General features: G+C 39.9%; 6 protein-coding genes and 1 long non-coding RNA gene across 7 annotated transcripts; 4 read left to right on the top strand and 3 right to left on the bottom strand.

Moving 5' to 3' along the window:
* Positions 1-18,121: 18,121 nt before the first annotated feature.
* On the top strand, positions 18,122-19,021 carry LOC147335050 (uncharacterized). The gene has a single exon (XM_086287442.1). It carries the CDS (start codon positions 18,122-18,124, stop codon positions 19,019-19,021), a length of 900 nt encoding a protein of 299 aa, XP_086143568.1.
* Positions 19,022-21,794: 2,773 nt separating this feature from the next.
* On the bottom strand, positions 21,795-22,725 carry LOC147335049 (uncharacterized). Its single transcript, XR_015128598.1, has 3 exons — positions 22,566-22,725; positions 22,118-22,268; positions 21,795-22,012 (listed from the first exon to the last, which is right to left on the bottom strand). It is a non-coding gene; the product is annotated as an uncharacterized LOC147335049 (long non-coding RNA).
* A 5,600-nt stretch (positions 22,726-28,325) lies between these two features.
* Positions 28,326-29,231, top strand: LOC147335048 (uncharacterized). The gene has a single exon (XM_086287441.1). The coding sequence runs from the start codon at positions 28,326-28,328 to the stop codon at positions 29,229-29,231; it is 906 nt and encodes a 301-aa protein (XP_086143567.1).
* An 8,710-nt stretch (positions 29,232-37,941) lies between these two features.
* LOC147335047 (uncharacterized) lies at positions 37,942-38,832 on the top strand. Its single transcript, XM_086287439.1, has one exon. The coding sequence runs from the start codon at positions 37,942-37,944 to the stop codon at positions 38,830-38,832; it is 891 nt and encodes a 296-aa protein (XP_086143565.1).
* Positions 38,833-40,399: 1,567 nt separating this feature from the next.
* Positions 40,400-41,592, top strand: LOC147335046 (uncharacterized). Its single transcript, XM_086287438.1, has one exon. The coding sequence runs from the start codon at positions 40,521-40,523 to the stop codon at positions 41,430-41,432; it is 912 nt and encodes a 303-aa protein (XP_086143564.1). The 5' UTR covers positions 40,400-40,520; the 3' UTR covers positions 41,433-41,592.
* A 14,288-nt stretch (positions 41,593-55,880) lies between these two features.
* Positions 55,881-63,580, bottom strand: LOC147335045 (uncharacterized). The gene is made up of 3 exons (XM_086275543.1): positions 61,688-63,580; positions 61,379-61,481; positions 55,881-60,782 (listed from the first exon to the last, which is right to left on the bottom strand). The coding sequence occupies exons 1-3, from the start codon at positions 62,483-62,485 to the stop codon at positions 60,736-60,738; spliced, it is 948 nt and encodes a 315-aa protein (XP_086131669.1). The 5' UTR covers positions 62,486-63,580; the 3' UTR covers positions 55,881-60,735.
* A 133-nt stretch (positions 63,581-63,713) lies between these two features.
* LOC147335044 (lipocalin-like) lies at positions 63,714-65,334 on the bottom strand. The gene is made up of 6 exons (XM_086275556.1): positions 65,173-65,334; positions 64,514-64,653; positions 64,349-64,422; positions 64,125-64,238; positions 63,945-64,046; positions 63,714-63,854 (listed from the first exon to the last, which is right to left on the bottom strand). The coding sequence occupies exons 1-6, from the start codon at positions 65,266-65,268 to the stop codon at positions 63,826-63,828; spliced, it is 555 nt and encodes a 184-aa protein (XP_086131682.1). The 5' UTR covers positions 65,269-65,334; the 3' UTR covers positions 63,714-63,825.
* Positions 65,335-71,745: the final 6,411 nt, after the last annotated feature.

Here is a 71,745-nt window from a genome sequence, read left to right as displayed (position 1 = left end):
GACGGGCAGACATGAATTCCAGTGGTCGAAGTGAGTTGGCATAAGCCGGCTTATCCAAAAGGTAAGGCACTACCTGTTGAATTATTTCCAAAGTGTGCCAAATTGGACATGATAAAATTTAAGTCTACTCACTGAAGTTACTGGTGGATGTCTGTTTTGATTTTGATGAAAATCTCATGAGTTGATGCAGCTAGAGTTCTGCTAAGAAGAAATGAAAGTAGTTAAGAGTCTGATAAGAAAAGTTTAAATACTGGGTTGAAGTCCCAAAGAAATTGAGTTCGAGTCTCAAGTAGTTTGGTAGGGAATTGGTTATTGTGTTGGTTAGAGTCCAAATTTGGTCAGAAGAGTGGACCTGAGCGGTCATTTTGTGAGTTGGAGTCTCCATTGACCACTAGGTTGCACCTGCCTCAGTTATACACTTGTTTCGGGTGTTGATTGTTGTTTCAAAGTATTATAAATTATTTTAGAACGGAACCGTGGGGGTTCTAGGAAGCGCAGAGCCCGGAGGTTACGCTCCCTCCTTGTCGTGGACGCGCGACATTGACCTGTCGGCGAACAGGGTTAGTTCAGTTTGGCTTAACTGTGGGGTACAGGGCATCCTGGAATGAAGCTAGGAGTTAGAGTCTCCTTACCGTTTGGAACGGTACCTGCGCTTTTTTGGTCAGAAGAAGTTGGACTTCGGGCGTGTAACTTTAACCTAAAACTTCAAAGTTTGGGTTGGTTGACGCTTTTAAATTGAGTTAGGGATTTTAGAAATGAGGCCAGAAACAGGTAAAGTCTTGATACTGGTTAAATTGGTCGCAAAAAACTCAGGGAGTTTATCCGCTGGGCGGTTATTTTAAATTTGTCTAAAATTGTGTAGGCGCTAAAGCTGACAGATCTGACAGTGGTTGTAAATATAAGACGTCGTTGTAATATAGAATAAGAAAATTTGGTGTGAGAGATCTCTGTGTGTCGAGTCAGTAATGCACTGACTGCCTGCTGCCATTTTTAGATGGAGAGTGTGTGTGCATGCAAATGAGGCAGCTGATGCAGAGCGCATGAGAGGACTATGCTTTCGGTTTTGTGTGATTATTCAGCCCTATAACTATTGTTTGCAAATGTGGATAAATGTCTGCGATTAAAATGCTGGCTTAGTAAATAATAACATTGTAAATATATGAATGGTGACAGCGTTTCAAAATAGAATATAAGAATTGTCTGTGTTTAAAACCAACGTTTAGGTAAGAAGATTTAAGGTGGATTTGAAGGCATAAACAAAAAATAAAAGGGTTACAGTCTGCAAGTGTTGTTAATTCATGAGCTGACTGGATGCAGAGTAAGTGGAGTGGTCATCCTGAGAGGATTGAATGGTGCTCTAACTCTGTGGTCAAGTCAGACATAGGTTTTAAGCAACCATGAGCCACTAATAAGCGTGACAGATTAATGAGTATGTGTAAATTGAACTTGTTAAATAGCCTTAATAGAAGTAACTCAATGAACACGCAATAAAGTGGACTTTTTAGGGGTAGTTTACCATTGATACCATAAAAAGCAACTTAATTAGTAGTTCAATAACAAATTTTAAAGATAACCTTTGTTATTTGATAAGAGAGAGAAAAATTCAGGTTACATATAGTAAATAAATAAGGGAATGTTAATCTCTGCGTCATTCCACACTGAAATTTCAATTGTAGGGGATCATTTGGAGGTGAATTGTGTAGGACACGGGGAGACAGAAGAATCTCCCCATGAGTTTTCGGTGTGCATAGAAATTGAGGAGGCGGAACTGGAAGCCTGCCTGGGTCGTTGTTTTTGTTTATTTGAGGGTCTGCTGGAAATTTGTGAGAACGACCACCTTGATATGTGGGAGCCTTCTCGGGCAGCGATTTTTTTGTTAAACATGTGGCAGGCTGTGCAAAATGGAGAAAGCTTTGACATGATGAATAAAGGTGTGAGAGGTATTTCTTTGGTGATGTAAAGTAGGAGGTTTTAAAGTTTGAAAGTGTTTTTAATTTGAGAGAGGCATGAGTGATGTTATAAGAGTTTGAGTTTCTTTTTCTTTCAGTTTAAAACACATAAGTACATACACTTGGTACACCTGTTTACTCTTTGACTTTATTAAAACAGACGGTGTATTTGAGTTTGAATTTCAGTAATTGTATGTTGATATGGTAATTTAGTTTTATGTTAGGTGAAGGAGATGTCCATCTCTGCGTCTTGCAGGATTGAAAGTGAAAGTTGAAGGTTGTGATGTGAATGCTGTGAGTACTCGATTTGAATGATTCTGTGTGAGGTGTACAAAATACTAAATAATAATAACACTGTGAAAGTTGATAGTAGAGTGAGTGCAAGGTGGTGTGTGAACAGAGGAAGTCTGAGAGAGAAGTGTGTGCGTAGGCAAAATGCAGAGTGTGTGCGTGAAATAAGGGAGTATTGTTTTTACGTCAAGATTTAGTAGAACTAAAGTAGAACGTTACAAACAAACAGATAAAAAGTAAAATGAAGAGAGAAAATAACTGACAATTACATTAATGAATAGAAAACACACATACACAAAGTGCCATATGTGAAATTATTCTAGGAAGGAGTCAGAAGTGAGATAGTTTAATATAAGATGCAATGAAGGAAGCAGCTTACACTCCTTTAATTTCCAGAGCCAGTGTGTTCCCTCCCCTGCCCACTTGGGCCCCGTATCAGGCGAGTATGGAAGGCTGGATAGCCCATGACGGGTAAGATCCCACCTCGAAACCCTGGGACAACCTAAGGCAGGCACAGTCACGATTACTCGGCTTCAGTAAGAAGAAGGGACCTGACGGGTAAAGCCGCTGGGCTGAGGCAGAGGGGGTAAGTGGCAAGTGGAGCCCTACCTTCTGGCTGAGGACAAGGAATGCTGCTATTTAAGGTAGGAAATCAGAATTTGGGTTAGTAAATTTGGGAAAGAAACTGACGGCTTAAGTGGAGAATTATGAAGGAGTCTGACACACTGCAAAAGCAAAATATGCAAATTCACACACACAAACAGAAAATGCATTAACCTTATAAAGACAAGACAAGCTCATGGAGTTTAATGCATAGACTCTTGATTAAACCTGGCTAAGAACACAAACATATGCAATGAAGAACAGCTTGCTATTTTGTATGAATGATACAATGGTGTGAATGTTTAATAAAATACATTTGAGTTTGTAATTGAGGAATAGAAGAAGCCATATGACAAAGGGAGTGAGTTATGTAAACAAAAAGTGATTAAAGTAGTTTTAAAAGAGTGACTTAGGAGTGCTCTCGTACTGAGTGATCAAGTAGTGATCACTGTAGAAAGAAATAAAATGATTTAATGAGTTGGGAATGTTTAAACATATGTTTCTGTTGTTACAGCAACTCATTGAGAGATGACTCAGTATGCAAATTAGTTGGAGTGAGTGGTGACGAAGGAACTTCCTGTGTGTGTGTGTGACTGAGGAAGTGACTTTCAGAAGAGGAAGCATAGCAGAGAAGAGAAGTATAGATTTGGGTAGGAAATAGTTTATAGTTTAGTGATTATACGTTGTCGCAAGGGGGTTTTATGCTGAATTTAAGTATGTTAAAGGGGGTGATTTTTGTTTGCAAATTGTGTGGTTTTAATGAGACTTTCGGTGTATTGAGGAGGTGAAATTATGTGATTGGTGTTTTTGTTTTTAATAGAGGGAGTTTTAGGAAACATGGACATGTCTGGGAGGGGCCCATTATTTTGTAACAGTGCACTTAAAGAAAACCTGTCAGGTGATTTTGTTTTGTTTTTATGAGCTAACAATCAGCTCTATTTTCTCATTTCTGTTTTAAGCAGGCCTGCAACAGTGAATAACGGCGCTGAGAATTCTCGGGAAGAGCAAATATAAGGTGGGCTTTCCAGATTACAATTGGCTGAGGAGAGCTACCTGTGGGGACTGATCAAGGTCGTAAGTCCCTGTAAAAAGGATTTTATGCGAGTCAATCCAGTCCAAAAGCATAAAGAAATATTTTCCTATGGAAAATAAAAAATGACTGAGCTCATTTTGCTGAGGGTGGAGTATCTGATCGTGCGGGAAGCTCCACTATCAGCAAATACATGGTGTGACTGCATGTGAGTGAATGTGTGACTGCATGTGAGTGAATGTGTGACTGCATGTGAGTGAGGATGAATTAATGTGGACAAACAATTGTTTTTACCAGAGAAAATTTGTTGACTGGGGTTAGATTATGGGATTATAGTATATTGTTGGGAGAATGCCAAATGCTAAAGGGGAAATATTTTTGATGTAACTCAGTTATCATTAATTGAAGAAACACATGACTGATAACTGTTCTGTTTTAAGTTTATTTTTATGACATAGAATTGGATCATGAGTGGGGGAAACTGAGCATTTTTAAGTTTTGTATAGTATCTTGACACATGAAATGTATCAAGATTAAGGGGGGTTTAGGGTTTATTAATTTAATTGTTTAATAATTTAGGATCATTTTAGGACTTTTGGGGTTTTTGATCATTTGGATATGGTAAAACTGAAACTGTTATTTTTAAGTTAAGGTTAAAGGATTAAAGTGAACTTGTCACGGTTTGCGGGCCAAGCCGTGTGGAGTTGTAGAAAAGGACCCAAAAGGCGGCAGCTCTGGTGCAGGTGAATATTTATTTACAACGGTGGGCACAAAACAGCACTGGTGGAAAAACAAGAAACCGGAAACCTAAACTGGGTAAGCTAATAACACAAACCAGAAACGAGGATGCAGGGAGGTCCGGGGAAATACACAAGAGACGCAGGGAGACCGAGGGGAAACAACACAGACGAACCAGCAACTACCATAACAGAAGACACAACTTAAATACACCCAGAGAACACAGGGAGATTACACACAGGTGGGGAACACAGGTGACACTGATAAACATAACGAGACAGGGCAGGAGTGAACACAACATTACGCATACTGACGAGAGACTGTCAAAGTAAAACAGGAAGTACACAGAGGTTCAGACAGGAGGAGAGAAAGCACGGGGAGAACACAGACATAACAGGCTGGGGGAAACATGGAATAAACACAAAGAGAGACGAGAGCTCATAAATACACAGAGGGGCACAAGGGGGTAAGAGTCACAAAGGGAAAAAACACTTAGGGAACACCACAAGAGGACACCTCAGAAAACCTGGCCTAAATAAGGAGCGAAAATACAAGGAACCAAGAATACTGGGCCAACATGGCCCAGGACCATGACAGAACTGAATCCTGTTTAGAAGATACAATGCCGGTTTTTCAAAGCTGTGAATAATTCTTAGAGGGAAAATTAGTGAGGGTTGAAGGAGTAGAACAGGTTTGATTTTTTTGATCTTTAGAAGAAGTGGTTATAATGTAGGCTTACACATACAGATATTACATAGGAGGTATTTTTAGGATAAAGGGGGAGCTTATAAATAGAAATGATTTTTATACATATTGCATTTTGTGCTTTTAAAGGAGTTGTGGCTCAAATTTGTCTCTGGAGGGTCACGAGCCTTTGGCTAGCGCTATGATTAGCCAATCTACTGTGAGGATAATATGAGTTCATGAAGGATTGCACACGCTTACAGACACAGAGTTAAGAAACACACATGACAGTATTGATTCCAGGCAAAAGGCCTTAAATTCATTTAGTTTTTAACTGAACTTAAAAGAAGGACCAAAGAGGAAGGAAAGCATATATTTTGGTTAAGTCTGATAAATTAGAATTAGAAGGTATTGTTACATTAAAGGGAGCAAATGAAATAAAAAGGCTATACCAAAAACAGGTGATAACATAGGAAATGTGAGGTTTTAAAATGAAGTTAGTGTTAACACACAGGAGTTGTTTCAAGGCAGCATTCAGCTATGATGAAATGTATACAGGAGTAATTGCTTATATGCTTAAACTTAATTGATTAAAGTGGTTGTTTTCTTTTGGATCAGATAAGGGAAAAATAGAGCGAGCAACCGGACGCGAAAGCAGGGCTTAAAGAGTTTTAAAGGGATGAGTAACGTTGAAGAGTATACATAAATACAAGTCAATAAGTTAAGAAGATAATTAGGATCAGGCTTTTGATTAAAGAGTCCCAAATAGGATAAGTTAGGGAGATGCAGGAAAAGGTGTTTTGTTTCCTTTGCAGAAGATCGATCTCGGCGTCCACAGGAGGGGCGAGGATCCTGGAGATCTCGAGGCCTGCAGAGAGGGACCGAGAAAACCTAAGCTTACACATGGAGTGTTCTCGAATGGGAGCTGGTTGAGCCAGAGGACGGCTAGAGAGGGTCTGAGCGAGGACACAATGTATTGCGACCTCTGGTGTTCCAGAGGTCGAGAGAGGGAGTGTGGAGCAGGGAAATTATTTTACTGCTATTGTTAAATAATTGTCATCATTACCATTGCATTAATAATATAATCTGGAGTTTATATTGCATTCAGGGGTTAAACAGTGTCTCTTTCAGAAAGACTGAGTTGCAGGCTGACAGGAAGTTGTATGCAGAAGTGAAAGCAGGAAGTTATTTTGAGCAGCAGGCTAAGACGAGGCTTTAACAATGTAACAGATAGCTTTAAGAAGGCTTTAAGGTTTTATGCATACAGGTATTAAATTAACTTTGTATTCCAGGTGCAGTTATAACTATTTTATACATATTGCATATCTGTGCTTATTTGAGTTGATGTTCAGGTTCTTTAAAGGTCTTAAGCTTCATCTAGTGAGAGTGTCTAGATGATCCATGCTGAGGGAAAACTAGAACATAGAAGGAATTGCAATACATGCTTACAAAACACTTATATATCAGATCATTTTATATTAAGGTTTTAGTAGAGGTTCTTGGTTAAAACATTTATTTAGTAGAAGACATACACATAGTCTCAGTGAGCTTCTGGTCTGGTAAAAGGTCAGAAGTGCAACAGGTGAATTGAGAAAGAGCATTTGAGGACGAGACACAGACAGTTAAGAGGTGACACAAAGAGCATGTGAGGTCAACACATACACACACATTAGTTAGATTCTTAGAGGAGAGATTAGTTATGTCTCGACAAGAAAGAGGAACAATTCACTTTGAGACAAGAACGGAAAGTACCAGCCATAAAAATAGAAGATGATTTTCTGGGTGAAAAGTCATTCTGGTGTTGATCTGATCTATGTATAAAATGTACCGGTGACGCATGAAGGGGCGTCAGTAAACAAACCCTGATGCTATAAAATATCTGTTCATGCTTTGATTAAGTCGAGGACTACCGGCTGTCTGCGTACAGAGTGTCTTCCCACACGTGTGTTCATTAAAATCATTGTTGGACCAAGATCCTCTGGACCATGAGTGGTTTGTACTCTCCCTCCTCAATTTTGAACCTTAACAGTTGATATTGTTAATGCTTTAGTATCAGCATCATCTGACGTACATGCCAATGTGAATGAATTTTTTGAATGAATGAATTTGAATATCTGAACATTTTCTGAAATAATTCAGTAGTGTTTATATTGTAAAAGTTTTCGAAGTGAGCTTTTATGAAAATTTTTTTTAGAGGGCATCATGATTATTTTACGTACATATAGAGATCAGTTTACTAGTTATGTAACAGCAAGTGAAGACAATTTATGAAAAGAAGTTGGAGGATTGGAAAACATGGTATAAACTGTGGGCAGGATATGTTGTGTAGGTGATGCTTAAGTTCCATTAACGGAGATGAAGACAACTAGCAGCATTTCAACATACCTTTTCTCATGTGTGTGTGAGAGGACTGAAGGTTATCATGGTTTGTGACTGTAAATAAACATATATAGCACTTAGTGCTGAGATGCAAGTGGGGAATGACTCTCAGGGATCAAGAGGGATAGGGAACAGACATCCGGGCTGAACAGTCACTCAGGCTACATCCAAAAATGGATATTTTTGTAAACTGAGATTTTCTGTTTTCATTAAAAAAAAATCCTGTCTATATGTGCAGTTTTGAAAAAAACATCTTCATCTAAGTCAAACGCTGCCAGGGACATGTCAAAGCAACAACTGGCGTCACGACTTGGGTTGTGAATTGGGTTGTTGAATGTAGAAGCCACGTCTGAAGTTCACTCTGAGGTGGAGGGACAGTAATTGCTTGTGTTTATGTAAGCGTGTAAAAACTGCAGATAGTAAGATTAACAGCAACAGTACAATAGCCATTGTAGAAATTCATCTTATGTAAACAATAACATGGTGCACAGTGTGACGTCAAAAAAGGCGCCTGACTTTTGCGTTACATGACTGAATCTCAATTTTTGTCCACATGTAAACACAAAATCTCAGTTTTTGAAACTCTTTCTGGCAGGAGTCTTTACAAACCTCAATTTTCAGTGATCCAACACAGTACAAAAGGCCCAAACGACCCAAGCTGCGCTTTCAAAAATACCTGTTGACGTAATAACATAGCTTGCCTTGCCTGCTAGTATCTTGCACCCTGCTGTTATGTGCTGGATTGCCTCTGGGGCATCTTTACACAGCCTGCACCTGCACCTCCATGCATGGTAAGGAGCTTTCTTGTCTTTATGTCAGTGGCTTCTATCTCCTCCTTTGGCCAGCCTATTACCCCAGCAAGGTACCTGATCACAGGCAGGGCGTAGGTGTTGATAGCCCGGATCTTGGTCTTACCGTTCGGCCGACTCCTCAGGACTTGCCTGACCCTCTGCAGGTACTTGGTGGTTGCAGCTTTCCTAGCGGCCTCCTCCTGGTTTCCATTTGCCTGTGGGACCCCAGGTACTTGTAAGTGTCCTCTATGTCTGCAATGTTGCCCTCTGGTAGTTCAATCCCCTCAGTTCTGACTACCTTCCCTCTCTTTGTTATCATCCGACTACACTTCTCCAGTCCAAACGACATTCCGATGTCATTGCTGGATCAGTGAATCGATGTCTCGTTCACTCTTGGCATACAGCTTGATGTCATCCATGTACAGGAGGTGGCTGACAACTGCTCCATTCCATAGTCGGTATCCGTAGCCAGTCTTGTCAATGATCTCACTGAGGGGGTTCAGGCCTATGCAGAACAGCAGTGGGGACAGTGCATCTCCTTGGTAGATCCCGCACTTGATGGTGACTTGTGCTATGGGCATTAGGATAGCCTCTAGTGTTGTCCGCCAAATCCCCATTGAGTTCCTGATTAAGGCTCTTAGGGTCCTGTTGATCTTATATAGTTCTAGGCATTCCAGGATTCAGGTGTGGGCCTTTGAGTCATAGGCCTTCTTGTAATCAGTCCAGGCAGTGCACAGGTTGGTCAGCCTAGTCCTGCAGTCTCGGTTGACTGCTCGGTCTGCCAGTAGCTGGTGTTTTGCGCCTCTGGTATTCTTGCCCATCCCTTTCTGTGCCCCGCTCATGTATTGACCCATGTGCCTGTTCATCTTAGCCGCTATGATGCCTGACAGGAGCTTCCATGTGGTGCTGAGGCAGGTTATTGGGCGGTAGTTGGAGGGGACCGGTCACTTCTGGGAGTCCTTGAGGATCAGGACGGCAAGGGGGAACCAGGATGACAGGTCAGGGGGGAGATATCATCACCCCCACCCGAGATTGGGTACCAAGCCCCAAGTGCGATTGGAGAAGGATTGTTAAGTGTGAGAGGAACTAACCTGATAGACGGGATCATGGCAAAGCTTGAAACCTGGATGCTCCATAGCCGTTTACAAAGACTACGTAAAGTACCCTCATAAGATCTCCTAGATGATGTGACTGCAGCACTACGGACGATACCTACAGTCACCATTACCAAAACTAACAAGCATTGATAGGCAGTAACGAGTTACAAGCAGAGATGGGCAGTAAGGTGTTACTTGAAGAAGAAAACTTCTTTCTACAGCGAAAAAAACTCTAAACTTCCGAGCAAGCACTGAGTGTGCTTCCACCTAATGGGAAATTCACAGAGAAACTCGCAGATTCTTCAACTGACCGCTGCGGCACACCTGCACAAGGGCAAACCTCCGCCTTCCCCACTCCTGCTTTACAAGTGAAAATAGAGCAACAAGATCGCTAGTCTTTGATTTTATTTATTTTCTGCTGTGTTCTACTTGCATCTATTTGAAAGAGTGAGTGTAAACACAAAAAATATCTTATTTTATGTAGTGAAATGTGCAGAAAATAGGTTTAAATGTTAAACAAATTTCTTCCAGTCAGAGAATGTTGCATATAATTAAATTTTTGCTTGATGCATGAAGTTAAAAGATTAAAACTAATAAAACAAGTTTTAAAAACAGACGTTTCCATTTGATTACATTTTCTATGATGGATTATGCAGAAAAAGTAGAATTGGGTTGAAAGATCTATCGCTTTATCACCTATTTAGGTTGTAAATCATGTTTTTAAAAAGTAGCTAAGTAATTAATTACTTTTGAAAATAAGTAATCAGTAAAGTAACGGGATTACTTTTTGGGGGTGTGCGACGTTCGTGGTAACCCGCCCCACTACTGCTAAACAGGTGAAAATACGTAGATTTAAAAGCGACAGGACTTAGTGCTGCTTAATCTTTGATTTTAATTATTTTCTTTAATTATTTTATTTTCTGCTGTGTTTTACTTGCATCTATTTGAAAGAGTGAGTATAAACACAAAAAATATTTTATTTTGTATGCTGGAATATGCAGAAAATAATAGTGATGGGTCGTTCGCGAACGAAATGGCTCTTAGAGCCGGCTCTTTGACGTGAACGACGCGAGCCGGCTCGTTATCGCGAGCCGTCACGTGGTTTGTTTTTTTTTTCTTTCTCTCACCCTCTCTCTCGCATTTTTTTTCCGCTTCACTCTGCACGGGAGCCTTGTGCTTTACGCTGGGCAGAGGGGGGAGGGGCGGTAGTTACACTCAGTAGCACAGGAACAGAGCGGGAGGGAGAGAGAGAGAAAGAGAGCCAGGGACAACAACGTCACATTAGAAAGGTTTAGTAATCATCCACAACTATTTTCAGTTGCAGATGATAAAGGATTCAGAAAGTTTATTCATGCAGGCCCATATGACAGAGAATATGCATCTTCTTTTTGTTTTCATATTATAATTTATATTTAATTGTGTTGTGGTTTGCAGTGTTTTGTGTTTCACTTTACATTTCTTTAAAAGGAAAAAAGCTGAAAATTTAAATAGTTAGAAGTTGAAATGTAAATAGTTGTTTTTTGTATTATATGATTTATTTATTACATTTTATGTGGAGTGAATAAATAAAAGTATATTTACAGTGGCCCCTAGAGACAAAGCACATACAAACTCCAAAACACGTAAAAACACGTACAAACTCAGAAGCACATAAAAACTCAAAACACGTACAAAAGACAACAGAAGTGCTCCAGGATGCTAGGCGCAGTGTTGAGCTTTTGTTACCTAGTGGCTACACAAGCCAGCAAGTACCAACGACCGGATTTGGTGTGTGGTAATAACAGGTAAATGAACTTTTTTTTTAAATTATTTGAATATATATGAGTGCCTGTGTATAAATACACAAACAACACACATATGCTTTCAATTGTGTAATTTAAGTGATCTAGTAGCTCTGCTTTGGAAGTTCAGTTCATGCTAGAAATGTGTTTTGGAGTTTGTATGTATTTTGTCTCTAGGGGCCACCGCATATATTTATATATAAACATATATAAATAAAACCACTTTTTTTTTTTACGTTAGTAATTCCTTTTGTGCATAATTTTATATTATTGTTAATAATAAATGAATTAAAGCAACAAAACAACCTGAAGAGCCGGTTCGGAGCTGAAAGAGCCGGCTCTTTTTAGTGAGCCGAACCGCTCTCTAAAAAGAGCCGGAAATCCCATCACTAGAAAATAAGTTTAAATGTTCAATAATTTCTTCAAGTCAAAGACTGTTGCATACAGTTTAATTTTTGCTTGATGCAATATGCATACACTTAAAAGATTAAAACTAAGAAAACAAATATTTAAAAGAGACTTTTTCATTTGATTACATTTTATATGATAGATTGTGCATTAAAAATAGAATTGGGCTAAAAGTCTATAGCTTTATTACTGTGGCATGCAGAGGAATCTTAACAAAGAAGCTCCACACAGAGACCGAGCTTGCTGTTTGACCCCAAGAGCTCTTTATTAAACACTTGGTGGTAATACAATGTACTTTGAGCGTCAATAACAGCATAACAGAACTCACTTATGGTACTGCATTCTTTCTACAAAACAGTAATTGTCAGTGACTTTGTACCGCAGTATAAACACAACATTCAAGATAACAGTTAAAAGTAACATAACCATAAACAATAAAACAAGAACACCTAAACAGCAGCATGTCCCAAGGCATGATGGGAGAGAACTAGCTGCTCCCTCAACACGCCACATTACCTATTCGGGTTGTGTATCATGTTTTTAAAAAGTAACTAAGTAACTAATTACTTTTGAAAATAAGTAATCAGAAAAGTAAGGGGATTAGTAATCAATAATTAATTACTAATTACTTTTTTCAAGTAACTTGAACCAACACTGCTAACAAGCTGATCTACACTACAGCAACAGTGATCAGTGAGATACTTGGCTACAAGTTAAACAGTCACAAGGAGCTGTACCGTCCATGGATCTCCAAAGGTTGATTCTGTTCATCTGGACGTAGCGTTTTCAGTGGGAGAAACATTTCGTCACTCATCCAAGTGACTTCTTCAGTCTCAGCTGGCTGCAGATTTCCCCAGTCTTATAAACAGTACATTTGCATAATGACTGAAACCAGCCCACTGAAGGAACAATAGGCTGGGAGGTCAGTTCCTTCATTGTTCCACTTGATCTGTCAGTACCTATGAGCTGCTCCGAAATCTGACAGGCTAACCACCTCTGGTGTTCACCATTTGGTTCGGGGGTTACCACCAGGCACTGTCGTATGGGCTCAAAATGTGGTCATAAATATTTTGTACTTGTAAAAAAGATTTGTGTGTGCGTAAAAAAGATTTGTATGTGTAAAAAGAATTTGTGTGTGCGTAAAAAAAGATTTGTATGTGTAAAAAAGATTTGTGTGCGTAAAAAAGATTTGTGTGTGCGTAAAAAAGATTTGTGTGTGCGTAAAAAAGATTTGTATGTGTAAAAAGAATTTGTGTGTGCGTAAAAAAAGATTTGTATGTGTAAAAAAGATTTGTGTGTGCGTAAAAAAGATTTGTGTGTGCGTAAAAAAGATTTGTATGTGTAAAAAAGATTTGTGTGTGGACTTAGAAAAAAAAAACCTGCAAGTTACAACTACAGATTTTTGACCCTATTTTTCTTCCCTTCATCTGATTGGTCAATGTCATGTCAATCACAAATGTAACAATCCAATCAGAGAACAGATGGGTTTGGCTGTCGAGGGGCGCTTTTTTTGAACTGCAGGTCTTTGAAGGGAATAAATGCCCTTTTACATGCCAACCCAGCGTTTTCCTTCATCACCACGAAGGAAAACAGTCTGTGGTCGTCCGAGTTTGGTGATTTTTATGTCACAGGTCTACGTGTTTAATACAGGGACTTCCACAGCCTTTTCAACAGCACTGCGGACCGCGGGGTGGGGGCGGGCAGTGTTTTGGAAATGACAGTCTTCATTACAAAGCTTTCTTCGTTATGAATTAGCATACATGTTTTTATTGAACATTTGAAGAACTAGCAAAAAAAACAAACTCTTGTAGAGGACATAAAGTCAGAGATAGAAAAGACAAGGAGCAGGTGCATCTAGTACAGGTAGAGCAGCTGCAAAAACCCACAGAGCCCAGCAGCCAGCGCAACAAATTCTGGATCCTTTGCTTTTAGTTAGCAGTTAGCATTAGCAGCGTATCCTGCATCCGATGTGAAAGGACTTTTATGCTGCCACTGTGACTCACAGCAATGGTCCTGGGTCAGCCCTGACTTTGTGTTAAACTAATCCTAAAGTAATAATGTTATTTCTAACCACTGATATACCACAACTTTTTCCTTTCAACAGCTTCTGAAAGTTAGGGGACCTAGCTGCTATCGGATATTTATATAGCGATCCTCCAGCTTCAAACGGTATCACCCTTCAAGGACCTGCAGTTCAAAACAGCGCCCCTCCGACAGCCAAACCCATCTGTTCTCTGATTGGATTGTTACATTTGTGATTGACATGACATTGACCAATCAGATGAAGGGAAGAAAAATAGGGTCAAAAATCCGTAGTTGTAACTTGCAGGGGTTTTTTTTCTAAGTCCACACACAAATCTTTTTTACACATACAAATCTTTTTTACGCACACACAAATCTTTTTTACGCACACACAAATCTTTTTTACGCACACACAAATCTTTTTTACACATACAAATCTTTTTTACGCACACACAAATTCCTTTTACACATACAAATCTTTTTTACACATACAAATCTTTTTTACGCATACACAAATTCCTTTTACACATACAAATCTTTTTTACACATACAAATCTTTTTTACACATACAAATCTTTTATATGCACACACAAATCTTTTTTACACATACAAATCTTTTTTACAAGTACAAAATATTTATGACCACATTTTGAGCCCATACTGTCTGACCTGTTGCTCCATCTTGAAGCAACAGTGCTTCAGAAATGGAGGTGCTGAATATGGTCCATTCAGACTCAATATACCTAGTTTTCCCCCCTGACTGCTGTTTAAGCTCTGCTGGAGGTGTGCGTTGAAGATCTCACAGATCGGGACCTTTGCCAGTCATTCCCAGCTCACTCACTATACCTTTAGGTTTGCCAGGTCTGTCCAGCAACCTCCCTGGTGCATAAGCGCAGACAACATTCAGGACCTGTTCCCTGACCTGAAAGTGCAGGGTACAAACCCTCTCATCCACCGGGAGTAATCCTAATGGCAGCAAGCTGAGGGGATACTAAGAAACCCATCTCAGCCCACTGCCTCTCACCAAGGGCAAGCCCCGATCCAGGAGGCTGGTTCCAAAGCCCAAGCCATGCGTTGAGGTGAGCTCAACTATATCTAGCCGGCACCTCTCAACCTCATAGACTAACTATGGCTCTTTCCTCACAGAGAGGTGACTTTCCATGCCCAAGTTGCTAGTCTTGGTAGCCAGGCCTGCTCCTGGCTGGACACACATTGCTCTAAATCGAGGATGCACAGATACACCCAGGACAGGTTGCCAATCTATCACAGGGCTAATACAGAGAGGTGGACAACCATTCATACATATGGACAATTAGAATCACTAACCAACTAACTGCATGTCTTTGGACTTTGGGAGGAAGCCAGGTGCCTGGAGAGAACCCACGCAGATATGGGTAAAATGTGCATACTCCACACAGGAAAGCCCGGTCCGTCATGAAACAGCTATGCAGGCTGGCAGAAAAGGACCGAAAAGCAGAATCACAGAGGTGGAACATGAACTTAAAACAAGCAGCTTAATTTGCTGGGAAAATAGCGATACAAAACTAAACTGAAAAATCAATTAATTTGAATACACCGGGAGAGACACACTGCCATGAGGGAAATCACCACAGGACCAAGGGAGATGCTGACATAAATCCACAGAAGGATAACGAGAGAAATGAGGAACACTGCTGATGCGGAAAAAACATAACGAGATAGAAGAAGCAAAACTCAACAGAATGAAAATGGAAACATGAAACCTTCACAATAAGACAGGAAACCGAGGAACATGATGCAGGAGTGGAGGAAAGGCAGATGAGAGGGTGCAAGGGAACATGAGGGAGAGAGAGAGAGAGCAGACATGACAGGCTGGGGAAACATAATGAAATAAAAAAATGAAACTGAACACTGGGTCAAATGACCCAGGACCATGACACGGTCAGATGATGGATTTGAACCTTCTTGCTGTGATACAACAGTGCTAAGCACCATAGCACAGTGCCACCCTGCTGCCCTCATTTATCACATTGGATTTGTCTGTCATCCATTTTTTTATATATGCAAATAATACATGCAGAGACAGAAAGAGATACAGGGGTACTGCGATATTTGGCTAATTCAATACAGACACAGCCGAGACAAGATACAGGACAAGAAAGGTCAGACAAAACACAGATAAGGTTTGTGTGGTATTAGTTTGTTTTACTTTTTATTTTGTGCATTTTTAAAAATTTCTTTATCATCACAGAAGACATGAAACTTGCTACATAGTGTGTATACTGTATACTGTGTGGAAAACCACTGGTCATTAAGCACTTGACATAGTGAAGTTTGCATATTTTCTTTGATATACAGTATGGGCAATATCCAATTGAATTCTGGTTGATGCAGTTAAAAAGTTCTTTACTTGACTGGTGGGAGGTTTTAAACTTTAAGCTGCATGTAATAATATTATTTACCCATGTAGACAACAGAACAGATCTAAAATCTTCAACATAGTCTCACTGCAGTTTGTGTACCATAAATATTTAATCTATTATTTGTGTTTCTTGATAAAAATGTTGAGTTCTTATTTGAATGTTTGTGTAAATTAATTTCTCCTCCTGATTTACATTTCCCTGAATTCAATGCAAATAATTGTTCCTCAGTCTGATCTCATGCAAAATAGAAAATCGTTGAGAACAGTAAATGCATTTGCTGTAGTGATGGGAATTCTGGCTCTTTTTAGAGAGCCGGCTCTTTCGGCTCCCAACCGGCTCTTCATGTTGTTTTGTTGCTTTAATTCATTTATTATCAACAACAATATAAAATTATGCACAAAAGGAATTACTAATGTAAAAGAAAACGTGGTTTTATTTATATGTTTACATGCAAATGTATACGGTGGCCCCTAGAGACAAAGCACGTACAAACTCCAAAACACATTGCTAGCATTAACTGACCTTCCAAAACAGAGCTACCTAGATCATATTTACACAATTACAATTGAAAGCATATGTGTATTGTTTGTGTGTTTATACACAAGCACACATATATATTCAAATAATTTAAAAAAAATAAAAAAAAGTTCATTTACCTGTTACTACCACACACCAAATCTAGTCGTTGGTACTTCCTGTCTTGTGTAGCCATTAGGTAACAAAAGTTCAACACTGGCCCTAGGATCCTGGAGCACTTCTGTTGTGTTTTGTACGTGTTTTCGAGTTTGTATGTGCTTTGTCTGTAGGGGCCACCGTGAATATAATTTTATTCATTTACTCCACATAAAATGTAATAAATAAATCATATAATACAAAAAATAACTATTTACATTTCAACTTTTAACTATTTCAATTTTCAGCTTTTTCCTAAACAAATTTAAAGTGAAACAGCACAACACAATTAAATACAAATTAAAATATGAAAACAAAAAGAAGATGCATATTCTCTGTCATATGGGCCTGCATGAATAAACTTTCTGAATCCTTTATCATCCGCAACTGAAAATAGTTGTGGATGATTACTATACCTTTCTAATGTGACGTTGTTGTCCCTGCTCTCTTTCTCCCTCCCGCTCTGTTCCTGTGCTACTGAGAGTGTAACTACCGCCCCTCCCCCCTCTGCCCAACGCAAGCACAAGGCTCATGTGCGGAGTGAAGCGGGAAAAAAGTGCGAGAGAGGGTGAGAGAAAAAACCAAAAAAACCAAAAACAGAATAAGGAGTCGGCTCGCGTCGTTCACTTCAAAGAGCCATTTCGTTCGCAACCGACATATCACTAATTTGCTGGACAACAAATCACTTACACTGGAGACAACAGTTTCACCAGTTGCTCATGGGAGAGTTTTTTTTTTTTTTTTTTTTACATTTCAATATCATCATTGGCTGTTACGAAAAACTATATTTATTTTTTCTTTGTTATAATGCTATTTTCTATTTTGTTATTCCTAACAAACCAGCAAACCATTTTCTGATCACTCGCAATACTGTAATAGTCCTTCTATCTCAGTTCTTTGTTCAGTCTATTATGTTAGGCCCCTATATTAAGTACTGTGTGCCAGTAGCAATATTAATCTTGTATACGTAGTCTTATGTTTGGAAAGTGCACTGTGTCATTACCACAGATCTATTTGTGCCAGAAAATATTACATTGCATTCAAATATAAAACTCCGAACATACCTTGATTTGAGAAAAATAAATCAAACAGGAATCTAGTAAATTATTAAAAATGCACCTTGGAGAATTCAAAAAAAGGATTCATACCATAAAACACAGTTTTACCACAGTTTTTGTACATGAGGTGATATCACTTTTCAAGAAAAATGTAAAGTTTTAATCTATACATCTGCTCCACTTGTGTGCTATGTAGCTTTTCTTTCTTTTCCAGACATGCCAACCAAACTCTCATCCTCGAACAGCTCTCTTTTTCAGCCAAACCATTCCCTGGTGATGTCTAACCATCTATTCTACATCAACTGTCTGACCACCAGACCCGGCTCTTTCATCTTTAAAGCATATCTTCCCTTCAATATCCTCCTCTTTCCTCTTTGCATCCTCATCCTCTATCATGGTCTCCAGCAATGGTGGAGAAAGCGCTGCACCTCCTCAGCAGTTGTAATGAGTCACTCTGACAGCTTCACCTATCATGTGGTTGTCATGGAGCTGATTTGTAACTTGGGATGTATTTTTGTGATTCATGGTATCTATTCATATGATACAAGTGTAATCATGATGGGTTGCTATTTTATTAATTTTACCTGGTTTGGAGAGACATTCTTCCATATCCTGACATCTGTGGAGCGCTATCTGGCTGTGCTTTATCCCATTACCTATGTGAGTCTGAAATATGAAAAAGGGGTCAGAATCAGAAATATCTGCATTGTCTGCATTTGGCTGCTTTGCTGTGTGGGGACAGGTCTGGTACTTAATATGGACTTTGTCCTAAACCTGATGTTTTTCCTTGTGGTGTTATGTTTCATCATCAACTCCTTCTGCAGCCTCTCTGTTCTCTACGTTTTGATCCGTCCAGGCCCAGGAGAACAGAGTTCAAACAGGGAGAGGTCAATCAAACTCAGGGCATTCTACACTATTCTGGCCATACTGGGAGCACAGGTGGTGAGGTTTGTGGGGGGTCTAGTTTGGGGTGTGGCCAACATCTCAGGAGGAGCAAATGCCTGTGTTATACATTTGTCTGATCTTTTTTTTAATGTTCCCAGCACTCTGGTTTTACCTTTGCTGTTTCTTTACAGAGAAGGCAAGTTTTTGCACTGTAAGAACAACGGCCAGTGACTCAGAATACTATATAATAAAAAGGCATCTCTCATGACAGCAACCACTTAGAATGTGCAATGTATAACTGTCACTAAAAATGTTTTAGGCCAGAAATGTTTAAACACTTTCTAGTTTGTTCCTCAAGTACTCTTTCATCACTGTAAGAGTGGCCACTGACCTGTAGGTGTAACTAGACTGCAAAGTAAAGATTTCCCATCGATTTCACACAATGAACACATGTCTACATGATCTACATTGTTTGCTGTTCATATCTAATTACAGTGAATTATAATAGTGGAGATCAGACATGAACTGGGAGAAAAACCAGGGAAAGACAGTAAATGGCCTCTAACACCATTTGCATGAGTCACCTGCCCTGCCCAGTAAATTAAACCATTGCCACCAGTATATAGGTACTACATGGTATGACAAGGTATTGTTGCATTTGTATTTTTAAGAGCTGCCGTCATTAATTTATATTTTAAAATCTTTTTAGTGTTTTGTAATCACTAATTTTATATATACAGTTAAAGAATGATAATTATGATTCAGTGGAATGATGACATCCATGGTGGTTGCCTTTAACATAAATGGTAGGTTTTGAAAATGCTACTATTTTCTTTGCTCTGTTGAATAATGTATTTTCTGTTAATATCTTACTCATGATTACACAACAAAGAAACATAGTTTCCATAGATGTGCATGATTTGTAACAGTTTTGAACATGTTAACTTAAAAAATTAAATAAAAAAATACAGCCAGTAAAATGTAAGTATTATTGTGATGTATCACCACATTGCACTTCCTTTTAATCACAGGTATGATTAAAAGGAAGTCAATACCCACAGAAACATTTTTGGTTCTTCAATGTCAGCATCATCCAAAGTATATGCCACTTGAATTTGGGAAATTTCTTAAACCAATTTACTGAAGGTATCAGTGTTTTGAAAAACATGCCTGTGTAGTAGGGCTGGGAATCGTCACTGATTTCTAGAATCGATTCGATTCCGATTCACAAGGTCCCGAATCGATTCGATCCACGATTCGATTCAATTCGATTCGATTCGATTTTGAATCAGTCCGAAATATTATTATATGAACCATAATATATATAAAATTATGATAATTCACCTTGTATATGTACTGTCAAAAGAACCCTCTAAGCCTTGTGAATGAATTACATAAATTTCAAAATTAAGAACAGATACTAAAGCAGTTAAATAATGTAATTTTTAATTAACATTAGTATATATATTTTTTCATACATACATTTCAAGTGGATCAGGGATCCAGTGCAAATAGAACACATCTTTTGTGCTCAGTCCACTGCTCTACTCTCTCTACACACACGACTGCACTCCTCGCCACCACAGCAACATCTTTGTGAAATTTGCAGATGACACCACAGTGGTGGGGCTCATTTCCAAGGGAGACGAGTCTACGTACAGAGACGAGGTGGAGCAGCTGACGTCATGGTGTAAGGCCAATAACCTCCTCCTCAACACTTCAAAAACCAAAGAACTCATAATAGACTTCAGAAGGAAAAAGGCAGAGATCCAACCACTATTCATAAATGGGGACTGTGTAGAAAAGGGTGGCAAGCTTCCGCTTCCTGGGAGTCAATATAGAGGAGAACCTTTCCTGGAGTGTGAACACCTCCGAGCTGCTGAAAAAGGCCCAACAGAGACTGTACTTCCTGAGAATTCTCAGGAGGAATAACATCACACAGAGACTGCTGGTGTCCTTCTACAGAGCCACCATTGAGAGTGTTCTAACTTACTGCATATGCATCTGGTACACTAGCTGCACAGGGGCTCAGAGGAAAGCACTCCAAGGGATCATTAACACCGCCCAAAAGATCACTGGCTGCCCTCTCCCCACACTGGAAGTTCTACACAACGCCCACTGTTTTAAAAAGGCCCAAAACATCATAAAAGACACCTCACATCCTGGCCACTCCCTGTTCGAACTGTTGCCCTCAGGCAGACGGTACAGGGCAATCAGAGCAAGGACTAATAGACTCAAACACAGCTGTTATCCAACTGCAATAACACATCTGAATACTACAAAAAAATGTCCATCACGCCACTCTTGTGTTAATCTATGCACGGTCTGAAGCATGTGTGTGGGAATGTATGTGAATGTTTTACTGTTATATCTTATTAGTATTTTAAGTATTCTATCTATTTTATTTATTGAATTTTATTGTTTTATTTATATTTTGATATTGCTAGGGATGATGCAATGATCGGGGACCATTCTTAATTTCGTTGTTCTCATGACAATGACAATAAAGTTTCTGATTCTGATTCTGATTCTGATCAGTAAAACCTCAGAGAAATAGTTTTGCTGTTAGTGTCTCACACAGCTTTTCTGAAATCCACTATTGTGTTTTGGAGACACACAGTATAACACAGCATGTACAAGTGAACTGACAGAAACTGACCGATCAGAAAATGAAAAACTGCCTTTTAAAATACTTCAAAAAATGAAAACATATTGAACAGTATTGTAAAACCTCTGTGAAACTAATGCAATTTAGCCTTATTTATAACTACCCTCTCACTTCTTTGAGACTGTAAGGTTTTTCTGCAAGAAGAGAAGCTGGTCTACATGTTGTGGAGTCAGGCAGCTCCTTTGTGCGGTAACAATGTCACCAGCAGTTGAAAACACTCGTTCAGAAGGAACACTGGTCCCAGGTATGGAAAGATACTGCTTTGCTTGTAGAGCCAAGAGAGGATACTCCCTTTCATGGTCCCTCCACCAGATCAAAGGATCCTCAGAAAGTGCAACAGGCTCAACGTCCCTGTATTGATTCACTTCTTCCTTTGCCTTCTGAGTTGGTGTTTTCTGTGGTGCTGTGGTTTTTGTTGAGTAGGCTGGCCCAAGGAGAAAAATTAATGCAGAGTCCTTTGACCTCTTAATTGGAGGGGCATAATCCACTTCATCAACACCACCAAGAGAGATGTCAGGGACAGTTTCCTCAGATGTGTCACCATCAGACTGTCGCTGTAGAAAAATGAAAACTTAATTAATAAAGAAATTACTATTTATATTCTAACTCGAGTAGTGCAAAAAAACCAATCATTTTTTGTTTTTGTTTCTGTAACTCACAATAGCTGTGTCCACGTTCTCCAAACCTGCTGCTTCCAACACCAACTGAGAGAATGTGTTGTTACAGGTCTCTTTGGACAAGAATGGCAGGGCCTTAAAGCGAGGATCTAATGCTGATGCAATGTAGAGCTTGTCCTTTAGGGCCACATATCTTGAAAAGAGATTTTGCACATTTAACTCAGTTTATTATGTTGGATATACATGTGCATGGTTACATACACTCATGCAAGATCAGAAACATTAATATACGACTTTGTTTCCATAATTTATATATAAACATCTATAGATAGATAGATATAAAATCAAAAGGCCTATTACTAGACAAGAGGGCTTAACTAACATTTTTATAATATATAGATTTTTTCACTATAATAAGAATTTTCATGTAATACATGCATCCATACAGTTACACTCATTCATGGCATATACACACAATTCATAAACATACCTTGACTTCAAGTTGTCGTATACAGCAGTCTTGAGGTCTTTAATCAGTGAGGAGTCATGAGAGACACTGATCATCTTCTCCAGCAGCTGTGCATGCAGAGGTGCAATGATGGAAAGGGTCGGGGACTTTTCTTCAGACATAACCAGTGTGGCTGCTTTCAGCGGCTTCAAAGCTTTCACTATAGCTTCTCCATCAGTTATGTCAGCCTCTGTAAGACTACAGAGATTACTGTCACTTCTCCTCACTTCAGGTGAGAGTAGAGCTGCAGAGATTGCTGGTTGTTGCTCTAGGAAGTGTTCCAGCATCTCCAATGTGCTGTTCCATCTGGTCACCCCATCAGTCACCAGCTTATGGGCAGGTAGATTCAGTATCTTTTGCTTCTCTTTAAGCTTGCGACTTGCAACAGTGCTGCGATGAAAAAAGGATGCTATGCGTCTCACTCGGCCAAGCAGCTGAGCAACAGCTGGAACTTTCAGTCCTGCTTGTGAAGCTAAATTGAGTGTGTGGGCAAAACAACCAATGTGCAACCAGCCCGTTATTTCTACAGCTCGCACCATATTTGCAGCATTGTCAGTTACGATGACTGGATTTTTGTTTGTAAGCTCCCATTCTTCGATTGCTTTGAACATAATTTCAGATAAATTAGCTACTGTGTGGCTTGCTTCGGTGGTTCTTGTCTGTAAGACATGAGACACGAGTCTCCACTCCTGGTCGATATGGTGTGAGGTGATAGTCAGGTAGTTATCTGTTGCTCTGGATGTCCAGCTGTCACAGGTTATAGCGACTCTCTCTGCTGACTTGAGTGAGGCTGTAACATCGTGTTTCACTTTTTCATACATGTTTGGGATTACCACTTCACTCAAATGTTTGCGTGATGGTAAAACATAGCGTGGTTCTAGCGTATTAATGAGGTTTTGGAAGCCATCATTTTCAACAACGCTGTACGGACGTATATCTTTACATATGAAAGTTGCCACAGACTGGGTTATTTTTTGGGCACGTGGAGAAGTGGATGCCAACTTCATTGCAAATGCCTTTTCGAGTGAGCGTTGCTTGGTGTCGGCCGTTTTTGCTAGCGGGATATCTGGATGATGCCTCGTTAAATGATTTCTGAGATTTGTGGTATTTCCACAGTGCTTTACCTCCATTTTGCACATCTTACATACGGCTTTGCTTTTGTCCGGCTCTTCACTGTCTTCACAGTTCTTAAATCCAAAGTGTTGCCAGACATCTGCCTTTAGGCTCGGTGGCACATTCCCGGGAGTAGCCATGATGGTTCATGCGTCCAGGTCACTTAACTCTCGCGTGACTTCCTCATGTTAACCGCTTGCAAGTTTCATACGCGGCAAACTACATATGTATAAAAAAAATCGATTTCCGGATTTAATGAATCGATATCGTTTTATTCCAGTTAGAATCGATTTTAATCAATGAATCGATTTTTTAAACCCACCCCTACTGTGTAGCCCATATCAACTACTCCCTGTCACATGACCCACGTCAGCTAATTTGTGGTCCCTCTTCTGATTGGCTCCTAATCTACCACTGATTGGCACTTTTGGGTATATCCTCTGCTGGTTTGGTGTCTACACAGATGATTTAAACCTATCATTAGTAGGGGGGCTTTTCTTTTGATTTACATCATATGGACAGATCTTGTTTCATGCTCTGACCTGTGTAGAGCGCTACTTGGCTGTAGTTCATCCCATCACCTATGTGAACCTGAGAAATGAAAGAGGAATAAGAATAAAGAACATAAGCATTGACTGTGTCTGGCTTATTTGTTTTGCAGGGACATGCTTGGTCATGGTGGAGGACTTATTCATTATTGGAAGTTTCTGCTTAGTGATATTATCTTTACCCATTGTCTCCTTATGCAGCCTTTCTGTTCTCTGTGTTTTATTTCATCCAGGGCCAGACAAACAGGGGTGGAACAGGGAAAGGGTTAACCAGTCTGGCTTCACCTCTACTGAGAAGGAAAGATTCACTTATTGGCTTCATCCTGGGCTCTCATGTTAAAATACTTAACTTTACTGCAGTACTTGAGTGTTCTATTAATTCTAGCAAATTTTGGAGTCAATCTCAGACAACAGATTTGGCAGATCAATGCTAGCCCATGTCAGCTGAGCTCATTCCCTTCTGTAACACTCACATGGAGTATGGTGCTTAAGCTGCTTCAGCCAATTTGTGGTGCTACAGCAAACCACTTTGTTAACCAAATCTCCATCTTAGTGCCTCCACCACATTATATGTCTGTGTCATGGCTAAAGTGGAATTGCATGATCCATTATGCAATTCCAAGGTCTGGAAACCATCTAGCAACATGCAAACTAACCTGCTTTTAGCTATTATGCACCTACAACACCGTATGAAAACATTCTGTGATTTTAATTTTAACAATAACATCCATTCAATTTACTTGAATTCAGTTTTTTATATACCACTAAATCACAACAACAGTTGCCTCAATGTGCTTTATATTGTAAGTTAAAGAGGTTACAAGAAGAAAAATGGGAAGGAAAAACACCCTTTTAACAGGAAGAATCCTCCAGCAAAACCAGGCTCAGGGAAGTTCAGGCCATGTGTTATGTGACCTGGGGGTGAGGGGAGAAGACAGGATGAAGAAACGCCATGATGTTGATATTCACAAAAGTTGAGTGATACATTTCTTCTTCAATGAATAATCATGATTAAACTAATATTTAGCATAGTTTAAAATTTCATTTATATCAATTTAAAATCTTTACTTATTTTTTGAGAAACATATTTTTGCAAAACAGTATAAATTTCCATTGATGAATTCAAACAAACAACAGATATGTAAAGCATCAGTGTTCAATTTTGTCATTTACCGAACACAACTAAACACATGCAACCCTGAATGGCTACATAATTCAGGACTCTTTGCCTATCTAACCCTCACAGAATAAACGCTGGTCATATATTGCTAAGTTAAAAAAAACAGAGTAATTGGAGTAATTGGTTTAAATGTTTTGCCGTTTAGAACATGTTGTTTTAATTTAGCTTTAATTCACTTAAAAAGTGGTTGATGGTTAATAATGAAAAAAAAGTTTAGTCATTCAAGTGGTGTAATAAAATAAAATAAAAAATAAATAAAATTGTGTTGTGTATATGTTGATGAAGTCCGATTGTGCTTTAGTAATGGTTTCTTTATTAGGTATGTCTTTGCCAATTTGTTGGTCAGTTTGTCATTGTCACACTTTGTTTTGATGCAAATCAACTGTATTAGTGGACAGACAGGTGAAGTGGGACTGCAATATATAGCCAGTAGTGTACATTAGGATCAACTACTCAAGAATCCACAGAGGACAAATAAAGAGGGAGAAGGCTAAAAAACACTAATAAGGTTGGTGTTGTTTTACTTAATGTTAAATGCTCATTAACACTGATCACTGAACTGAAGTGACAAGAAAGCTTCAAAATTCACTTATTATCTGAAATATTAAAGGCAGACTGCAGAGAGTTTACATGATAAAACACTCACTGTGGTTTGCCTGATATTTATTATTATTAGGGCCTGGGCACTTACACTGTTTAAGCCCTAGTTTATGTAATTTTAATATTATTATTATTACAGTTACAGCAAACTGGGAACAACATGTTTGTTTTAAATATCTATCGATCTATCTATCGATCTGATCTGATCTGCGTTCAATTACTCTGCCTAGGCTTCATTGTCAAGCGCAGATCCATTGAGCACAGCCCATATGCATTTACTCAAGTTAGTATGGCAACTGCCTCAATGCTACCCGAAATTGAACCTCATTCACCGTCATTCAGATCTGGCGTTTGGAACTATTTTGGTTTTCATGTGAAGTATGACCCTACTTAAGCCTGTCGTGGACAAAGTACAACAGTATGTCGGATGTGCTACGCAATGTTCAATTACATCGGTCGGAACACAACAAATACCACGGCACATTTACACCGACATCACGTTGGTGCAAAGACAAGTGGAAGCAGACAAAAACAACAACAAGCACGCATGCAACAAACTTTACCCGAGTCATTTAGACAGCCGTTAGCACATGAATCTAAGAGGGCAAAAGAGGTAGACAGGGCAATTGCTACTTTTATTGCTGTCGACAAAATAGCTTTTATTTTGGAAAGAGCCATTTCTCTGTAATAAACTTTTCCACAGATGGGTGATTTCTCCATCACATACATTTATTAATTTTTTTATTAGTTTGTTGTTTAAAAACTGTACTTTTGAGTTAAAAGAAATATTTATAATTTAATAACTTAAAAAAAGGCATGAACATTTTTTTGTATCAAAAAAATATCAAACCGTGACACCAAAGTATTAAAACGAACCAAACTGAATTTTGTCTATTGTGTATATATATATATATATATATATATATATATATATATATATATATATAGCAGACACTCCTGCAGATAGAAAACATTCCATGGGAATCAGCACAGGGAGGAATATTAGGAAAACTCCCAGATAAGGTGGGTCTTGTTTATAACTTTCAGTTATAGCTTTATTTCGAATACACAGTAGTATTCACCAGTTTGCATCTGGTTAACTTTTCAAATTGTATAATGCTGACACCTTTTTAAAGCAATGTCAAAAAACAGTGTTGTGTTTATGTTTCATTTACATACTAAAAATGTTAAATTTGATAATGTAACAACATTATCCTAACTTTGGTATCAAATTAGTACTAATTAGTAAATAAATGAGTATATAATACATTGTATTTACACAGTTTGATAATTCAACAACAAAAGAAGTCTGTGTGGTTTGGTAAATTTGTGACCACAGCTGATCTCGCAGGCTACTAAATAATGCCTTTGCATTCACTAGGGTCCAGGGTATAATTGGCCATTTTTAACCACTTTAACCATTTTACCTCTACATTTCAACTTTAAAAACTATTTACTTTGCCTTGTGTCACAAATCTCTCGCATCTTAAAAATTGCTCTCTCTTTTTCTGCTGTCTTTCTTTCTCTCTCTCTCTCTCTCTCTCTCTCTCTCTCACCATCACTCCTATGTCATCTCATGTTGCCATATCATTTTTTGATTGGTCGACATTGTACATTTTTCCACCAACACGAAAGGGCGGGTTTTTTTGTTTTGTTCTGTTTTTTTATTTTTTTGGTCATAAGCAGAGAGTGCTTACTAGCGCTGTAATTAGACGTTAAACGTGATGAAACTATTTAGGAAAAAAACATGTTTATATTGTTTATCATGACTCTGGTTTTCCATGGCTTATCAACACAATTTAAAAACTGGTATATATCACCTTGTTGCTTTGTCATCTTGATGTTGTAATGTGATTGGCTTACCACGACTACTTTATTTTTCCTCAGCCAAACAGCAGAACTCATGCGATTGTTTTGCCCTCTTAGCTCCAGGTGTTGTGCCAGAAAGTGATTGCTGTCCGCGGGAGTGTGCACACCTGCTTACGATAGGAATAGTAATTAGTTAGATTAATCGTTACTGAAAACAGTAACATTGGGGCCAATCAGGTTAATAAAACAGTTGAGATAAATATATAAATTGAAGCAGGAATCTTTACCCTGCTGGAAAGATCTCCAGGCTTGCTTAGACAAAAAGCCTACTCCTTTTACAACAAAGCTAGATCTTCCTGGGCCACTCCTTATATTTTAAGATGAGCTATATCAGAATTAATGAGAGCAGCAAAGATGACATCCTTCTCCTATGATAACTTTACTGAGAAGTTAATTAAAATGTGATTGTGATATATTTTGTCTCTTTCAGATATGTCATCAGACTTCTTGTTTAACGATTCCCTTCTTCATGCATACCTTTCGTCAATCAATTCCACTGTTTCTTTACCCATAAATTGCTTTCTCTCTACACCAAGTTCCTTAATCTTCACCGCATTCATGATCACCAACATCTTCCTCCTCCTCCCTCTTGGCACTCTCATCCTGTATCGTGGTATCGAACAATGGTGGCATAACAGCTCTGCTTCCTCGCCAGCAACAATAAGACATTCTGACACCTTCATCTACCACGTGGTCATCCTCATGCTTATTGGTGTTTTTGGGTGTGTCCTCTGCTGTTCTGGTATCTACAGTGTCCAATCCAACACTTTAGAAGTGGGGTTTACTATTTATTCTTTCACCTGCATTGGAGACATTTTATTTCACATTCTGACCTGTGTGGAGCGCTACCTGGCTGTTGTTCACCCCATCATCTACCTGAGCCTGAGAAATGAAAAAGGGATCATGATTAGAAATATCAGCATTGGCTGCATCTGGCTGCTTTCATTTGGAGGGATGTGTTTCATGATGATTAAAGAACTTGTTGTTAGTTTGAATTTCTTCATTATAACTTTATCTCTAACAGTCATCTCCTTCTGCAGCCTTTCTGTTCTGTGTATTTTGATTCGTCCAGGCCCAGGGGAACAGGGTGTAAAAAGAGAGAGGGTTGACCAATCAAAGCTGAGGGCATTCTACACCATGGTGGTTATACTTGGAATTCTTCTGTTGAGGTTTGCCTGGGATCTTTGTTGGGTTTTTCTCTATGTGTCCAGTGAAGGCCTTTATTGTCTGTCAGCAGCATGTAGTATATGGTTTAATTTGCCCTGCACTCTGGTATTACCAGTATTGTTTCTACAAAGAGGAAGGACATTTGTGTGTTTCAAGAACAGCATCCAGTGAGGGGCGAATATAATTTGATTTCATTATGATTTAATTTATTTATTTTTCCCATGTAATGTTAAAATAAGTCTAGCTCTACCTGACTTGACCATAATCTCACTATAGTAAAGTTTGCCCAGGCTCATAGAAAACAGGTCTGCCCCGGATTGCATTTATTGTTATACTGCTATGGTAGCCAAAGTTTCCAGGTTTGTGAGTGTACACTTTATCCAAAACCTAGTGAGGGTTTACTCATGTTTACTACTGGGTGACTGTAGCTCAGGCTTGGTTTCAACGTAACTTTTTTCTTTCATGAGTTATTTACAAGTTTCTGACCACTTATAAAATGTGTTCAATGTGCTGCCCGTTGTGTTGGATTGTCAATGCAACCCTTTTCTCCCACTCTTCACACACTGATAGCAACACCGCAGGAGAAATGCCAGCACAGGCATCCAGTATCTGTAGTTTCAGGTGCTGCACATCTCGTATCTTCACACCATAGACAATTGCCTTCAGATGACCCCAAAGATAAAAGTCTAAGGGGATCAGATCGGGAGACCTTGGGGGCCATTCAACTTGCCCACGACGACCAATCCAGTTTCCAACTGTTCATCTAGGAATGCTCGGACCTGGCACCCATAATTTGGTGGTGCACCATCTTGCTGGAAAAACTCAGGGAACCTGCCAGCTTCAGTGCATAAAGAGGGAAACACATCATCATGTAGCAATTTCAAATATCCAGTGGCCTTGAGGTTTCTATTGATGAAGAATGTTGTATAGAGCACAGAGTAATGTGGGAGAGTAGAAAAGCGCTATATAAGAATCAGTCTGTTCACTGTCTGAGTAGAGTTTGGTTGTTATGTTCCAGCAAATGTTGTTATTATATGACTTGATTAAGGTACGCATTAGGCTGACATTTGGGGCCAGAGCTGAAGCTGTTCTGGGCCAGCAGCATGTCTGCAACTGGCCTTGTGTGGGCCACCAAAGGGCCGTCATTCTTTGCAGTGTGTAGGCCATGTGTAAGCACATTGTGTGGGCCAGATCCGGGCCATACCATTTTGCTATGTGGGATGCAGTCAGTACTGCACATTAGAATTACATGCTAAAGAGAGGATAGACATTAGAGAGAGAAGACTAAAAAACACTGATATGGCTGCTGTCATTTTAAATACAGATTTGCTGTTACATACTTAACAGCACTGATGACTGAACTACAGTGACAAGAAAACTGTAAAATTCACTTATTGAAGGGACACTGCAGAGATTTTACACAAGACAAGCTTACTCATTGTGGTTAGACAACTGATATTTATTTTTGTTAATTGTTTGTTAATTGTTAATTTGTTAATAGGGACCAAGCACAATTTTTCTACTCTATTCTACATCTGTTATATTAACAATGTTGTATATATAATAATACATATTAATATTGTGGGTAATATAGTGGTTAGACAGGACACCTTTGGAGCGGGAATTGCAAATTTGATTCCCACCCAGTATCCAGTAAGGGTCCTGGGTAGGGATGGGTATCGTTTAGGTTTTATCCGATACCGGTGCCAAACCGGTACTTTTGAAATGGTGCCAGTGCTTAAACAGTGCTCAAACCGCTGCTTAAAGAATGAAGAACATCAACTTTGTCCAAAAACCTCTCATGTTCAGCTGTTTTTTTGTAAAAAGATAACAATGTTAACCTTTTCTGCAGCTATGGGGCATATATGGTATCACTCTTGGCTGGAAGCAGAGCTTAAACAATGGAAAAAACACAAACTTTGTCCAAAAACCTCTCATGTTTAACTGTTTTCCACTTTTTCTTTGGTCATGTTAGCCTTTTTTGGCCAGGGTGGAGAGAGTATCTGCCATCAAACAAGAGGACAGCCGCATGTAGCTATGATGATGTTTGTTAGTTCACCTTACATGCATTAATTTAATAGCCTACTCAATGTAAATTACACACGAACAACATTAAGCTACTCACGCAGAGGAGAACGGCTGCTGCTGCCATCATCATCCATCATCATTTCTGCTACACTGGCAGGGCTAGGGGCCAGGACTCTCCTCTTTGTGTTTTTGGGGGATTTTGCTCCGGGTCCGATAACTGGCAACCCACCCGCAGTAGATGTGCACGGAGTGAGGTCTCGCAGCAAGCTATCAAATACGGCGCATTTCTCGGCTTTTAAAAAAAACGCTATGCGTCGCCAGGTGTTTCATCGGATTTGAGGTGTTACCTCCTTTGACAGTATCACAGTATCAGCTTAAAGCACTTGTTGCAGGCTGCTGAGTTTTCATATTTTGCTGTGAAGTACAGCCATACATTTGACCGGTCCTCCTTGGGCATTTTTAATCTGTAGCTCTGCTCTAAAAGAACGTACGTACCTGGACCCGCCTACTATCCTCGGAAACGTAAAATGATTGGCTAGAGTCTAAAGTGTATCACAGCTCAGGAAAAAAAAGCACCGAAATAAAGCACCGAAATGTGCGCTGCTTTTCGGTCTGGTTACTACCGTTTATGTCAGAACCGATACCGGTACCCATCCCTAGTCCTGGGTAGACCGCCCATGCTAGAAAAAAAACCTAAGCCCTGGAATGGCTTGTCTACGTCTGCAGCTCAGACACAGGCATTTCACTAGATGTTGTACTCTGTATGATTGTGTATATGACAATTAAAGGTTGTTTGTTTGTAATGCAGTTTTTTGAATCGTTAAAGCACATGCTCTAATTCATTGAATCAAATTCTCAAGCCTGCATATTATGCGTCACTCTTTTGTCAAAATAATTAAATAAATATTAAACATATAATTAAACAGTTAATATCAATAAGAATCTCAACAGGAAGCCTTGGTAAAAAACTGTATATAGTCCAAAGTGGGAGCATCATAGTTACAGCATCATAAGTTGGTAGTACTGGTCATGCAAAACAGGTCTGTAGGTGTGTCACGAGCAGAGTCAGTTTATCACATTAGGAGCTCTAGAACACTTAGGAATTAACTATGTGATCCCCATCTGAATTTGGTCCATGTCTCTCTTAATAAGTTATTTATTGATTTGCATTAGACTGAGTGACTTTGTACTTAGAGAAACCCTTGATAGCAAGCATATTTGCTTACCAGGTTTGCACACATCTCCTGAAGGTTTTTGGCCCACTCCTTTATACAAAAACTCCCTTAATCTTGTACCTGATATCTTACAGTTACACCCACTTTAGAAATATGAACACATTTGGCTCCAAAGTACAAATATGGTGACAGCTAGCATTCGAAATTTCAAAAGAAGTAACCGGTAACTACTTACCAGGTCATCAAGTTTTTAAATCAACAATAAATCAAAATCTTTACCTGGTGGTGTCTTACTAGGGTTGCCAACAGTCCCTTGAAAAACATAATCGTCCCATATTTAGAAACAAAAGTACACGACCCGTATTGAGCTGAACAGGGACGCACTTTGTCCTGTAATACAGTGAGAATCAAAAGTAGTCTATAAATGTTAATGGAATTAATGCTCTGTTTGAAAACATAATTCCCAGCCCCTCTCCTGCTCTGTGACCAATGAGCTGACAGCACACTTACGCACGAGTATGACAATTCAGATTACGCTTATCTCGTTGGTCGAGTAAAGGTTGCTTGCGGAGAAGATACCAGAAGACATCAGATGACCACAACAAGAAGCATGGCCTACAGGGAAACAAACGCCGATACCGCGGTGCAAGTCTCGGATGACAGTACACTTTCGACCAGCAATTTTTGTACCCCTCCGAGAAAGAAATAAAAAAGGCTGCAAAAATACAGGGAGGAATGGGAAAAGGAAAACACCTGGCTGGAAAAAGTGCGCAATAACACCTATAAAGCGCACTGCACTGTGCCGGCGCACTTTTTCCATAGGCCATGGTGGACTGACTGACCTCAAGCAGCATGCTTCTAATGGTGGGCACATGAACAACATGAGGGACGTGAAAGCTCGGGGAACCCTTGATCAATTTGTTGTCCACCACACCACAGCAGAAGCAGATATGGTATGTAAACATTGTTTTTTTTTTTAACCTTCTGGTTAAGGTTAATATGGGCATGTGCAATGAATATCAGCGCTATGTGGCCAGAAGTGTGATAATATAATTTATTTTGTGTAATAAACAACTGCAAGGATAGATGATTACAACAAATAGATGACTAATACATAAAAGTAATACATAGATTAATAATGATGATGAGTTATGATGCGTAATCATGGTAACAAGCGGGTTTACAAACAGGAGCAGCTGATTAGCATTAGAAAAGCTGAAATAATACCTCAACTGAAGCCAAAAATCCCTGATGAGTTGACACAGAAGAGGCTTCTTCAGTGTCAAGGAGAGGATTTTCTCTCTTATGAAGAATAAGTGGACTGATGTGTGGAACAAATGTTCTACCGATTTAATTAGAAGTGAGCTCATTGTCAGTCTAAATTATGATATGTCTTGCTCAGAGTTTTACTCTGCAGTACTGAAAGACAAACAACTCCTAACTGCAGCAAGAGCTCAAAAAACACTTGAAATGGAAAAACTGGTCTGTTTCCACTTAATGTAGCATTGAGCTTTTGAGTTCATGTGTTTGCTCTTTTTTTACTTCAACTTTCAGCTACAGTCAAGGCCTTTGAGGCACATATATTGTCTTTACAGGTGTTCCACAGACTTTCTGTTTGTACTTTTCTAATTGCACTAAATGTGCACTGTTACAAGAATGTTTTCTTTCTGTTGTTTTCTATTAATTTATATAATTTTAAGTTAAGCAGGAAAGAGTTCTTTTTAATAAAGATATACCTGTGTTCTCAAAAGTTAAGCATGACAGGCTTCTGTTTAAGAAAGAGACCTTTTTTATTGTTAATTTTGTCATTTTGCACAAAACGTTTAGCATAACAGTCTTTCGTTTGGGAAAGATGCCTATTTTATTGTGTTAATGTTGTCATTTTGCACTAAAAATAAATGGCTAAATGATCATTTGTTTCCCATGTGTTCATATCACAAAGAATATGCAACTTCAAGTCAAATGGTTAAAAAAATAATTTCACACACAAAAAAAAGAGCTAAAAAATTCACCACACTGGGTGAAGGGTGAAGACAATCGGGTCGCCCGGCCCTGGCCACGAGGTGTCCCTTATTTATTTTTCAGGGAGTTGGCAACCCTATATCTTACAATGTGAGATGTAGCAGAAGGTTAAAAAAAAATATTTATTTACACATCTTTTAGGTCTTAAAAATAGCTCTTTAACAGATACATATGTATATGTTCATTAAGCAGGATATACATTGCAAAAAATAGGATGAGCTGCAGAGCTCAATATCAATCCCTGCAAGATACGCATTAGTCATTGTGAATGCAATTTGCCAGATTCACACAATAAGACTTGAGAGCCACCAGCTCTATGGGTCCACTTCAGTATTTTGAACTGTACTTCTGTGAAGCTAATCTGTAATATTTATTGGCCTGAAAAACATGACAGTCATGATAAAACCTTAGATCGTAGACCTTATGCAGCAATTCTCTGAACTATGGTTATATTCATGTAACATTCACATTTGTTTCATTTGAATGCACACAAAACTTTTCTACTCAAATCATTTCTTTCACCTGCTCACCCCAAATAAGACTGCTGAATTTATATATAGTTGAAAAAACTACAATAAGATAAGATAAGATAAGTCTTTATTGTCATTGCACAGTCATACATAGTACAATGAAATTGGAAAATTGTCCTACGTCGGCACTACATGTAACACAACACAACACGATACGACACATCACAACGCAACACAAACAACACAACACAGTATAATAACTTAGTGATAAAAAAGAAGAATAAGTGTATTTGTATTGCACACTGTTATTATTGCACATTAATTATTATTGCACCTTGTTATAAATATAAATATTATTATTATTACTGTTTTTACCGTTGTTAACCCCCCTAAAAAGTCCAGGGAGGTAGCCAGTCAGGTCAGCTATTTGCATTGATCAGGGCTATTGCCCTGTTGTAAAAGCTGTCCTTGAGTCTGTTTGTTCGGGACCTCAGCAGCATGAACCTCCTGCCAGATGGCAGCAGCTTAAACACCCGGTGTCCTGGGTGTGTACCGTTCCGTAGGATGCTGCGTGCCCTCTTGAGACAGCGAGTGCTGTACAGGTCCTTCAGGGAGGGAAGAGGATGTCCAATGATTTTTTGGGCCATATTGATGATCCTCTGGAGTGCCTTTTTCTGTGCTGTGGTGCAGCTGGAGAACCACACACCGATGCAATATGTCAGCACACTTTCAATGGAGCAGCGGTAGAAGACGGTCAGCAGCTCCTTCTTCAGGTCCATTTTTCTGAGGATTCTCAGAAAGTGGAGACGCTGCTGGGCCTTCTTTAAAACCACAGAGGTGTTAGAGCTCCATTGGAGGTCTGTGTCTATGTGCACACCCAGAAACTTGAAACTGGAGACCCTTTCCACGCACTCCCCGTTGATGCTGACAGGCTGCAGCTCAGACTTCCTTCTTCTGAAATCAACTACCAGTTCTTTTGTCTTGGTGGTATTGAGGTTGTTATCTACACAACAATCTGACAGCCTCTGAACTTCAGCTCTGTACACCGTCTCATCTCCCCCAGAGATGAGCCCTACCACGGTGCAAACTTGATGACTGTATGCTGACTGTAAGGCCCAGGTGGACGATAGATGATAACAAGTAAGACTGGTTTCTGAGTTTTACAGCTGGGGTGGACAATGTTAAGCATCAGGCTTTCAAATGAATTAAAAGTCTGTCTTGGTCTTTCATTAATTAATAGGCTGGTGTGAAAAATTGCTGCCACACCGCTGCCTCGGCCTGTGCTTCGAGTTTTCCGGTAGTTAGAATGACTCGGGGGTGTTGATTCATTTAAACAAATGCTGCACTGTCAAACCTGAGAAGAAACAATAGACGTTCGTCTTTTTTTTCCTTTTTTTTTTTTTTGCTTTTCTGTAGAGGCCTGGTCCCCGAGCTTGAGGATCCTCTCTTGCCCACGGGAATTAAAAAAATATACATATATTTAACCTCCTAGGATCTGGCGTCCACATATGTGGACATCACATTTTGGGTTATTTAGACCAAAATACTCAATTTTGCTCTACAAGGGCCTGATATCCACTTACGAGGACATTATACTGCTACTGTTCTATCAAAATTTAAACGAATATCCTCATATGTGGCTCTCATTTTTCATAAAAACAAATGTAAGGTAAAAAAAAAAAAATCTGGTAATTCTTTGTTTTTCCTTTTTATCGGGCCCCAATGTGCCCAAATATCAAAGTGAAATTAAAAATGCATGTCGTGGAAGAGTTTGGGTCTTTGGAGGATATATATATATATATATTCACAGGGTATGTATCTGTAATGTGTAATGTGTACTGTAGTAGCTCCTTTGTTAAGTGTTTATTCATTTGTTATTCATTTGTCTTTGTCATTTTCAAATATTTTTCTAATGCAAATAAGAAATATATTTGAATTGAACTTTGATTTAAGGGAGAAGAGAGGTGGGGTGCTTATACACAGCAGGTAATACTTATTTGGCACAAATATTCTACAGGGAATCTGCACAGGGAGAACTATTATAAAAACTCACTGATTAGGTTGGTATTTGTTTGTTTCCAATGACTATATATATGTTTTATCTGACTAATATTCAATGATTTTGGAAAACCAATACTAACTAATTCTACTACTTGTTTCATTTAGTTACAAAGATATATTTATCTAACTGTAACCACTTTGGAGGCAAAGCAACAACATTAATGATAATGATGATACATTAAGTTGTTTTTGCAAATATATATAATGAACAATTTATCTACACACATATTCAAATAATAGAATTCATTGTTATTCTACCAAGTTTTTGAATGAGAGTGCTGTTTTAACAGTTTTTGTGTAAAACTTTAAATTAACTGGCTTGACATGATAATTTGTACAATCTAAGTCAGATGCATTGTTTCTGCATATGTGCTGATTACAGTCAATGAAGACGTACAGTGATAGGGGTAGTGATGGGGAAAAATCAAGCTCAATATTATGGTATACAAAATCAAATAATTTGTAAATGATTAGGTTAATATGTTTTGAGTTATAATTCAAAACATATTTTTCTACCAGTAGAAAAATTATGTTGTCACCCCTGAAAAACACAGTTGAAATAAACATCTTTCCTAAAAATTAACCCATGTGACATGTTGGGAATGCTGACAACATAAACAGAATTTTTTTTGAACATATTACATTTGATTAAGTTTTGGGGTTGATGAATTTCTATCAATGAATTAACTCCTCATGACATGGACAATCAAGATAAACACATTTAAATGTGAAAACTGTGAATGACACAAAATATCTCCAAATGATATCTCAATTTGACAAAATTTTATATAATTTCTTTACTAAAAATTAAAGCAGGAATGTTTTCCCAGGTGGAAGGATCTCCAGACTTACACACACACACACACACACACACACACACACACACACACACACACACACACACACACACACACACACACACACAATAAATACATTTTACAATAATGTGTATTATTGTATTTTATATTACATTAATGTGGTGCGAGATCTGCCCATGTTACTGCCTAACATATTTAAAGAGGAGAGGTTTCACATTTTTTAGATCAACACAAATGGATCCATCAGTGATAGATTTACTGAGTTTGATCAAATTTGATTGTCATATCTTTTTATTCTCTTACAGATATGTCACCAGACTCATTGAATGACTACTTTCTTCATCCAAACCTTTCCTCCATCAATTCCAACTTACCTTTGACCTTGAAGTGCTTTGTCTCCAGTCCAAGCTCCATCATCTTTACTGCATTCAGCATTACCAACATCTTCCTCATCGTCCCTCTCTCTATCCCTATTATCTATCATGGGATCCAACAAAAGCGTACCAATTCCCCCTCAGCAACGTGTCACTCTGACATCTTTACCTACCACATGACCATCCTGACACTTATTGGTGTTTTAGGGTGTATCCTCTGCTGTTTCGGTATCAACAGTGTTCATTTCAACACAGTGGAGGCAGGATTTTATCTTTATACTTTCACAGTCTATGGTGAGGTTTTCTTTCAATACCTTACCTGTGCGGAACGCTACTTGGCTGTTGTTCATCCCATCACCTACCTCAGCCTGAGAAATGAAAGAGGGATCATGATCAGAAATATCAGCATTGGCTGCGTCTGGATGCTGTCTCTTGTATTCACTGTTTTAATGATGGTTCAAGAACTGGTCATTATTTTGAATTTTTTTATTGGGTTTTTATCTGTAACCATCATCAGCTACTTCAGCTTTTCTGTTCTGTGTATTTTGATCCGTCCCGGCCCAGGGGAACAGGGTGTACATAGAGAGAGGGTTGACCAATCAAAGCTGAGGGCATTCTACACCATGGTGTCCATACTTGGAATTCTACTGTTGAGGTTTTCTTGGGGTATTTACTCGGTTTCACTCTTTTTGTCAAATGATGGTGCTCATTGTACAGCAACAATAAGTGGTGTCTGGTTTAATCTGCCCTGCACTCTGGTGTTACCTGTGTTGTTTCTATACAAATCGGGCAAATTTGTGTGTTTCAAGAATGATAGCCAATAATAAGAGCTCTTTCAGTCTAATAACAAAATTGTAACATATTAAAGTTTATAAAAAATAGTTCATTTATGAGTCCTGTAGTTAAAGAAACAAGAGCAATGTTAATGTGAAGGATTTTATTCCCCATCTTCGTGCTAACTTTAATCAACCTGTACACATCATGTATGAAGACAAAAAAGTTTGGTTTTAGTTTTTCACTCTGATAGTAGTTGTTTCATACAAATAACACTCTTGATTCTTGAGCAGGGAGGTATTTTAACACATTATGTTAAGCAGTTTCCTAACAATAACATATGCACTGAGGTCATTAAGGCTATTTCACATTTACGAGACCGTCCTCATAACCTTTAAAAATCAAGTGTAGTCCAAAGATTGTCCTAAACCTGCATGCACTTACACATTTTTAATTCCATTAATTACATATTCTTTTAATTCCAAGGACTTCATTTATGGATGAAATGGAGTGAATTTTTAGCCTTGGTGGTGTTAAGCAGTCTGACTTTATTTCAACAGGTTTTCAAAATTCTAAAATAACTATTGTGCAATTTGTTTGTTTAACATTTTGACAGACATTAATTTGACATGATGGGTAAATGTGTACATGAATGATAAATTTAAGAAGCATTTGAAATAAAGTAATACATGCAGGGATTTTCTGACCGTAATAAACTGATACACAAAACGTTCTGTATCACTTGTATACACACCATTATTACTAATAGTGTGTATTCTTGAAGTGTTTCTATTTTGGTCTGCAAATAAACCTTTTTACACTTTATTGCACAGCTGAGTTGGTTTGCTCTTTTGGGTCAGTTAACTGTAAAACATGACAGACATTACTTTACAGAAGAGATCTGTACTTATATAAAAGACAGTTTATATAAATCCTCACTTATCTATTGATCTGTTTTTAAGAGGCCACTCATTTTACATTACGTTATTGCTTTTATGCAAATAAATCTCATTTGAATTGAACGTACATACATAAAAAGACATGGAGTGGTGCTGCAATATACAGCCAGTACATCCTATCTGAGGCAAGTACACACAGATACAGATGAAGAAGGCCTGGAGACTGATTAGGTTGGTGCTTTTTTTTAATAGTCAGGCATGTGTAATTAACTGCATTGTGAAACACTAAAATGGACACATAATGATGGTTGGACACTTACAGAAACAGGTAAGGGAAACTCCACAGAATTTACATCTGAATCAGTTTACTTATAATTACTATGCAATCCAGTTCCAACATGCTTTCTATGATTTTGTGGAGGATCTTTAAAGGGGTGAACACAAAGGAATGCAGTAACTACTGATCATGGCATGTCAGTAAAATCCAGTGATTTGTAATAACAACAGGTGAAATCATTAGCCATTAGCAATGCACAGTGTGTTCCAAGTTAAAATTTCTTGTTATTTCCTCCCTCAACACCTTTATTTCATCTACATAAAGTTGCTGCTTGCTTATGAGTTTCTCTGCAGTCAGAAACAGAAAAGCATGCTCCAGTTATATTATATAAATAGATATTATTTTTGAATGGGACTTAAAAATGGAGCTCCGATAGTCATCCGGACTTTAAATTTTGAGTTGCAATCTGTGAGTCTTTGGCCTCTCTTAAACAGTTAAAAAAAAATGAAAATCAGAAGTAGTGATATTTGACAGAATCTGTTCTTTTTTTCCTCTTTTAGATATGTCAATAAACTCATCTTGCCCTTCCAATGAATCCCTTCTGGACTTGCAGACTACCTCAGTCAGCTCTTACATACCACCATTCGTGCATTGTCTTTTCTCCAGACAAGATTCCTTCATCTATACATCTGCAGCTATTAATAATGTCATTCTCCTCCTCCCACTCTCCATCTTCATCCTCTACCATGGTCTTCAAAAATGGCAACAAAAGCGCTCTACATGTTCTGCAGCAACGATAAGTCACTCCGATAGCTTCACCTATCACATGGTCATGATTGAGCTGATTGGTGTCTCTGGCTGTATCCTCATCTGTTATGGTATCTACACAAAGGATTCACGCATGATAGTATTGGGGTATTTCTTAATTTATTTCAACTGGTTTGGACAGATTTTCTTTCATACCCTTACCTGTATGGAGCGTTATTTGGCTGTAGTTCATCCCATCATCTACCTCAGCTTGAAAAATGAAAGAGGGATCCAAATCAGAAATACCAGCATTGGATGTGCCTGGTTGTTTTGCTTTGTAGGGATCGGTTTAGTCATGATACAACATTTTCCCATCATATTGGATCTTGCCATTTCATTAATATCATTATGCATCGTCTCCTTCTGTAGCATTTCGGTTCTCTGTGTTTTGTTTCGTCCAGGCCCAGGAGCACAAGGCGGGAACAGAGAGAGGGTTGATCAGTCAAAGCAGAAAGCATTCTACACCATAGTAGCTATACTAGGAGTTCTGATGTTGAGATTTACTTTTAGTCTGACTTGGGCTTTACTGTATGTTGTAGAAGAAAATAATAATTGCATGATGTTGATGTTTGAAATCTGGATTAATTTACCTAGCAGTTTGGTGTTACCTCTGCTGTTTCTACACAGAGCAGGAAAATTACTGTGCTGTAAGAATAACGCACAGTGAGGGTAAGATGAAAAAAAAAAAAAATGGAACAGTCACACTTATCCTAGCATCAAATTCAACCTGATTTAAAAGAAATCCCACATATCCTTCCACTAGTGTTTTGTTAGGTAATACCATTTAGACTGCTTTAGCTGATGCATCAATCCAATGTCACCGCATAAGCATGTAATGGTCACGCCGGTCCACCATGTCCATTTCACGCTTTGGATAGGCAAATCAGAAGCTGCATTACCAGCGTTTATAGTTGCATTCCAGGTTATGAAAATATAATTAATAATTAAACATGTTTGTTGTTGTTACTGTAAAAATATAACTTTTTTCTACTCTGATTTTATGTTTTCGTCTAAATTCAAATCAATTGTGTTAATACGGTATATCAAAAGGAAAAAAGATAACAGCTAATTCAGACATAAAAGGAAATTATACTAAAGGGCTTTTAAAGGTGAGATGTAAATGTAAAAAAAAAAAGCGAAAAAAAAAAAAACGAAAAAAAAAAAATATTACAACATTCCCAAATTTCACAGTCATTTGGGGCAATTTAAGATGCCAAGTCCTATAAAGTGAACTGGTATAAAGGCACTCAGAAACTGGGGCAAACTCTGACAGGAAGAGGTCTGGCAGAATCAAAGCTACAACTGAAACAGAGGAGTTTCTGAGAGTTAACAGCTTATGTGATAGGTGAGTCACAGGACAACAGCTTTATGAACAGCTTTACAGTGGTCATAGTCTTAGTTACAATTATAAATAGAAGAATCTGAGCTGCAGCCTGGGCCATTGTAAAAATAAGACAAAGAGGCTTGCCTGGGCAATGAAAAACTGCCATTGGACTACTAAGAACTGGAAGAAAGTGTTATGGATTGATGAATCAAAATCGGAAAGATTCAGTTCATCATGAAGGATGTTTGTGCGGCATCAAGTAAGCGAAAGGATGTTTCCACAGTGTGTGGCATCAACTGTCAAACATAGAGGAGAGGAGGAAGTATGATGGTCTGGGGCTGTTTTGCTGGATCCAGGGTCAGCACAGTCTGCAGACTTAAACCCCATCGAGCTGGTTTGGGATGAACTGGACAGAAGAGTGAAAGCAAAGAAACTTACAAGTACCACACATTTATGGGAACTTTTTTTTTTTTTTAACTACAATTGCCTATTTTTACTTTTGCTTTAATTTCAGACTGCAATCACACATTAAACTACATTTCTATCCATCCATCCATCCATCTTTACTTTGGCACATAACCACCAATCACCAACAATAAAGCATACATATTGATGTTTAACATATATAACGTTGAAAACTTTCCTGACTTCTAAAAATCAAAAATGTTCCAGGTTATTTGTTTGTTTGCTCTTGCAAATAATAACTATATCTCTTTGTAGTGGCATAATTATGTATTGTGTGTGTTGAGATTTTATACCATTAAAATAAAATGTTGTAGCTATTTTTCTGTCATTTAGATGTAATTTGTATTTAGAGTGTTTTATGTTACCACTTTTGCACATCATTTTCTTTTACCTCACTGCAAAGCAGCTATGATAGCATGGTTGTCACATTTTCATTACACAATTCTCCTTTTAATTTTTTCCATTAATTTCAGTGATTACAAACAACAAAAACAACAAAAAAGAAAAAAAAATGCGCAACATGTTAAAGTTTTTTTAATGGTTAAACTTATATAAAACCTTATATAAACCTATTATTTGACCTTTGATTTAGTGAGCTGTCAAGATAAAACACTTATGAACCTGAACTGAATTAGTTGATGTAGAACTTTGCATAGTTTAAATAGCTTGTTGTCAAAGAACTTAATTAAAAATAAGCTATCAATAATAGTTTGACTGCAGCAACAGCTGTCACCAATCACATATACTGTGCACTCGGACACCAACACACCAACATGGCTAATGACCCTGATTTGGATACTAAAATTTGTTTGCACATAATTTGAATTCTCTCTTCGGTACATTGGAACGGTGTAATAAATCAAACTACAGGTAGCATGACAAGAGCACTTACAGTATATCATAATCAAAACTACACAGAAAAGATGCAGCAAAATTTTGATGTATGTCAATGTTGATGGTTCTTTTGCCATCAGAATTGTTGTCTAAAGGCAAAGAAAGATGCCCAACGGATTTACTTTACCAAACTGACCATCCCAGCCTTGCCATAATGGTCCATTTGATTCACCTTTTATTGTTTATTTTATTTTCACTTACTGAATATGGGACAGACTTGACTGGGGGAAAGAAGGGGAGAAAGAAAGAGGGAAAGAGAAACAGCTGAGAAGAGGGACGGGGGAGAAGGGCAAAAAACAAAAACCAACAGAATGAGCAGAAAAAGAAAAAAAAGAAGAAAAAAATGCATATATCAATCACCTGGGTCACCTGCTGAGAAAGAAAAAAGAAAACAAGCAGAAGAGAACAAGAGTGATAGAATAAACAACATCACAATGATATATGGGAATATGACAGTAAATACTAAATGTTAAACATTATTGTGCAGCACATAAGATCAACAGAACACAGTGTGCTTTGAGGTAGGAGCCAAAAAGGGTGTAGTTTGTGGGTGTGATCACCCGTGTGTACACCTGTGAGCATGGACGCATTTGTTTTTTGTTTTTTTAAAAGGTTCCTTCATGTAATGATCATGTAATAAACACAGTGATAGTTGTATATCATATTATATCACTTCAAACAGAGGTGATCCAGTAATGTTGCACTAATGAATTAGACTAACTATTCACTTTAGCTAAAGTTATTAAGTTAGCTAAAGAGTTGGGATGCTGTGTAAGACATAAATAAAGCTAAAACACAAAGGTTTGGACACCGTTTTGCATGTTTCCCTACTGTAGGGGTCTCTGCAAGCATACAGAGGGGGTACTCTGAGAGGGTCCAAGATGACAACTTTGGAATTCTACTAGAAACAGTCGATCATATTTGTTTGTCAAAGCTGAATTCAGGGCAAACTACGCTAAATTAGCGTTTTTAGCTAGCAGCTACAATAAGCATAAAAGATTCAATCTGAGCAATTCAAATTCAAATTTAACTTATTCAAATTCAGTTTCTGATGGCACAGATTTCTGCCCATATGCTCCCTGTTAAATTGCATTATTGATTTTAAAATCCTTATCATACAAAATCCTGAATAATCAGCTACTACTTTGATATCATTTGTGGAAAGGAAGCTGTTCCAGAACACTTGTGATTAGTTCAGATGTAACTTCCTAAACCTAACCCGTCTTTGTCCTTGAAGGCCCAAACAAAGAAAACTCATTCAACTTTTTTTCAAATTAACACGGTGCAAGTAAATTGTTGCATTGTGTTACCAACCAATAAACTGTTAAAATTTCTGCTTTTATAGACACGGTCACACCTCATGAAGATCGATTACCCAAGGTGTACTGATTAGCAGACCTTGCTTCTGCTGCCCTTTTAACCCTTTTTTGGTGTTCATATTTTTGTTGCTCAGCCAACATTGGCAGGTTTGGCTGGCATTATTGTATAAAATATTAAATCAACATACCCATAACATTTTAACAGATGACTACTTACTATCTCATTTACAAGAATTGCAGACCATGTGCATGGTTAATATATATGGAATTTATCTCTAGATGTAAAATCGGTTGAAAATGTGCTCACACACATTGCAAGTTGTTAGGTTTTGTATTGTTGATTGTCATTTATGCTTAGAAATATTTAACCATATATGCTTAGAGGTGCATAATCGATTGTGTAGTGATAGGATGTGTGATCTTTAACAGGCTGCAAAGGCTTGGTGTGTATTCCACACTGGAATGCACACCTACATCCTGGGAGCATGAGAAGAGGTCGTACCTTGTTTTATTGTTTTATGGTAGGATTAACGTGGCTATATCTGTTTTAGGCTAAGTGCCTTTTGTTTAGATGAACTGGTGGACTTCCAGACCAGCAGGTTTAGGGAAGTCATTTATGGGGTCACACTCTGACCCCACACACACACACACACACACATACACACACACGGTACTCTTTGTGTGTATGTAGACGTCATATGTTAATGAACCTATGCATATTCATGTAACCTCAATAAAAGAGCAGTGTTACGGGAGAACGGAGAGAGCAACTGGGGTCAAGCGAAGGAACGGCGTTTGTCCGGTTCTCTCCCGTGCACGAGAAACATGAAGAACTTTGCCTACTTCGTGTCTTGCTTGCTGTGTAATTATATTGTCTTCAACGTTCCAGCGAATAGGTTCAAGCTACAAACCTATCACAAGTGTTACGTTGTTACTAGATCTATATGTTTGTGAAGGTTCTCAGTCACCCAGGTCATCATAGCCTAAGGAGCTTGGAAAGAAAAGAGTCTTCTTTAAGTTGATTGAAGATGTTTCACCTCTCATCCGAGAAGCTCCTTCAGTTCCAAGGTCAAATGGTGGAGAGTCCCAGATTTAAGCCCTATGGGAGTGTGCCCCAAGAGGGACATGGACCCCAATTGATCCTCTACCTAATTACACGAGCCAAGGCGTGAAGAACGGAAGAAGCTTCTTGGATGATGTCAGGGTTCCTGGGTCGGTGACCCAGTGTTTTCAGTTTTGTTCATGTTCGTGTTCAGTTTATTTTGCCACTTCCATGTTCTCACTCCCTGCTTTTCCTGTGTCAACTCGTCTCGTGTCATTAGCCAGATTATGTTCAGCTGTGTACTCACCGGTCTCTCATTATCATCCTCATCAGTCTATGTATTTAAGCCCTCTCTTCCCTTCAGCCCTTGTCGTGTCATTGATGTTATGTTGTCGTTTCCGCCTGCGTTCAGCCAGCCAGCCATTCAGTCAGTCCTTCAGTCCTTCAGTCATTCGTCCAGCCAGCCAGCCAGCCATTTTCTACCTCTGTTCTGTTCATCCACTCCTTATAATAAACCTTCACCAGTCTTCACCTACCTGCGAGTCCTGCGTTTGGGTTCCTTCTTCCTCGCCTCCACACAACGCCTGACAGATGAGAGGTGAAACATCTTCAGGCAACTTAAAGAAGTCCAGACACTTTTCTTTCCTACAGCCTAGTAGTAGTATCAGTGGAGCATATGCAAATAGATTACAGCATCAGATGAATGCAGGACATCCCTGACTCTAATATTAAAGATAAATACAAATTCTTACGCATGTGCAGTCCTTGAAGGTAGATGTATTCAGGCTATGATACTGTAATTGTATATTTATCAAGTATTTACTGATGTTACAGTTTGTCACATTTTTATATTAAATGCAAACAAGCTATAGTTCAACTGAAATTGAAGAAACAGAGAGGGGTGGAGTGTGGCTCCAGTATGTTGTGAGCAAATACTAACTTAGGAACAGGAGTCCACAGTGAAGAGACACATACAATTGACAATGTGTTTTATAAAGTTTTCTGGCTGCCTCTCTAAAAATTGTTGTATAGTTTTATAACTCATAATATCAGGATGATTTTGAGTCAGTAAGTGGCAGCAAATGTATTGTCTTCAATTGCTTTAAATTTGTTTTGTTTTTTTATTTTATTTTAGTTAATTCAACACTACTGAAGATGTCATATCTTACAAATGAGTATTAGGGCCATAGATCCCCTTGCATCTGTCCACTGCCAGCCACTTAATTTTGTACAAATGAAAAATGTTGTTTTTGTTCATTCTTGCAGTTTTCTGCAAAGCCTCCTCAACATCCTTAAATTTATCGCTACACCGTATTTATGACCTAAAAAGGAAATAATTTCCTTGTAACTAGCACTTTGAAGCACGATTTGAACAACTTATCTACACTAGCCATTTTGTAGTGGGTATAGCAGCTGTGGCAATTTGTCTTGGAAGAACAACTGTCATATTCACATTTCAACTTTTTTTCTCAAAACTGAATTTTAATGTTTTTCTTGAAATGTTGACTTTATTCTCAAAATTTCTAAATAATTAATAATTCTAATTTCTCTAAAAATTGCGAATCGGAGAAAATATTACGCGTTTCGTAATGTGCTGAAAAGGAACAGTTTGTCCCGTACTTCAGCTAGAATGAAAAAAATAGACACAAAGCTGGAGTTATTCTGTCTTTACGCTGTCAGCTGCCTCTTCTTCTCTCATTCTATCCCTCTCCTGTTGCTACTTCAATCATGAAACTTATCAATGATCAGCTGATCGGCGTTTCTGACTCAAGTCTCGTCTGTTGCTTGTTTATTTCTCACTTTGCAGCAGAAAGAGGAAACCAACAGACGTTGAGCTAAACAACAGCAGAATGTTTAAGCTTGATCAGCTGTTCTTAGAATTTATTTAATATTAATTTCTAGTATCAGCGGATGTTTACTGGAGCCACAGCTGTAAAAGCTTCTGGTCATGATATCTAGCAAAGTTTTGCCAGGGGGCAAGGTAGGGCATTAACAGGGAGAGGGGGGGGGGGGGGGCACAAAGAAATACTTTTCTTTCTTATTCTCATTTAAAAAGTTTCACTTTTATTAAATAATTATCTGAATCTTACAACCAAAGTTTTCATCTGATGTAAAATGTATAGAAATCATACATGTAGCAACAAGACTGTACATCACTGTCACAACAGCGTTTGTTTTCGTTCAAAGGCTTTATGGCTTTAATACCTGGTGGGCCGGTCTGTAGTCAAAATGCGCGGGCTGATTTTTTGTCCCAGTCCAGCCCTGGGCACGACACACAGTGAATTAATCTGAGAGGGTGCATTAAAAAATAAATGGCCAGGCCAGCGGTGCACATCACAAATTAGCTCGCATAGACACATTAGTTGTTCCACTTCTTAATGACAGTATCTTAGCTAACAACCCCAACTACCAGATTCAACTTGTAATTGGCTATAAATACCTTAGCCTACCGGTGAGAGGGACGTTTTTAGCTGGCAGTTTTTTCAAGCGATGTTAAAATTTCCACATTCCAACACTTCAAACACTTCAGGAGCTGTCCGCTCAGTGCAGTATCAGCACCACAGAAATATATGGATACATTTGTTTCGAACGCTGTTTCTTCTCTCCATTCCTTCTCTCTTGATCGTTTCAGTCTTTTGTTGTAGGTTAACTCCCAGCATGGCAAATATGAAACTCAGTGTCCAGTGCTGTCCAGTGCTTTCACACAGTCATCTCACTGTTCAACTTCCCAGCTTGTAATTCAGAGTGCATGTTCCATCAAGTGTTTTCTTACATGCTGCTGCTGGAGTCTTCTGTGTTTTAGTTCAGTGTTATAGTGTTATAGGTCAGTTGCACTGTCTTTTTGACTGCTGTTAATTCTTCAAGTACACGGTGTTGCTCTGTCTGTCTTCTGTCTTCATCAGGAGATTGACTGTCCTTTAAGCTTCTTCTCAGGATAAGGACAGAATGAGAGGTGAAGCTGTCAAATTTTTAAGCCAAAGCCTGGCCTGTTTTTCGTCCCAATTCTGTTAATCTATCATTTTGCCGCTGTACTCATGTTTTCAAGTTGAGAAGAGTCCACCTGTATTGACACACTGAAACATTTAATTAATATCATTTTCCTTACTATTTCTTAATACATTCAGTCTGTAATTCCTCTGTTTTCATGTTGCAATGTCACAAGCTCACAAGCTATATTCAGACTTGCTGGTGCACTTCCTGCTTCACTTCCTGCCAGACACACACACGGCAGTTTGCATACACACACACTTTATATTTCACTGGATTTTCATCTGTTTCTACAACGTAACCGAACTCTTATTTTATATTTACAGTCTATAGACCCTCTGTAACTCTATATAAAAAGAATGCAGATCAATGAAAAGCATGCAAAAATTTGGAAAAAATGGAAAGAAGATGTTGTACTCCTCTCCAACTTCCATGTGAGTAGGCAAGAGACATTGTGCCTTTCTCATTGGGAAATCAAGAGTTTCTCCGCTCAAGCAAGTCATAATTCCTAGGCTTGAGCTGACTGCAGCAGTGATTTCAGTGAGGATGGACAGATTACTGCGACAAGAACTTCAAGTTCCTCTGCAACAATCAGTCTTTTGGACGGACAGCACAACTGTGCTTAGATACATTGATAGCGAAACATCTCGCTTCAAAACATTTGTTGCAAATAGAGTTTCACTGATTCGAGAAGCAACCAAGCCATCGGAATGGAAGTATGTGACATCGGCAGAAAATCCTGCAGATCAAGCAAGCAGAGGCTTAAAGGCAAAAGATCTGTTGGAAGGAGGTTCATGGATTCACGGGCCGAACTATCTTCTAGATGAAAACAAATGGCCAGAACAGCCAGTGAGAAAGAAGGAAAACCTTCAAAATGATCCAGAAGTCAAGACTTCAGCAACGGTTAATATACTGACAGTTGAGGAAGGCATGGAACCAATGAAAAGTGTGATAGACTACTATTCAGACTGGAATAAACTGAAAAGAGCAGTAGCCTGGATAATGAAGCTAAGGAACGTGCTGTGGATGTTAAAAGAAGAAAGAAAACAGTACTCAAAAATAGTCCAGAAAAATGAAAATGATCCTGAAAAGCAAAAGTTAAAGTTGCAAGTGCACATGAGGACATTTAAATCTGCAATGGGAAAGAAAGCGCTTGCTTTGGAGGATCTTGAGGCTGCCGAATCAGTAATTGTTCGTTTCAGCCAGAAACAACATCATGGAGAGGAGATCAAAATCCTACAGGAGGGAGGACAGCTCAGTTGTAGCAGCCAGCTGTTCAAATTAGACCCAGTTCTTCGGGATGGAATGCTGAGAGTTGGCGGCAGACTCAATAAATCAGGCTTGCCAGAAAATGCTAAACAACCAGCAATTCTTTCTAAACACAGCAAAATCTCTGAAATCATTTTGAGAGACATCCATCAACGAACCGGTCAATGTGGTTGCAATTATGTGCTGGCGCAATTGCGATGCAGATATTGGATTCCTCAAGCCAATTCGGCAATTAGAAAGATAATCAACAAATGTCAAACTTGCCGTAGGATTTCTGGAAGGGTTGGTGAGCAGAAGATGGCAGACTTACCTGAAGACCGTCTTCTACCAGACAAACCTCCATTTACAAACACTGGTGTCGACTACTTTGGCCCATTAAATGTCAAGCGGGGCCGGGGTACTGTCAAAAGATATGGTGTCATGTTTACCTGCCTCACTCTCAGAGCTGTGCATATTGAAGTTGCAGACAGTCTTGACACAGACTCCTGTATCAACGCGATTCGACGTTTCATCTGCAGAAGAGGTCAAGTTACCATCATGAGGTCAGATAATGGCACAGACTTTGTGGCAGCGGAAAGGGAGTTGAGGGAAGCCATTCAAAGACTGGATAACGACAAAATAGAAAGAGTCCTACAACCAAAAGGTATAAAGTGGATTTTTAACAGCCCGGCTGCTTCACATCAAGGTGGAGTTTGGGAGAGACAAATTCGAACAGTGCGTCGAATTCTCAGCGCTCTCTTGAAGGAACAAGTGCCAAATGAAGATTGTCTTCATACGATAATGTGTGAGATTGAAAGCATCATTAATGGCAGACCTCTCACAAGCGTCTCAGAAGACATAAATGACGTTGAAGCTTTAACGCCGAGCCATCTGTTGCTGCTTAAGTCACAGCCCCTCATGCCTCCAGGTGTCTTCAACAAAAATGATGCATACACCAGAAGAAGATGGAGACAGGTTCAATATCTAGCAGATTTGTTTTGGACCAGAAGGACTCGTGAATATCTTCCACTTCTGCAAGAGCGCCAGAAGTGGCTGAAACCGAGAAGATACTTCGTGGTCGGAGATCTTGTGCTGCTGGTGGACAGTTCTTCTCCACGCAACTCCTGGCTCATGGGGAGAGTGGTTGAGACGTTGCCAGACTCAAGTGGAACAGTCCGAAGATTGAAAGTAAAAACTAAAAGCAACATCCTGGAAAGACCTGCTAACAAGTTGTGTCTTCTGGAGGAGGCTTCATCCAAGAATCCATGAAGAGAAAGAATGTTTGTTCATGGAAATTACAATTAGGTTGGCTCTTAATGATTAATGTGTAAGTTAGTAATTGTTTAGTTCTCTCACCTAACCAATTAGGGGCCGGATGATGTAAAAGCCAATTAAAGGTTAATTTTATTGGTACTGGTAAAATGATTAGAGGAAAAATATATATGTTTGATGTTAAGAATATAATTCTAGTTGATTTTAAAATACTGTTTGTTAAATGTATAGAATATAGAAGTGCAACATTCTAATGCGCTTTTTAGTATTTTGGGCTTCCGGCACACTGTAATTACGTAGTTGGGGAGTCGGATAAGCTGGAAGGAACACAGTTTTTTGACCGAGTCTTGCCATGTAAATTAAAAGTTTCAATAAACATATTTTTTGCAAGAAAAGTACCTGGACTTGCTCGCGTTTCAAATGCATGTTGCCGGACTGACTCCTAAAGGTGGTACAGAAGAGTGAAATAGAGACGGAGTGCCGCCACTACATGCACCTTAAATCATTCATCCAAATAACAATTTTACACTTCATTTATACATTCACACATTTATAAAGACACCAATAAAGATAAATTATTTCCATTTCCATATCACAACTTCACTTCATCTTCAAAACCTCAGTACCGGTACACTTAACTTTTCGACTAATTTAAAAGCCTCTAAGGCCCAGGTTCGCCCACCCTCAATTTTACCCGCTTCGGGAACGCCCTCACCGATAGCGATCAAATTTCTAGGCCCTAATTCATTTATAAGCGCTCCCCGCAGCTTGACAGGGAGCTCCACTTAACAAAACGTCTAAGTATCCCACTTGCGTTTGAAGCTTTACTTAAAGCCAGGGGCGATTCTAGGATCAGAGCTTTGGGGGAGCTGAGCACACAGAGAGCTGCCCAGCCAGCCAAGATAGACTTTACTCGTCACAATGAGACTTCTTCCCTGCCTCTTTCAGTCCCTGCATCCTCCCTGTCAACATCGTCTGTTGTCTTCGTCTCCTTTATCAGTCATCATAATTTTACCCCTCTGTGCAAGTCTGCAAATTTCTTTATTAAATCATAAGATTCTTAAATTCATCAAGTCTCTCTGTGCCTGGGTCCTCGTCACAAAACAGGACATCACTGTTTTGTACATTTTAACACAATTTAATCCCCAGACTGAAACCAGAAGTTTCTGTTACGGTTTGGAGGAGGACTCAAGCACAGGACTCCGGTTCTAATGCTCACAAGAAGGGTTTATTTACAAGTCACCAGGTGTATATACAAGAATGTGCGGGGGGGGGGGGGGGGGGGGGGGGTGTTATATACAGCTGAGTGGGGGGAGAAGGGGTCTCCAGGGAAGTCCAAGGGAAAGCACGCGTTCTTCAGAATATCCACTCACAGGATCACAGGCTCACACTCCGACACTGCCACACGGGAATCACACGGGGAAAAATCCAGGAAGCTCTGTAGACAGGGAGACAGGGTTAAGAACGACGCACAGAGGAAAACACTCTTAACTAAACTTGCTGTAGCTTGACTTCACTAACGCGTGGTAGACAACGATCCAGTGACAAACAGCAGTCACCTCCTGGCTTAAATGCTGCTCCCCTTAATGAGACACCTGGGTCTCATCTTCCGAGGGCGTAGGCCGAGGGCGTGAACCCACAGTGAGTTCCGCCCCGGCGAGAGAGAAGAGGAAGAGGAACAGAGAGGGCTGATCAGCGTGCAGCTGATCCGCCTGGCCGTGACAGTACCCCCCCCCCCCCCCGACGGGAGCCTCCTGGCGACCCCCAGGCTTATCAGGGTGAGCCGCATGGAACGCCCGCACCATACCCCGATCCAAGAGGGCCGCCCGCGGGATCCAAGAACGCTCCTCCATCCCGTAGCCCTCCCAATCCACGAGATACTACAGACCGCGCCCCCGGCGCCGGACATCCATGATCCTCGAAATGGTGAAAGCCGGGTGGCCATCAATGACCCGGGCGGGTGGAGTGGGTCCGGAAGGAGGGCACAGAGGACTAGAGAGACACGGCTTCACTTGCGACACGTGGAAGGTGTTATGGAACTACATATTTCGGGGCAGTTTAAGGCGGACAGAGACAGGGTTAATCACAGAGTCGACATCAAAGGGACCGATGAAAGTGGGAGACAGTTTCTTGGATTCAGACCTGAGTGGGATGAATCTGGTAGACAGCCAAACCTTTTGTCCAGCTGTGTAGGTGGGAGCAGGGGTCCGGTGGCGATCCACCAGGCGCTTATTGCGTTCCACCGTGCGGAGACGGGAGGCCCGAGTCGCTCTCCAGGCGCGCCGACACCTCCGAAGATGCTGTTGGACAGAGGGAGCAAAGTGCTCACCCTGGACAGCTGGGAAGAGTGGCGGTTGATAGCCCAAGGACGCCTCGAAAGGGGACACACCGGTGGCAGAGGAGGTAAGGCTGTTATGAGCATACTCAATCCATGACAGTTGCTCGCTCCAAGTTGACTGGTTAGTGGAGACCAGGCACCGGAGAGCTGCTTCGAGCTCCTGGTTGGCACGCTCCGTTTGGCCATTTGTCTGTGGGTGGAAACCAGAGGAGAGACTGACCTGAGCTCCGAGGGCACTGCAGAACTCCTTCCAGACACGTGACGTGAACTGCGGTCCTCTGTCTGACACAATGTCCGTGGGGATTCCATGGAGGCGAAACACGTGGTCAGCTAGCAGCCGGGCGGTCTCTAGAGCAGTGGGGAGCTTAGGGAGGGCGACAAAATGAGCAGCTTTGGAGAAGCGGTCCACAATGGTGAGAATAACAGAGTTACCTGACGAGACGGGCAGACCAGTGATGAAGCCAACAGCGATGTGCGACCAAGGGCGACTCGGAGTCGGCAGAGGGTGAAGGAGGCCAGAGGGTGGTTGATGGACGCTCTTGTTTTGAGTGCAGGTCGAGCATGCGGAAATATACTCACGGACGTCTTTGGCAAGGGAAGGCCACCAGGCGAAACGTTGGAGGAAGGTAATAGTGCGGTGGACCCGCGGGTGGCAAGTGAATCTGGCCGTATGAGCCCAATGTAACACTCGTGACCTTACTGAGGAGGGGACGAAGAGCAACCCTGGAGGTCCCGTTCCGGGGTCCGGTTCTGTAACCCCCCACAGAGGGACAAAAGGACCCCCTGATGAAGCCATCTATGTCCAATGTGAGCGACCATCTTTGAACAGAGGCGGGGGTTTATGACACCAACTCTCTGCCATCTATAATCCAGTTTTGAGATCCCTTCCCAGACGCCTTAACGCCCACTCACATCCTGGGCCATCTGACCTCAGGAATTCGCATGATAAGGTGGGGCCAGGTTTCACAATGAACACACCCGAAACTCTGGCTGATTGGGACCCACACCCAGTTTCACACCTTGGCTCAGGCGATTAGAGGATTATCAGGGGGTCCTTTTGTCCCTCTGTGGGGGGTTACTCCCACTAGGTTTATATCTGGGACTCTCCACCATTTGACCTTAGAACTGAAGAAGCTTCTCGGATGAGAGGTGAAACGTCTTCAAGCAACTTAAAGAAGTCCAGACGCTTTTCTTTGCAAGCTCCTTTGACTTCACACATAGTGTAATCACATCAGACAGGGTCTTAGGAACATCTCTCATCATCAGTTCTCTCTTTAACTCATCACAAATATTATTCAAGAGAGTACTTATCAATGCCGACTGCCCCCAGCCAGTTTCTTCGGCCAAGGTCCAGAATTCGACCGAAAAATCCGCCATACTCCGCCTCCCCTGCTTCAAATTTAACAGTCTGTGGGCAGCTGCCTCCGCTCCGGTGCCTCTTTCAAAAACACTTTTAAATTTGGTGAGGAAGTCCTCGTAAGAAATATCTGGGGCTGTTCTTAAAACAGCTTGCGCCCAGTTTAATGCCGACCCACGTAACAATTGAACCATAAAGGCAATTTTGGCCCCATCTGTCTCATATGTTCTTCGTAACTGACGGAATTGTAGGGTGATCTGAGTCAGAAATACACCACATTTATCGAACTCACCCGAGAAAGGCTCCGGCGCTGGTAACGATCGCTCTGGAGGTTCTGTGTAAGCCGGCGTGGGGGAAACAGGCGGAGCGGCTGCAGATGGATTTGGAGCCGATAGCTGAGGAGAAACAGACGGAGGGGGTTAACACATTTAAGTATTTTCCTTAAATGTGTTAAATATATATTTTCTCATCTAAATGTCCACTGAGCTGTGAGCCAGGGGGCGGTAATGCGCCTTAACATTGGTTGCCAACCAAGAAGAAGAAGATGCTGTGAGCCAGGAGGGAGGGGGTGAGTGAGTGAGTGATTCGTTCGCTCGCTCTATGATTCAGCACAGGAGGGAGGGGGTGAGCGAGTCCTGAGTAATTTGCTTACGCTTACGATTCAACACAGGAAGGGAGGGGGTGAGTAGCTCAAATGTGTTGTTAGCATGTTAGCAGAGCGATGCTACTGTGAACCGAGGAGCTATTTTCTTGATGTGAGCTTCTACTCAGGGTTTTTTCTTTCAGTTCAGAGCAGAAATGCTTTTGTTAAGAAACTGGCTGTTGTTTCCCCCCCCCCCCCCCCCCGCAATTTTAATTATAAGCTAGATATATTTCTACTAAGTGAATTAGTTTGCTAACAGAAACAGGGATGAGTCAATGAGTCAGTTGGGCTTGTGAATCATGATTCACGAGTCAGTAAAGTGATTCTCGAGTATTGAACGATTCGTTCACGAATCGAACATCACTACAGCGAGGTGCTGATCCACAGCAGATCCAGTTTGTGAATGAGTCACTGGGTAATGATGGGGATGAATGCTGAACTGAAGTCTATGAACAGCTTTCTAATGTATGAGTCTCTAGTGTCCAGATGTGTGAGGGCTGAGTGAAGGGCAGTTGAAATTGCATCATCAGTTGAGCATTTTGACCGGTATGCGAACTCAAATGGATCCAGGTTGAGGGAAAGAGATAATTTGATTTGATACACGACTAACCGTTCAAAGCGCTTCACAATGATGGAGGTGAGTGCAACCAGACGGTAGTCGTTAAAGCAGGAGGCAGATGACTTCTTTGGTACAGTAATGATGGTGGAGGCTTCAATGCATGTGGGAACGACAGCCTGACCCAAATGATGTGTTAAAGATGTCTGTGAAGACATTTGTGAGTTCCTCAGCATAGTCCGTCAGTGCTCGTCCCGGAATGTTATCAGGACCTGGAGCTTTGCGTGTATTGATTTTGGCAAGGAATCTCCGCACACTGTCTGGGGATTGTGTCACCACGGTCTGTAGAGTGGGCTTGTAGTCTGTGATGGCTTGTATTCCTTGCCACTGCCTCCAAGTATCTCTACTGTTGCTGAAGCTTTGCAAAATCCTCCTGGAGTACTGCCTTTTTGTCTCTAATGCCACGTGACAGGTTTGCTCTTGCTGTTCTTAGGCTCACCTAATCCCCGGCTCAGAAGGCTACATTTCTCAATCTTAGGAGCCTTTAGACCTCACCTGTGAGCCATAGTTTCTGATTGGCTCGGACACTGGTAGTCCTGGTCTCTGTGACATCGATGCATTTTGGGATGTAGGCAAGTTTCGGTATATTCCTGAAAGTCTGTGGTGTTGTCATGTGTGACGGTCTGTTTAAAGATCTCCCAGTCTTTGGTGGAAAAGCAGTCTTGCAGTGCCTCTAAGGACCCTTCTGGCCACACATGTACCTGCTTGCAAACTGGTATAGAGACTTTGACCAGGGGCCTGTATGCTGGCATTAGCATAACAGTGATGTGATCATAGGCACCAAGGTGGGGGAGGGAGAGACCTTTGTAACACATCAGCTTTTAGATGTCCCCTATTAATGATGAAATCTCACAGTCTAAGAAGGCTAACCTGCCATTTTTCATATTTTCCCTGGTGAATTCAATGTGTTGGTCCACCGATTTAATGCGATCCATAAATTTTTGTATGTCCTGAGATTTGATTTGTTTATTTTTGGCAAGACCATCATTTTTATAGCGGCGACCCTTCCCATGAGTGATATGGGTAAAGATTTCCATCTAGCCAGGTCGCCTTCTACTGTCTTTAAAAGTGGGATGTGGTTTAATTTAGTTAATTCTGAAAGTTTAGGAGAGACATTAATACCTAAATATTTTATATTTCCACATTGCAGTGGGGAAGGAGAAGAATTATGGAAGGAGCAATTAATCAGAAGGACTGTTGATTTTGACCAGTTAATTGAATAATCTGAGACACTTGAGAAAGAATTTATCAATGCAATTACCCCAGAGATATTGGTTTGTGAGTTTTGGAGAAAAAGTAACACATCATCTGCATAGAGACTGATGTTATGTTCTACATTCTTACATTTTATGCCCTTAATTGTTGTAGCCTGTCTAATTGCTGCTGCTAGTGGCTCAATAAAAATTGCAAACAGTGAAGGGGAGAGTGGGCATCCCTGTCTGGTGCCCCTCAGAAGAGAGAAGCTGGAGGATGTCTCGTCATTTGTTCTGACACAAGCTGTTGGGGAGTTATATAATATTTTTAACCAGTCTATGAAAGAGGGTCCAAAACCAAATTCGTGTAAAGTCGCAGTTAGAAATTTCCAGTTAACTCTGTCAAATGCTTTTTCTGCATCTAAAGAAAATATTATGGTTTCAAGGTTTTTACTGCATGAGTAGTCTATTAAATTAAGTAATCTACGTGTATTTGTTGATGAGTGCCTACCTTTTATGAAACCAGTTTGGTCAGGATGAATTAAAAGGGGGTTATTTTCTCCAGTCTCTTTGAGAGAGCTTTGCAGATTATTTTAAGGTCTACATTAATAAGCGATATTGGATGATAGCTTGAAGGAAATACAGGGTCTTTGCCTGGTTTTTGTAAGAGACTGATATTTGCAGAGTTCATATTTGGTGGTAGTCTACCATTTTCTTTGATTTCCTGCAACATCCTGTGAAAAACTGGTGCCAGAATCGTCCAGAATTCTTTGTAAAAATCTGTTGGAAAACCGTCTGGACCAGGAGCCTTATTATTGGGCATGCTTATCAGAGATTCCTGGAGTTCACCTGGCGTCAGTGGCCAATAATTTTGGAAGAGTTATGTTGTCGAGAAATTGATCAATTTCATTTTTAGACGGGTTTATTTGTGGTGTGTATAAAGTTTCATAGAAATCCCTAAAAATTTTGTTTATTTTTTTAGGATCATATATTGTATTCCCAGATAAATCTTTAACAGCACATATAGTTGTTTTTTCTTTATTGATTTTTAACTGGTTAGCAAGAAATTGTCCGGATTTGTTACCGTGTTCATAATTTTGCAGGCGAAGTCTTTGTACTAAGAATTTAGTCTTTTTATTAATAATTTCATTTAATTCTAGTTTTGTCTTGTGTATTTTGTTTAATATTTCTTGATCTTGGTGTGACACGTAAGCTTTTTCTAAGGATTTGATGTTTTTTCTAGTTCCTGAATTTTTTTGTTTTCTTCTTTCTTCTTATGTGATGAGAAAGAGATTATTTTACCTCTCATCATGGCTTTCCCTGCTTCCCAGAGGACAGATGCTGATGTTCCAGGAATGTCATTAAAGCCTAAATATAGAGTCCGTTCTTTTTTAAAGTATTTGATAAAGTCTTCGTCTTTGAGCAGTGATGTATTAAATCTCCAGTTTTTTCTTGGTGTAGTATTATTCATCTGTATTAGTGTTAAAGATACAGGAGCATGATCGCTGACAGCTATAGGATGAATCTCAGTGTCTGTAATGTTACTCAGCAGTGAGCTACTGACCAGAAAATAATCCAGACGAGAGTAGGAGTGATGGACATGTGAGACGAAAGAATATTCCTTACTGTTGGGGTGAAGGGAGCGCCATGCATCGCAAAGACCAAAGTCGCTCATATACTGTTTGATTATATTAGTGGACTGCCAGTTACGCTGAGCTCCTGCTGTATTGAGCCTATCCATTTCTTCATTTAGTCCCAGGTTGAGGTCTCCCCCAAGAACAATTGTGCAATCTAGGTGTTCGGAGAGTGTACTAAAAAAACTGTGGAAGAATGAGGGGTCATCAACATTTGGACCATATATACTTACAATACCTAGCTTTTGGTTAAGTATAGATAGTTTGACGATTAGGAATCTGCCCTCTGGATCTATAACTGTATCGAGTACTGGGAAATTAATATTTTTATTTATTAGAATTGCTATTCCCCTTTGTCTAGAATTATAACAGGCTGAGAACACATTAGGAAACTCAGGTGTTTTAAGTTTATTCAAACCTGTGACAGGCATGTGGGTTTCTTGTAATAAAACAACGTTTGCCTGTAATTTTTTAAGTTGGTTAAGTATCTTTAACCTTTTTTCCCTAGAGCCAGCTCCATGCACATTCCATGTGACAAATCTTAGCATGCCCATAGTTGTGTGTTTGTGGCTAATGATGTACGCTGTGTGTCTCGCTTAGATGGGTGAGGAAAATGGAAACACATCTTTTTTTTTTTTTTTGTAAGTAAAGAGAAGAAAATGCGCGGCAAGAAGCTCCATAGGTCTGACTATGTGTGTGCATAATAACTAATATGAGCAAATGTGTGCGTGTGTCCTATATCTGTGTGTGCTGTGTGGCTGTTGTAAATGTGTTGCCTTTAATGTGTGTGCGTGATCGTGCAGAGTAAGCATGTAGAAATAGACAGTGTCGCTTGTGGATGGATAGGGAAACAGGTGATCGACATAGTGATAGAAAAGAGAAGCAAATAAACCAAAGAGCAAGGTGCGCGACAAGAGAGAGAGAGGGAAAAAGAAATAAAAACGGAAACATTCCAATTAAAGCATTGGCGGAGAGTGACGGTGACGTTATACTAAATTAGCAAACTGATATTACATAGTTAAGCAAAAGTTAATACAAGAGAGTGTGAGTGAAGAGTGAGTGAAGAGAATAGTGTAGCGGATTCTTATCTGGTGTGCGGTCAATACAGCACAGCAAATCCAGCATGTCCAAATTAACACTGTCGGATTTGATTTCAACACTATTAAAGTGTCTATATGGGTCCACACCAGAGAGTGTTAATTTAACTCTTTTTGGAGAGTTGGTACGTTAACTCTGCTTTAGTGTTAAACACCAAATCTGTCTGGAGTTGATAATTTAACACTTGGTGTTAAGAGTTTATATATTAACTCTCAAAGAGTATTTTAGTTTAACTACGTAAGAGTTATCTTCTAATTCATTCTAAAAAGCGGGAATTTTACTGTTCTGAACTTCTAGAAATTTCTTTTGGAAATAAACATTTACTAAAAAGATGCAATGGTTTTTGAAAAACATTTATTCTGAACTGTGCACCACAATTTCAAAACATTTTCTGAAAGATGTAACAGTGTACATGTTCTCACTTTCATTAGAATTTTGTTTATCAAAAGGTCTGACATGGTAAATGCAAATAACAGCATTCTCATCACTTATTTCTTCAATACAATATGCATGTCCTTCATTCATCCCTTTGTGGAACTTCAACGCACTTCTGCTCTCCCCCATATTCCATCTTCACAAGCATATCCTGTGCGGAGATTGAATAAAAATTAGTTGACACTAATTAATGGCACAAATAATCCAGTAAACAATTGCAGCACAGTAAAAAAAAAAAAAAAAAAAGGAATCCTCTTTGAGCCATTACTTGTGTAAAGTATTTTCCCAAAAGACAAGGACACAGGCAACAGGTAATACTGAACTAAATGTAAAACCTCAACCTTTTTCATTTTTACCTAAACCGTGTGCACAAAACTCTGGAGGGATCTATGCTAACGTAGAATCCAGTCAGGACGTCAGCTACTGCTGTTTGCTCGTCTTTTTTTTTTTTATGGGCGATCGTTTTCAGGCTTCAAGTAGCACCATTATACCAACATTTCACATTCTAGACATTGTTTTAGGTATATTTGACCAAACATTTGACTGAAAATTCACATGCAAGCTTTTTTTTCCAAGGCTGTGGTATTTGCCTGCAAACAATACCTTTCAGCTAGCTAAAACAGAATATTATGCTATCAGCGAGCAACATGGCTAATGCCTTTCACACAGCTTTGTCTCAACTCCAAAGAGCCACAGAAGTAAAAGCTCATAATAATAATTGAAACAATCTTTGAAAAAATGACTTACCAAGCATGGCAAACAACTCAAATATGTAGAGCAAAATGTTCTGAAACGGCTTCACTTCAGCTTCGATTGGAGCCGTGCTGTGGGCGGAGTCTGTGAATTTACTCTGTAGGAGTTCAGAGTTAAGAGGTCAAGAGTTAATGTTTCCATTGTAACACCTCCAGATTTGACAGAGAAACACTAATTTTTAACACTCGATTTTAACTACTATCATTTTACACCTCAGAGTTAGATTAAAGGAATGTGACTCTGCTTAGAGTAAAATTAACTCTACTTTTGCAAGAAGACTATTAACACCAAAACATTTAACACTTTTGAATTTGCTGTGAGCCATGGAGTGGTGCCAGGGTCGCAGTAGAGCTGTCCGTCCACGTAGAGCCGGTCCACGGTGATGACAGCCCGGGAGCCTTTCTGGATAAAACTACGTCGGACTGGGAAGAGGACCCTGCGTCGTTCCAGGATCTCTCTGGGGAACTGATCGTTCACGCTGAAATCCGATCCTTTCAGCTCTCTGCCGCGACTCTTCACCTGCTCCTTCTGCTTGAAGTGGCCGAATTTGGCTACAATAGGACGTGGTCTCCCGCTTCCTGTCTTCGGAGCCCCTATGCGATGCACTCTATCGAACCCTATGTTTTTCACCGTGTCCTCTGGCAGCTTCAGGTGGATTTTAATGAAGCTTCTCACGGTCGTTTCCGGGTCCTCTCCGGCAGACTCTGGAATACCAGAAAACACCAGATTATCTCTCATGCTACGGGCTTGTAAATCTATAACGGTCTCTTTTATTTTTTTATTTTCTATGTTTAATTGGGTCACATTTTCGGTTAGAGATTTGACCGAGTCCCGTTGCGTGGCGTTTTCCGCAGCAAGTGTTTCCACCTGCCGCTGGCTGAACTCCAGGGATTCTTTTAGAGATTTAAATTCCCGGTGTAAGATCTCCACCAGGGACAGCCTCACATCAAAACTGGACAATCGCTTATCGATTGACTCCAGGATGTCGACGATATCTTTGCTGGCAGGCGATGTTGAGCCGGGGGAGTCTGCCGGGCGATATCTTTTAGATGACGGCGTCTCAGCTTTGGCTGGGGAAGACGCGCTCTGGGCCTTCTTCATTACTAAATCGATGTATTCTTGGAGAGCGTCTAAACTCTCCTCGTTGTCCTCCAGGGTGTTAGAGATGATAGGACAGATGTTGTTAGTTATATGACAGTTGGTTCGTTTATTTGGCAATACTGAAGTTTAAAGAAACTTTGTTAAATTCTATGCAACCATTCGCTTTTTTTTCCGCCAAATCTCCGGCGTCTGACGTCACGTACAACATGGGTCGCTTACCTTTCCCCGTCACTTACCTCTCCTCACTTCCATTATTTTTCTAATGTAAGTGGAGTCAGAAAAACTTGTGGCAGATATGAGAAGACTCCTTGGGCATCATTTACTACTATGTGCAAAGAAATGTTTTAATGTGTGCAACAAAAACAACAAACAAATAAATAATAAATAAATTGTATTTATATAACACCTTTCTAGACAGAATCACAAAGTGCTGCACATAAGATAACAAATAATAAAAGGAAAAACAGACAATATAAAACAGGCAGAAATTGAACCAAAAACAGTTTAAAAAAGTGAGTTTTGAGTTGATTTTTTAAAAACAACGACTGAGTCCACAATTGTTAATGTATGAGGGAGAGAGTCCACCGTGTCGGGGCCACAGTGTCAAAAGCTCTGTCAGCCTTAGTTCTCATCTTAGTCTGTTTCATAGCAAGTAAGCCCTGATCAGATGACCTCAGGGACCTGCTTGGACATCGGGCTGTAGCAAATAACTGCAACATGAAAATTATTGTCAGATTTATAAAATGTGCACCAACCTGTTTTGTTCTTTCCTTGATGCATGTTAATGAATCCAAATGAGTGAAAATCAGTGTTCACCATCTGTAACCTGCACACTGTCACACACACTATTTCTCCAGACAAAGAATCATGCTTACCTTGTGGTAAGATGGGTTAATGGTGAGGATACTGTAAGAGAGCGCAGTTAAGAGAGGGAGAAGAAAGAACTAAATAATAAGCGAGGCTTGGCTTCAAATAACAAAGGTCTAAATATTGTTTTCCCTGAGACACGCTGGCTCATGTAAACTAGCAAATAAATAAAAAAGAAAAAATCATTTCAATTCAATGTTATTTATATAGCACCAAATCAAAACAGCAGTCGCCTCAAGGTGCTTTATATTGTAAGGTGATCACAGTTGTGGAGAATTGTGAAATACTCGTGTGAATTGTGTTGTTCTGGATGTTCTTCAGTTTATTTCATATAAAGGATGAATAATAAAGAAAAACAATCTAGATTTTTGCATTTTTATTGTTAAAAACTGCTCAAGATGTTGCTCAGTCACATTTCCATAACAGATGATGTCAGATCTTTATGCAGTGTCGGTGAGACGATCAACAACAGATCAGACAAAACACTCAAGCGGACACTCCTCTGTAGAAGGAAACATGGAAAGTGTGAGGTAACATCAATTTGTATTTCAGGCTGTTTTTATGTAGAACTTCAGCACCAATGTAAAAGTACCGGTTTTAGGAAGATGAACAATATTTTCAGGAAGGATGCCGGTCTGCAAGCAGAGCTGGTTGAACTTCTCCTTCACCTCAGCGCTGAGGTCCAGACTACGTCCTGTGAAACCACGTGATGTAAATCTGTTGCTGTAACTTTACTTCACAGTTTACTGAACACAGCTAAATGCAACTTTACCATATAATTTGTTTTCAACAAAGGTTTCATTCCGTCCGGTGTTGATGTAATGATTCAGGCCGTACTCATCAGGCTTCCCGTCGACCACACGCATTTCAGTCACAAACCCCGTGACTGACAAAAAGGGAAACGGCAGAAGAAAAGATGTGAAAAATACTGGATGATGATGATGGAAGATTAACCGTGGTGGTTAAACTGTTTCCTGTCTTTGTGGGCGTACTCACAGGGAATGCTGAATGTGAATTTTCCAGGCACGTCAGTCTTGGTGGCTAAAGTCTCTATTTTCCAACATGTATCGCTACGGGTGCAAAGACATAACATTAATCATCAGTGTAAATATTTTAATGCTATCCAAATGGTATTTGCTTTGTCTGTCCACTCGCACTCACAGAGGAAACGAGGACGCCACTTTCAAACTCCCATCTTCAGTTGGCTCAACCATGACGGTGCCGGACTTCATGTTGGCTTTGCGACAGACAAACCATTTGAAATTAGAGCAAACTCCAGTCAAGTACCACTTACCTGCAACCTGTGGACACACAAATGGAAAGGATTGAGAATTATACAGAAGCATAAGAGCTGCTTATTGTAACACTTTGTGCGTGTGCGTGTGTGTGTGTGTGTGTGTGTGTGTGTGTGTGTGTGTGTGTGTGTGTGTGCACATTAATAATACACTGATGTATATTAGTTTTATTCATGCTATATCCTGAGAAAACAATTGCAAACATCAAAGTTTCCAATGCTGATGTTTTGTTGTTCACACTTTGTTTCATATTTATATAGTTTTTTTTGTTGTTTTTTTTAAGCAATGGACAAAATAAATATTATCAGGCAAAATCCAGGGTGAAACATAACCAAATAACTTAAATGGTGAAATCATTATAGAAGTACATGTTGCAAAGGTCAGCCTCCTGTATAGACTGCTAAACTGTCTGAGGGGGGCCTGCCTGTCCTTGTTGGATAAGCTGCACCCTTTTTCCGTAAGACGGAGACATTTGTATGAAAATAGATGGGCGGTAAAATAAAAAATATTATGGATGACTCTTACCCCCTGTAAATCAAAGTCCGCCTGAGGTAGGATTTCAGAAGCAGAAACCATGAGGGAGCACAGTACCACTCCCAGAAGGGCGCGAAGTGAAGCCATAGCTGCTGAAGAGTGAAGACATGATGATCTGCTGCCTGGTGACTCTTTATATAGAAGAGTGAGATTATCTCCCCACCAACAGCTGCACTTATACAAACCCCAGGTGCTGGGGTGGCTTTGAACATGTGACATTCTCTGTAAACACATGGACAGTTTCATAACCACAAAGATTATTCCTGCAGCGGCAGACTTGTATCCACTGTGTGAGAGGTGAACGTCAGACAGTTCTTAGAAAATGTAGTTTCTCTTTTAAGCTTTTAACATCTCTTTTACGCCCATTTGTCTAAAAACTACTTGAAAGCCCTTCATGTCAGAGGTTTATTATCTGTGCAGGATGGAGCATCCTCAGAGAGAAAGCAGATCTTTGTTCACACAGTTTTCTCCAAAGCTGACTGATTAGGAATCTCAAAGTTGGCTTTTCTCATAAGTAATACATGGTCTCAGTCAGGCTGGACATGATCACTCCTACAGGAAGTAAATGTACTATGATTTTATTTCACCTGTGAAATGATGAAAAACAGCAGAATAGCTCACGCTAACAAACGGGTGTTGAAATGTTTCATTTTCTGCTGTTTCATAGGTCAAAAAGGGCATTGAACCAAACTGAAGCTGAGCTGCTGCTACTGTTGTAGTGCAGCATCTGCTGTGTGCTTAATCATAGAACCTTCTGTACACAGCAGACAGAGGCTACTGGCACTGCTAGAGAGCTTTAAAAACTGGTTATTGAAGTGGCTTTGATAATACTGATACACATTCTTTGCTACTGTCACAGGACAGGGATCCACCAGGGAATAGTTGTCAGGATAAAGAGCCTTCGCTTCTCTAAATATAAACTGGATACTTGTAGGAAACTTTGGGAAGCGTCTAAATTGAAGTTAGCTCAGGTACTTCTTCCATACTTGCTCTACAGAAAGCCAAAGAGTTTGGAGCTCTGCAAACATTTCCAGCACAGCTGGATGGGTTTGTAACTTTGGTCACCTCTCTATCATCCCTCAGATTCTTGTCTCTACTGCACAGCTTTGAAACCATGACAGCACTAGTGTTGCTGAGGAGAGATCCAGTTTAAACAGACCTTTATTCCTGGAGAACAAACACATGAAGTGATGCTGTTAAAGAAGAACATTTTATCGCACTAATGAATCAAGCATCTGTATGTTTGTCTGTCAATCTGTCTGTCAACAGTTCCTCTGATCTACTTCAGACTTGATGGGTATTTTTTTTAGGAGCAGTCAAAGTCTATCACCCGTGTTGCTTTGTCTGCTGTAAATCTGCCTGTACAAAGGGAAACATGCATGTTTTTAGATGCAAATTCACAACATGGCTGCATTTTTTAGTCATCTTCTGTGATTATGTGTATTTTATATTTATTTACTTCTATTATGTTTTGTATATGAATCTTTACAAGTGTGTAGATACAAAGGCTTGATTAAAACAAAGGTCTCAGCTGTGCTGTTAGGGATGTACTCAGATTTGTTTCAAAATGTAATAAATCAAAGGATTTTAGGCATTTCATCCTTTTTATTGTTTGGTTATAACAGCAGGTGGATAAAAACATGCAGGTGATGAATATAATTGTGTGATATTATGAGCATTGTTAATAAAGAAAGAGCAGAGATAGTAAAGTAAAAAGGAAACAGGTCATGGAGGTGAGATTTTCAGAACACTTAAAGCTCCTCGGTGAGATGATCACCTGGACACAAGGTCAGGCAGCTGGGACTCATCTAGAGAGAGGAAAATGGAAAAGTGATCTGTGCATAACATCACTTTTGATTGCAGTTAAGATAAGATAAGATAACCTTTATTAGTCCCACACGTGGGAAATTTGTTTTGTCACAGCAGGAAGTGGACAGTGCAAAAGTTATATAGCAAAATTTGAATACAATAAGAATAAAATACTGTACACAACTGTACAGAATAGAATAAAATAAAATAAAATACTATATACAGTAGAATAAATAGAATAAAATATACAATGGGATAAAAATAGAATGGAAATACTTTATACAACTGAGTAAAAATACAACTTTGTCAGAAAAAGAGTATTGCACTTAGTGTTATTGCACATGTGTGTGTTAGATCAGTTGAAGTCTTTGTTGCGGAGTCTGACAGCAGTGGGGAGGAAAGACCTGCGAAATCTCTCCGTCCCACACCGTGGGTGCCGCAGTCTCCCACTGAAGGAGCTGCTCAGTGCTGTCACAGTCTGCTGCATCGGGTGGGAGATGTTGTCCAACAGTGATGACAGCTTAGCCACCATTCTCCTGTCACTCACCACCTCCACTGGGTCCAGAGGGCAGAACAGAGCTGGCCCTTCTGATCAGCCTGTTCAGTCTCTTCCTGTCCCCAGCAGAGATGCTGCCGCCCCAGCAGACCACACCATAAAAGATGGCTGAGGCCACCACAGAGTCATAGAAGGTCTTCAGGAGTGGGCCCTCCACTCCAAACGACCTGAGTCTCCGCAGCAGGTACAGCCTGCTCTGACCTTTCCTGTAGAGGGCATCTGAGTTATGAGTCCAGTCCAGTTTGTTGTTCAGATGAACACTAAGGTACCTGTAGCTGTCCACAGCCTCAATGTCCATACCTTGGATGTTCAGTGGTTGCAGTGGAGGATGTTTGTGCATGCGGAAGTCTACCACCAGCTCCTTGGTTTTACTGGCATTGATCTGGAGGTAGTTCAGCTGGCACCAGTCCACAAAGTCCTGAGTCAGTCCTCTGTACTCCTTGATGTCCCCATCAGTGATGAGGCCGACTATTGCAGAGTCATTAGAGAACTTCTGCAGGAAGCACTGGGTGGAGTTGTGGGAGACGTCTGCAGTGTAGATGGTGAAGAGGGATGGAGCAGAACCGTTCCCTGTGGGGCCCCCGTACTGTAGATGACCCTGTCCGACACACAGCCCTGAGTCCTCACATACTGTGGTCGGTCGGTGAGGTAGTCCAAAATCCAGGTAGTGAGGTGGTGGTCCACTCCAGAGTTCTCCAGCTTGTCCTTCAGGACCGTGGGAAGAATAGTGTTGAAGGCACTGGAGAAATCAAAGAACATGATTCTCACAGTGGTTCCAGCGGTCTCCAGGTGAGCGAGGGAACGATGTAGGAGGTGAATGACGGCATCATCCGCTCCAATGCCAGGTTGGTAGGAAAACTGAAGTGGGTCCAGTGATGAGCTTGTTAGGCGCCGAAGCTGAGCCAGGACCAGCCGCTCCAGGGTCTTCATCAGGTGGGATGTTAGAGCCACCGGCCTGTAGCTGTCGAGGTCCTTGGGGCGTGAAGTCTTTGGCACTGGTACAACACAGGAGGTTTTCCAGAGCTGTGGGACTCTACCCAGCCTCAGGCTCAGGCTGAAGAGGTGCTCCATCATCACCCCACACAGTAGGTCTGCACAGGACCTGACCACCCTTGAGCTGATGCCATCTGGGCCCGCTGCCTTCTTGGCTTTAATCCTTTGATGTAAAAATTATTTACATCAAACTTCTTCTCTGAGATAAGAGCACCATTTCTGGGAAAGATCACAATATTTTCAGGCTGGATGCTGGTTTGCAGGGAGAACTGAATGCAATTCTCCTGCACCTCAGCGCTGAGGTCCCACCTGTGAAAACAGATGAGGTCAATCTGCTGCAGCACGTATAGCTTTACTGATCAGCAGAACAGGTTAAAAGGATTCAGCAGAGCGTAGAATCAGAGCTAAATGCCATATCACCATAGAGTTTGTTAACAACATAGCTTTCTTTCCCCTTTGTCTTGATGGAATAAATCAGGGATACTCGTCATACTTCACCTCAACCACATCACTGAGATGCCCCCAGCCTGACAAAGCAGCAGAAATGAAATGATGAAAGCAGAAACAGCAAACATACCAGATGGTTCAGTTGTGTTTTTCTCTTTGTGTGCGCTCACGCCGACTTGTGTACTGTGTTGTTATGGATGTACTTCAATCTATTTGTTAAAAAAGAGAATAAAGTAAAGTATTTTAGCTGTTTCGGTCAAGTCAAGCTTGTTTGTATTTTCTGTAAGGAAGTATTCAGGAGCAGTTCTTTTCTTGGATGTTGGTTCCCTTTGTTTCCATCCTCTGTTAAGATGTTTCAGTAATGTTGAGGTCTGGGGAGGCCAATCCATGGCTGAAGTCCTGTGATGCTGCATACTGCATTAGCACTTTGTTCATAGTGAAAAATGAAGCCACTGCCAATCAGACATTTGCATAGTGGATCAACTTCTGATGGTACTTTCCTGAATTCCATACCTATAACATGTTTGCACATACTGATGAATATGTGCAGCTGATTTTCAGTCCAGTTCCTGTGTGACAGACGCCAGTCTTTCTGCCTGTGTCCTTCCTTAAGAATAGAGCCATCCTTCCACTGAGACTGTTTCTGATGAGGCTTCATTGAGCAGTCGATGGATCCCTCAGCTCATCTAATCGTTATATTTCTAACACATGACTGTCAGAAACTGTTAATCTGCTGCAGCTCTTTAACTCTTCTACTTCTTTTTTTTATAATCTCTTAGTTTCCTCATTTTTAAGGTGGCACTGCACACCAGATCCAAAGTCAACATGCTGTTATATAATGGAGTTGAACCTGTAATGGAGTTTGATTTAAACCAATCTAAGCAATTAAGTGAATGATGATGAGCAAAGAAATGATGGCGGAGGTCGTGGATGAAGACCCGCACAGCTGTGGTTGGCTCCTCGTATATAGCAGAGTGAGGTTGTGTTTGCACATTATTATAAAACCATGTTCACTATATATTTTAGCTGCAGACAATAACATTATTTGTTTGCTGTGGTGATGTTATTCCACTTTGGTAAAATGGGAAAACGATCATTTCTTGCTGTTATTCACACATTATTCCAAGAAACTCAACACGAGCCTTGTAGTCCAACCATATAAAGACAAATAAATAGTTGTGTTTGTAACAGCTCATGAACATGAATCGTTCCACATTACTTTAAAATCATTGTAAACTAAACTGGAATAAATGAGTGTTTATATATAGTTTTGTCTCAGCTGTTTACACACAGTGTTTCAGTTCTTATCAGAGAGTCCCACCGTCTCACATGTGATGAACCTTTAGCTCTGTTGTAAGCGTGTTGTTAGACCAGGTTTCCCTCATTTAAAAAATAATCTCTCATTAGAAATGGATATGATGTCTAAGACATAGAAATGCTTATTATGATAATCTAAAGACTCACATTTGCGAATAACTCATTTTATCTTAGTTTGAGACATAAGTGCATGATTATAATCCTGTGTAGTTAGATGAGACAGAACTGATGCTTCCTCTTAATTATCCTCATTTTTCCTGAGCCTCAGTAGTGGTACCTACCATGGATAGAAAAACAATGACTCATCTTAAATCTAACCAACCACAGACTCCAAATCTAAAAAACAAACAAACGGTGAAAGAAAACAGGGACTTTAACCAGAGAAGTACTCACTCAGACACTGTTGACTTAATGGTATTCCTTATCTGTCAAGGTCAAGGTCAAGGTTCTTTATTTGTCACATGCATAGTTATACAAGTATAACACACAGTGAAATGTAGCCTGACACGCTCCTCGACATGTGCAAAAAAATTGGGGGGGGGGGGGGGGGGGGGGTGTAGAGGAAAAACATTATATATATATATATATATATATATATATATATATATATATATATGTAATATATACATTGGGTGAATGTGCAGTAGTAGCAGCAAGCAGGTGAATTCTGTACATTAATATGAATAGACATCTGACTATTTTACAGGATAGACAATATAAACATATTTAAAATTAAAGGAGCTGCTGAAGAGTGAAGACATGATGATCTGCTGCCTGGTGACTCTTTATATAGAAGAGTGAGATTATCTCCCCACCAACAGCTGCACTTATACAAACCCCAGGTGCTGGGGTGGCTTTGAACATGTGACATTCTCTGTAAACACATGGACAGTTTCATAACCACAAAGATTATTCCTGCAGCGGCAGACTTGTATCCACTGTGTGAGAGGTGAACGTCAGACAGTTCTTAGAAAATGTAGTTTCTCTTTTAAGCTTTTAACATCTCTTTTACGCCCATTTGTCTAAAAACTACTTGAAAGCCCTTCATGTCAGAGGTTTATTATCTGTGCAGGATGGAGCATCCTCAGAGAGAAAGCAGATCTTTGTTCACACAGTTTTCTCCAAAGCTGACTGATTAGGAATCTCAAAGTTGGCTTTTCTCATAAGTAATACATGGTCTCAGTCAGGCTGGACATGATCACTCCTACAGGAAGTAAATGTACTATGATTTTATTTCACCTGTGAAATGATGAAAAACAGCAGAATAGCTCACGCTAACAAACGGGTGTTGAAATGTTTCATTTTCTGCTGTTTCATAGGTCAAAAAGGGCATTGAACCAAACTGAAGCTGAGCTGCTGCTACTGTTGTAGTGCAGCATCTGCTGTGTGCTTAATCATAGAACCTTCTGTACACAGCAGACAGAGGCTACTGGCACTGCTAG

Source organism: Aulonocara sp. 'chitande type north' Nkhata Bay, linkage group LG3, assembly GCF_057382095.1.
Source record: "Aulonocara sp. 'chitande type north' Nkhata Bay isolate Kocher_YH1m ecotype deep benthic linkage group LG3, A_spYH_male_GT1.1, whole genome shotgun sequence".
In the NCBI taxonomy this organism is placed as follows: domain Eukaryota; kingdom Metazoa; phylum Chordata; class Actinopteri; order Cichliformes; family Cichlidae; genus Aulonocara; species Aulonocara sp. 'chitande type north' Nkhata Bay.
The sequence above is the reverse complement of the archived record's forward strand: the minus strand, read 5'-3'. Positions and strand labels throughout refer to the sequence as shown.

Bases quoted from the DNA above. Each gene is read 5' to 3' on its own strand.
- LOC147335050 (XM_086287442.1), top strand. From the start codon at position 18,122: ATGCCAACCAAACTCTCATCCTCGAACAGCTCTCTTTTTCAGCCAAAC.
- LOC147335048 (XM_086287441.1), top strand. From the start codon at position 28,326: ATGTCATCAGACTTCTTGTTTAACGATTCCCTTCTTCATGCATACCTT.
- LOC147335047 (XM_086287439.1), top strand. From the start codon at position 37,942: ATGTCACCAGACTCATTGAATGACTACTTTCTTCATCCAAACCTTTCC.
- LOC147335046 (XM_086287438.1), top strand. From the start codon at position 40,521: ATGTCAATAAACTCATCTTGCCCTTCCAATGAATCCCTTCTGGACTTG.
- LOC147335045 (XM_086275543.1), bottom strand. From the start codon at position 62,485: ATGAAGAAGGCCCAGAGCGCGTCTTCCCCAGCCAAAGCTGAGACGCCG. The intron at 61,482-61,687 runs GTGTTAAATGTT...GAACTCCTACAG, and splicing joins GGCTCACAGCAAATTCAAAA to AGTAAATTCACAGACTCCGC. The intron at 60,783-61,378 runs GTAAGTCATTTT...ATCTCCGCACAG, and splicing joins TGAGTTGTTTGCCATGCTTG to GATATGCTTGTGAAGATGGA.
- LOC147335044 (XM_086275556.1), bottom strand. From the start codon at position 65,268: ATGGCTTCACTTCGCGCCCTTCTGGGAGTGGTACTGTGCTCCCTCATG. The intron at 64,654-65,172 runs GTAAGAGTCATC...GTGTGTCCACAG, and splicing joins CGGACTTTGATTTACAGGGG to GTTGCAGGTAAGTGGTACTT. The intron at 64,423-64,513 runs GTGAGTGCGAGT...TTGCACCCGTAG, and splicing joins GTGGCGTCCTCGTTTCCTCT to CGATACATGTTGGAAAATAG.